The sequence below is a fragment of the Amblyomma americanum genome, chromosome 3 (assembly GCF_052857255.1).
Source record: "Amblyomma americanum isolate KBUSLIRL-KWMA chromosome 3, ASM5285725v1, whole genome shotgun sequence".
In the NCBI taxonomy this organism is placed as follows: Eukaryota; Metazoa; Arthropoda; class Arachnida; order Ixodida; family Ixodidae; genus Amblyomma; species Amblyomma americanum.
Window position 1 is genome coordinate 161,523,808 of NC_135499.1, and position 71,903 is coordinate 161,595,710.

The 71,903-nt window shown below is 47.9% G+C and overlaps 2 protein-coding genes across 3 annotated transcripts in view; both read left to right on the top strand.

Moving 5' to 3' along the window:
* LOC144122818 (uncharacterized) overlaps nucleotides 1-1,687 on the top strand; it is a 3,830-nt gene extending 2,143 nt beyond the window's left edge. The window contains exon 3 of the mRNA XM_077655818.1: nucleotides 1,477-1,687. Coding sequence (XP_077511944.1) covers nucleotides 1,477-1,687 — 211 coding nt within the window. The remainder of the gene's footprint in view (nucleotides 1-1,476) is intronic.
* Nucleotides 1,688-6,317: 4,630 nt separating this feature from the next.
* Nucleotides 6,318-38,928, top strand: LOC144123434 (uncharacterized). 2 transcript variants are annotated; one of them, XM_077656258.1, is made up of 7 exons: nucleotides 6,318-6,472; nucleotides 25,831-25,977; nucleotides 30,730-30,833; nucleotides 32,664-32,725; nucleotides 32,804-32,976; nucleotides 36,653-36,831; nucleotides 37,782-38,928. In XM_077656258.1, the coding sequence occupies exons 2-7, from the start codon at nucleotides 25,894-25,896 to the stop codon at nucleotides 37,951-37,953; spliced, it is 774 nt and encodes a 257-aa protein (XP_077512384.1). In that variant the 5' UTR covers nucleotides 6,318-6,472; nucleotides 25,831-25,893; the 3' UTR covers nucleotides 37,954-38,928. The 2 variants fall into 2 exon arrangements, with proteins under 2 accessions (XP_077512384.1, XP_077512385.1); XM_077656259.1 differs by lacking the exon at nucleotides 6,318-6,472 and having other exon boundaries at nucleotides 25,823-25,977.
* Nucleotides 38,929-71,903: the final 32,975 nt, after the last annotated feature.

The window sequence follows — 71,903 nt, forward strand, 5'->3', positions numbered from 1 at the left end:
TCATTTCCTGCCAACTATTATATTTTTTAATGTAAATTGGCGACCGCGGGTGGCGGTGACTTGCGTACGCGCCTACCTTTCAACCCTGCCACCATAACCCATGACTCCTCATTATTCCCGCCCGCTCCGACATTGAGCAAAAAGCATTCACTGAGGCTCACCAATGGGACTAAAGCAAGTGCAGTGGCACAAGCGCAAGACATCATTCACACCGACCAGAAGTTACAAAACCCTCTGATTGGCATCATAATTTAGCACCACCCCACTTGTCGCTGCAGTACGCATCACCACAACGGTAAATTATTTTTGTTTCACACGTTGGTAGCCCAGAACCGGTTAGCTGACAGCTTCCTATTTGTTATTCTCCTCTAGCGGTAGATTTTAGTTCTGTGGCAAAAGACATGAGTAGTTGGAAAGTTACTTCTTATCATTGTTCTCTTAACGCCGTCCATCAGAGTCAATGCCAATCAAGCATAGTCAGTTTCAGAGTCAATAACGCAGGCTGTTTTTGTGGCTCTGAATGTTTGAAACGGTGTTATAAAAAATCGCAATACAAGCGCGGAGGAAAACTTGGTGCAACTATTGTTCCTGTTGTCAGTAAAAATTAGATTCTCTCGCTCTTCCTTGGGTATGTTAACATTAGTTCAGCAGTAAAATAATAACAAATGAAAAGAATTGTGGCTCCGAAAATGAATTCCTATATTTCCCCTCCGATTGGATTCCAGCTCTTGACGTTCACACCAAGAAGGAATGGCTGCCATCGTTTTGAAATGGCAGTGTAGCATAGCCTCTGGGATCAGGGCTAAAGCCCGCGCCCTCAACCCACTTCCTCAATTCACCTCCACCCTACACAAGCGACGCCCATTACCCACCATCATTAGGTTTCTTGATTGTCCTATCAGTTTTTTCCTCTCTCGTGGCATCGTTTTGTTTCAAAACACATGGCCTTCTGAACAAGTCCTCTTGCTCCCATTCTGACGTTAGACTGTAGTGTCACACAGACGTCGGGGACTCGACGTTACGCAGAGTAAGCCGTCAAAAGATTTTTCTTCGTCGTCAATCTCCGTCTGACCTGAGCTCATTTATGGGCACTGTCACATAACCACCGCCCTTTTTTAATTTCCAGCCGCATATTTGAAGTATTTCGCGAAAAGCTTTTGAAAATATGATAGCCCTTAGGCACATAGATTTCCATTTTCCTCTTCACAGTGCCTTACTTCATTGAAACGGCGATAGTTGAGAATTTTGATCCTCTTTTGTAATCCAGTTTTAAGGTGAGTCAGACAAAGACAACTTTCTAAGCGTTGTGGAAGCCATGGGTTTCACCTTTAGCACTCAAGAAAAAAGGAATCGCACAACGGCTTCAAAACATAACATAGTTGAGGTACTTACCAATACGACTGGAGAGCATAGCTTGTGAGTGATTTGTGTATAGCGTGCTGCGGCTTAAACACATAATCTGCTCATACTCTGCAGGTATGACCACGTCTTCGCCGACTGGCGCATCTTCCTCGACTCCAAGTTGCGTGGGTGTGAGTGCGAGCAGCGGCCCAGTGTCGATAGGGGCCTCATCGCTGAACAGATGAAAAACATCTGCTCGGCCTGCTCTGCCGCCTGCGTGTTGCCCATGCTCTACCACCTGCAGCGTGATGTGCACAACCAGGGTTTAGCCCTGCTGCTCCAATAGGTGGCCGCTCCGGGGTGCAGGCCGCTGTGTTTCGATACGAGGTCACGGCAGGCCTTCCCCACCCCGAGAAGCGGTCCCGGGCGCGCGTCGCTGCTCTCACACCTGAGCTCGTCGGACAGCGACAGTTCAAAGCGACGTGCTGCCCGAATATTTTTCTCCTCCAGTCTCCGTCTGGACTGAGTTCATTTTCCATTTCTGTAGGATCTGAAACGCATCCCAATTACCCGACTCCAGGATATCACTGCAATATTACTTTCCTTGGCAAATAACAAAACCTCAATAATTTTAACGGGCAAAATATTTATAAAGATTGTGCATAACCCTGGTCATATCAGTGCAGTCACGATGCCAGCGACAAAAACATCTCGACAAATAACGTACATTGCAAAACAAGGCCCTGTCGCCCCTGACATGTAGACTTGTACTTCTGCAGATGCGAGGGATGACTCCCGAGACTGAGACGTCTTGTTAATGCAGCCTAAACATTATTGCTTCCATATGGAAGTAAAAACGCTAAGGGACAGCTTGTTCCCTTTTTACTCCCTTCTGTTTAGATGTTGGAGCCTCATAGTTGTTTTGCAGGTAGGCTCGCGCTCTACATCATCACAGTTTTGGTGTTTTCTGATCAGTCCTCTAGAACTCATTTCTTGATCTAAACCAGCGGAAGAAAACGTCGCGCATGAATCGTGAACCAATTTCTTACTTTCTTACTCTGCTCTGAACTCTAGATGTCTGCTGTGGTATACCCTGCCGACTTTGAGGCTCCTTTTACAGCTCGCAGACTACACTTCTGAACGTTTTGCTGCACAATCTTATGCAAAGATACATCAGCTACCAAGTGAGAGCGCAGGACACGGCGACTGTTTGTGACGTGGTCTGCCCCCTTATATTGGACTGTTATGAAGCAGCCCACCGCGTTCGACTGCAGTTCTTGTCGACCTGCCTTGGCGAATTGTTCAACGCCGACATCGCGAACTGTGCCCTTAACAAGCCGCTAACACTTGCATCCAGACTCGCGGTTCTTGTGTCATAAGCGTTCGTGAGTGCACGGTATAGGCTGCTGTGGTGCCAACGACAGCAGCACGCAATTGCTGCGCAGTGACGGCCACGGGTAATAAATGGCTTGGGCAATTTGCCACACCGCCTTCGAGCTCGTGTTATGTTCACTTTAGTGGAACTTCTGAATAACGCATGATAAGGAAGGCTGTGCCTGAAGTTAAATTGAAATTTGTTTTTGAGGAAAGGAAATGACCCGCACCGTATGGGAAGGGCGGAGGTAACTAGAAATAAGGCTATGTGTGCCGTAGTGGAGGGCTGTGGAATAATTTCAACCACCTGGGGATCTTTAACTTGCACTGACATCGCACAGCACACGGGTGCCTTTTGTGTTTCGCCTCCATCGAAACGCGGCCGCCGCGGCCGGGTTCATATCCGGGAAATTCGGCTCTAACATCAATTTTGATGTCCTATGCCCGGCCCTGCTTGTTTGTCCAGGTTTGTCGTTTTTGAAACGTTCGTTCGTTTATCCAGATCTTGAAGTTGCCCCGCCACTAATACATAACCTACCTAAGGTTCTCAGCAATAACCTCAGTTTGATAGACGCATGCTGGCCCGCTGGCATCGGGGTAGGGAATGCACGGTAAGGTGGCGCCCCAATCGGCAGCGAGCTGCTTCGAGCAGCAATTTAAAAAATTATTTAACAATATTTCTAAATTATAGACACAAATCAGAGATTTCAAACTTCATTTCAATACCCACAGAGGCCCCCTCCACATATCTGTTGCACAAGAATATGCCCATCCATATCATTTCAGGGTCCCTTGAAAAACACTGTGCTTAGGCATTGTCCCATGCATGGGACGGCAGGTGTGACACTAGACGACAGGCGATGAGGCTGGCGCAGAATAGAAACTGTTTATAGGATGATCCTGTGCCCAGTAAATTGAGAAAACTCGGATGTTGTATAGCCTGAGGTGCGCTTCGGGAGGACGTCAGGTCAAGAATGCCAGCGAAAGCTGGCGATGAGCGTTTGAGATCACGTGCTTACATCAACTAACACAATATCCAGCGTAGTAGTCACAGTTGCTCACGGCTATACTCATCATAAGGGAAGCAGGTCGCATTTGCAGTGACAAGCAACAGCATAAGCCCGAGTTTATTTCCGCAGTATCCTTCCCAGTGCGGAATACAGTTTTTCATTTTCCTACATTACAGGAACAAATCTCCATATGCCACCAAGCAGTATAAATGTCTTCCTGCAAAACTTTTAGCATATTGCTTGGTTAACTACCTGCTGTACATCCTATTCACTTCGGCTATAGGTCAAATTGATATTATCCAATATCCTAACAGGGGAGCAGATGAGTAGTGCTACTTTTCTCTCCAGGCATCGCTGCTCAGCCGCGTAGATTCCGCTACTAAAACGCATCAAATAAAAGAGGAAAAACATTCAAAAGACTCTTACGGATGTTGCAATGGGAATGTTTGAGCGCTAGCATATCCTGAACGACCAGGGGTAGCAGTTGGGAAGCCCCAGCAAGAGTATCTGGTGCTGTGGCAGAGCCACCGCAGAGGGTTCCTTTTTGAATCGCAACCCATCGCATACTCAGCAGCTCTAGCGGAGCGGGATTCCCAGTAATTGCTTATTAAATGACCTGGTTACAGCCTCCGTTTTCTTGGATGCTCCCTTGATTTTCCAAATTCCATCGCATCGCCTCTTCCTCGGCGGCTCGAACTCCATCGTGTTAGCATCTAAGCCTCTTCTTCTTCTTCTTCTTCTTCTTCTTCTTCTTCTTCTTCTTCTTCTTCTTCTTCTTCTTCTTCTTCTTCTTCTTCTTCTTCTTCTTCTTCTTCTTCTTCTTCTTCTTCTTCTTCTTCTTCTTCTTCTTCTTCTTCTTCTTCACCCCAGGTATATGGCACATACCCACGCGGGGGATTGGTCAAGGTGTAGTAGAATAAACAAAGAAGTTTCCATTGAAGATGGAAGATGACTCTTTGCCTCTGCTTCAACATCGTCATCACCAGCAAGACTCTGTCCATAGCTCTCCAATTAGCCCTGTCCTACGACAGCTGCGGCCACCCTATCCCCGCCAACTTCTTAACCTCATCCGCCCATCTTTCAGCCGCTCCCTGCTAAGCTTGCCTTCTCTTGGTATGCAGTCCGTTACCCTTAATGACCATCGGTTATCTTGCATTCTCATTACATGACCTTTCAAGCCCATTTCTTCTCCTTGATTTCGAATAGGATGTCACTGACATCCTATGTTGTTTTCTGGCCCACTCTGCCCTCTTCCGGTTCTTTAACGTTACACCTATCATTTTCCTTTCCAAAGATCTCTGCGTTGTCCTCAATTTAAGTTTAACGCATTTCGTTATCCTCCATGTGTCTGCCCCCGCAGGTGAGCACCGGTGAGGTACACTGTTATATACTTGTTTCTGCTTATACGACTCGAAACGATTAGTCTTCTCTGTCGCAACGCCTTTCGTGTTTCCGTCGCACTAAGGCAGGATTGTTTTAGCGTGCTGGGCGTTATCGCTTTAGAAGACGCGCTCACCGTATCGCTTAGAGGTCAGAAGATCCCGCTTTCTTAATGGCGCATAAGCAGTTATCACCAGAGGTGCGCAAGAAGTTTTCATGTGGGTGAAGTGAACGCTGTTCATTTGTTGTTTTTGTTGTCCGCCTTATAAAATGGCACACACCCACAAGGGGGATTCGCCATAACCAGGTTATTCCTTTTCAGAACGCTTGTGTCGTCTACTTCTTTTGTGTTCACTGATGCGGGGCGTAGGGACCACAATATAGTCACTGGATAACTTTTCCAATGACTCTAGACTGCAATCGCGTGGGGCGGCTCTGACCGCATCTGTTCGGCATAAAAAATATCTGCCAGCAACTGACAGGTGCCCTCACTGTGGCGCTCCACCAGACATTTGTGATACGCGGCACTTGTGGACGTGCCCAACAACAGCTTCTGTAGAAAAACAGCTCCTCAGGTTGGTGGGCCTGTGGTTGAACAAAGAATGTGATTATGAGAAGTAGGCAATGGACAGTCACTACACCGTCAACTTCCGCGACTACCTTCGCGAAACTGGACTTCACTCCTTCTTTTAACCATCTGTCTCTTGCATCCCATATCACCTTTCTAAACTTACGCCTCAAAGCACAATTCTCGAATTAAAAAAAATCGCGAATCGCGCCGTAATGTCGCGACCACGCGCCCCCTTCAAAACAGCGAGGCTACCGCAAGACGTATTCAATTCCTAGCACTTCCAATTTGTTTAATTTATTTGAGTTTTTCCATATTTATTTTTTTTTCTAGTTCCAATATTCTGCTTCGCCGCCTCACGCCTTTTTCCCCCTAGCGAATACTTCCTTGGTCATGTGATCGAAGGCGCCCCCGACCCGGTTTTCCCGAGGAACGTGCGAAAAACACCTCAATATCTAAAAAAACGCGAATTAAACCAATGTCATTTGGTTTTTATGCAAACTGTCTTTCAGCCTTCAGCCTTGGCTTTTTTTTTTTCACCCGCTCGCTTCGCCAACAGCTCGATCCACGCGTTCATCGCCACGTTCCTCGCGCATTCCTCTCGTGCTCTGCAGTCGTTCCTATCTGCGTGCCTACAGCTCAACAATACGACCTCCGCCAAGTCAGTGAGTAATAACTTTATTGAGTGTCCGGTAGATTTCAGCGCGACCGGGCCTAGGTGTCCCACGTGGGGACGCCGAGATCTTTCCTCGTCGCCGCCTCGAGGGCCGTCTCTCCGAAGCTCGCCGACATCCGCCAAGTAAGGAAACCTTTTTGTACACAGCCTCATTTTCTTGGAAACGCTCTCTGACGTCGAGTTCCTTCGGGGCAAAATACGATCAGTTCGGCGCCGGGCTTTAGCTCCGAATGAGTCCTAAGCGATACGAGGGTCATCGGTTCACCACCGATGCGACCGGGCTTCTCTAGAACGACGGTGCCTTTCGTTCCCGCAGTTATGCAGGGCGCTCCAGATAGAACTACTAGAGCGCGAATGACTGCGCATCTTTGCAACCTTTTTGTAAGCCAAAACAGGCTACGGCGGAGCCATGCGCCAGTCAACACGGTACGTCAGGCCTAAAGTGATGATCTTCGCTGTCAGGTTCAATCTCTACAGCGGCGTTTGCATTTCGATTGAGGCGAAATGCTAGAGGCCCGCGTGCTGCGCGATGTCATTCCACGTTCCCCAGGTGGCCTAAATTTTCCAGAGCGCTCCACTACGGCGTCCCTCACAGCCTGATTCGCTTTGGGACGTTCACCCCATGCACCATTTTTAACCTTTCCGTTAAGTGCATCGAACTGTTCCAGAGCGAATGGACTAGAAAACAATTTTGGTTTTGGTTGTTTTTATTGACAGCCGGGGTCGTTGCCAGCTTTTGATCAGAATTAGCAAATTCCTCGCACCTGTCGATATATAAGAACAGAGCCACAATCACTCAACAACGGTTTCTCACTATAGTTGTTTATATTTATATTGGGTTAAGAAATTGCTATGCTCGTAGTCTAACGTACACTAATGGCTAAATTCAAGCGCCCCAGGGTTGGCTTTTGAGCCGCGTAGTAGAGAGATTATGACCCCCCTGAAAAACCAGAAAACTGAACGGTGAGACGAATCATCCTTACATTTTAGGCTTTTTTGGCTCTAGGGGGGCTGTAAAGAGGATTCATTCTAGGCCTCTAAACCAAATCACTTCATTAGAAGACATTTGACCAAGTCGTACATCAAAAAGAGTGATCATGTGTACTACCTCCACGTTGAAGGACGTGTCAATTACTAGATATTTTTTTTCTGTTTCATTCGCTCAAGTCATCATTTTACATGTTTAAGACTTGTGACAAAATTTTAAAATGTATATGCTGGTTCCTTGTATCTTGCAAGTGAACCTCAGCGATTTCCTAGCCACTGGACAATTCACACCAAAGTCTCAACAATCAAGCTGTTAAAAAGCATCCTTCAAAGCTGTTCAAAACTTATTACCACCGAAAACGTTTAACAAGGTTATGATAGGATGTGCTCAGATAAATTTCGGCAGTCGACAATATGGAGGTTCTGTTTCGAGAGCTGGAGGCATTTTGTTCTTTCTTCGTGAGCGTTTTACATGCGCAGTGTTATAACTCACTAGCGGCGTGATAACCGACTGGCGTATCATACGGTGCGCGGCTGCTTATCATGAGGATTTAAAACAAAATCCCGGACTTCGCCCGCTTTCTCGCTATGGCTTTCAGGTCCTGCTGGGCTGGGATCGAGGAGCTCTCCCCAATGTGCCGAGGGCTCCTTGTCACCGGGTGCATCTGTTGCTAAACCGTCGTCGTCGCTACAGATGACGCTGGTTTTGCGACGCGCGTCTTGTCTTTGGATCTTTCCTCTCGCGTCTCTTTGAATGCTCCTTTTGTCCGCACGCGGCAGCGATTGTGTAATATTTCTCCCCCAAACTTCCGCCAGCCGTTTGCTTAAAGAGCAAGGAGGTTTTACGAAAAACTTCTAAATATTTCTTTATCTGTTAAACACTAAATCCTTGTTTATTAATCTGCTTTCTTTTCCAGTACGCAACCCCCATATCTCTTGTTTTATGTTGATTTTTCTCTCAGAGGAAACCACTGTGCTATCCGCCTATGGCGCGGCTGGTTCCACGCCTGTTCACCATGCCTGACGCCACCAACCCTGACTGCGACGGAGCAGAGCAACCAAACTCCCAGGACGACAGCGAGGGAAGAAACACGCTGCCTACGCATCTAGGGTACGTGGCCCTATGCAGCCACCGCCAGCTCCAAGCTGCGCACGTCACGCTGCTCTGTCCCTGTCCACGACCCAGCACTGCCGACGCCACGATGCAGGCAAGCCGTGCGCGCACCTGCAGCCTATTGCTGCCTGCCTGACTAACGTGCATGGAGTAACGTATAGTGTGTCCAAAGGTTCACTTCTGGAATGTTGCCTTCAATCTCTCGGTGGTGGTTCATCTGTTCATCTGTCTGATTTTAAACAACATGCTCTTCATGGAGTAGCAGAGGTGCCGGAGGGGAGTGGAAGCGGTTTTGAAAGTTACGCGAGCAACTTTAACGCTTCCAGCGCTGACGGATACGTGAACACAGGGTTTCGTGCTTCAGCATTCGACGACCTGCGACTGCTGTTTGTAGCATTTGTTGTTCTTTCCAAGTGCGCTATTGTGGCAGTTATCCTTCGTAGCTTTGTGACTATATCACTTTATCTCAAGGTGTACTCGAGCACCACCTCTAATACTCGGAAACGCACAGCAGTCTGGCTGCTTTCAGAGGCCATGCTCCAGATATTCTGACATCTTGGGAATACTCCTTCCTTCCTCCAGGCGCAGACCACTGAGATCTTAACTGCCGCCGCCGAGCCTGCCCCGAGCTCCACCGAAGAGGAGCATGGAGTCAGCGCCGACGCCCAGCTCTTCACTGCCAGCGATGAGCTGCCCTCACTTTACCACCGCACCAAGTTGCGCTCGGAACAACTCGGCATACATCTCAGCGCTGAACCACGCCGAGGGTGAGTGAATTAACCCGCACATGATTCGCGAAAAAGGGAGAGGTTAAGACGAAACAGGCGGAGGGTCGGTGAAAGAAGTGCACGTAATACCGCGATAACCACGGCTACCTATGTCTGTATATGTAAATTCATCGGTACAGTAGGCCTATCTGTAAGTTTCTGTGTCAGTTCTATGCATACAGACATAAGCACATTTGTACGCAAAAATTATCACAGGGATTGCGACGCACAGGAGCACAAAAATGTCATCTGCGCACTCGCGCACCAATTTAAGAAACGATTGTTGCATTGGCAAAGCAGATCCACATTCTATTGAACGGCTCAACTGATACATGGTCTAAAACTGTCGCAGATATTGCTGACATTGGAATAGTTTTTACATATTTTCACAACAGGCGCAGGCAGTTGGTGGCATTGTGATCGTGCATGGCTGATGAGAGAGCCTGGGGATAATAATAATAATAATTGGTTTTGGGGGAAAGGAAATGGCGCAGTATCTGTCTCATATGTTGTTGGACACCTGAACCGCGCCGTAAGAAAAGGGTAAAGGAGGGAGTCAAAGAAGAAAGGAAGAGAGAGGTGCCGTAGTGGAGGGCTCCGGAATAATTTCGACCACCTGGGGATCTTTAACGTGCACTGACATCGCACAGCACACGGGCGCCTTAGCGTTTTTCCTCCATAAAAACGCAGCCGCCGCGGTCGGGTTCGAACCCGGGAACTCCGGATCAGTAGTCGAGCGCCCTAACCACTGAGCCACCGCGGCGGGGCCGAGAGCCTGGGGCCTGACTCGAGAATTTGTTAACATAAGGGTTACCGTCGAGGTTTTCTTCAGTAGCTGTGTAAGCGTAAATTGTCAAAAATATAAATAATTAAATAATTGGTTTTTGGTGGAAAGGAAATGGCGCAGTATCTGTCTCATATATCGTTGGACACCTGAACCGCGCCGCAAGGGAAGGGATAAAGGAGGGAGTGAAAGAAGAGAGGATCAAAATAGGTCCGTAATGGAGGACTCTAAAAGTTCGTCAAGTTCCACTTTTTGCATTTTTTAATGAAAAAAGAAATGATTCCATTTCTTTCAAGAAAGCATCATTTATGAAATACTAGCACAAATAATCAAGTATAAAATATAAACATATTCAATTTCAAGTAATCTGACGGGTAGAGTCCAGTTCGTACCTATACCCATTTTTGTTACTGAGACTGAGAGACATGTTTTATGTAATGTTTTATATAAGATGTTTTATGTAAAAGAATGAATCGTGTATCAATGTCTAGTTTTCATTGCGGTACTTATAAATCTTCTTTTTTTTCGAATGACAAATTTTATACCAGTCACTTCACCTGGTCTTCTGAAAAACTTCAGTACTGTATATTTAAGTAGGCAAAAAGCTGCGAAAAATCCAGGTGCTGAGTATCGCAGCGCGAACAGTATGCGCCACGTTGGGCGAAATCAAGTCGCCGTCGTCGTCCCCGCTATTCATATTCCTTCTCCTCACTCTATTCTTTCAATTCCCTGCTCTTTCTCTCGCCCATTTACGTCAAGGCGCCGGATGGCCACCTTTGAAATGTGGAACCCCCCTCGGCGGCTCAGTGCATGGAGCGCTCGGCTACTGAGCCAGAGTTCCCGGATTGGAAAGGTGCCGTGACGGCCGCGTTTCACTGGAGGCTAGACGCCAAAGCCACCAGTGTGCTGTGCGCTATCAGTGCACATGAGATCCCCAAGTGGTCGAAATTTTTCAGGAGCCCTCCATCATGAGACCTCTTTCTCTTTGTCTCTGTCCTTAAGTTTCGCCATCTTCCTTTCCCACATGGTGCGGTTAAGGTGTCCACGCAGAAGTCAAACAATTACTGTGACTTTCATTTCCTGCCAACCAATATATTTTTAATATAAATGTGCGACCGTGCGTGACTGTGATTTTCGTACGCGCCTTGCTTTCAACACTACCAGCATAACCCATCATTCCATATTAAACCCGGCCGTTCCGATATTCATCAAAAAGCATTCACTCTAGTTCACCAATGGCACTAATGCAAGTGCAGTGGCACAAGCGTAAGAAGTCCCACACAAAGACCATAAGTTGCTAAACCCTTTGACTGGCATAGGAATTTAGCACCGCACCCCCGCCCCTCTTGTCGCCGCAGTAATATTATCACAACGGTAAAGACTTTTTTTTCACAAGGAGGTAGCCCAGAACCGGTTAGCTGACAGCTTCCAATTTGTTATTCTACTCTCGCGGTAAAATATAGTTCTGCGGCAAATGCGGTGGCTGAGTGGTTATGGCGCTAGGCTGCTGGCCCAAAAGACGAGGGTTCGATCCCGGCAGCGGCGGTCAAATTCTTGAAGCCCGTGTGCTGTGCGATGTCAGTGCACGTTAAAGAACCCCATGTGGTCGAAATTTCTGGAGCCTTCCACTACGGCGTCTCTCATAGCCTGAGTCGCTTTTGGACGTTAAACCGACATAAACCCCACCAGTTCTGTAGAAAAAGACATGGGTAGTTTGAAAGTTGCTTCTTATCATCGTTCACTGAACGCCGTCACAGAAACGTCGAGTGCAAGCAACGTTGTTCAGGAACTATGTCAAGCTTTCGGAAGGCGTTCCGCTCAACAGCAGGCCAATTTTATGGCTCTGAAGTAATTAAATGGTCGTATAGGAAAGCCGGAATACGCGAGCTTAGAGAGATTTCGGAGAAAAACTAGCAGATATGATTGTTCTTGTCAGTAAAAACTGGATTCTCTGGCTCTTTCTTGGGTGTGTTAACATTAGTTCTGCAGCAAAAATAACTAAATAAATGTAATCTGGCTGAGAAAAACTGACTTCCAAAATATCCCCTCCCCTTGGTTTCAAACTATTGACGTCCACACCAATAAGGAATAGTTGCCGTTATTTTCAAGTGAATGGAGGTGTAGCATAGCCTCTGAGACCACCGCAAAGCCCACCCTCAACCCACTTCGGCAACCCGCCTCCACCCTCCAGAAGCGACGCCCATTAACCACTATCAATAGGTTTCCTGATTGTCCTGTCACTTTTTCCTCTCTGGTAGCATCGTTCAATTGCAAAGCACTTGGCCTTTTGATCAAGTCCTCTTGCTCCCATTATGACGATAGACTGTAGTGTCCTACAAATGTCGGCGACCCCACGTTGTCCGGAGTAAACCGCGAAAAGATTTCTCTCCGTCGTCAATTGCCGTCTGGCCTGAGTTCATTTTGGGCGTTTTCCCAAAACCACAGCCTTTTTAATTTCCAGCCGTATATATTATGTTTCGAGAAAAGATTTTGAGAAATATGATAGCTCTCAGGTACTTAGCCTGCAAATAGGCTCTCTACAGTGTCTTACTTTATTGAATCTGCGACAGTTTGAAATTGTAATCTTTTGTAATCCGCTTTTGAGGTATCTCAGAAAAAGACAACTTTCTACGCGTTGTGGGAGCCATGCTTCACTTTTAACACTCAAGGAGAAAGGAATTGCACGATGTCTTAAAAACCTAGCAAAGTTGAGGTCCTTACTAATGCTTCTGGGGAGGATAGCTTGCAAGGGCATTTTTTATACCGTGGTGCTGCTTAAACACACACTGTGACGGTATTATGCAGGTATGACCACGTCTTGGCCGACCGCTGTATCACCCTCTACATGTGTGGGCGCGAATGCGAGCAGCGGCGAAGTTCCGGAAGTGACCTCATTGCTGACACGATGAGAAACATCTGCTGGGTCAGCGCTGCCTTCTGCGTATGGCGCACGCTCTACCGCCTACGGTGCGGTGTGCACAACCAGGGCTTAGCCCTGCTGCTCCAATAGGTGGCCGCTTGGGGGGTTCAGGCAGCTGTGTTTCGATACGAGGTCACGGACGGCCTGCCCCACCCCGAGAAGCGGTCCCGGGCGCGCGTCGCGGCACCGACACCTCAGCTCGTCGGACAGCGACCGTTCAAAGCGACGTGGCGCCCCAATATTTTTTTCTCCCCGATCCTCCGTCTGGACTGAGTTCGTTTTCCATTTCTCAAGGACCTGAAACGCATCCCGATTACCCGACTGCTGGATATCACTGAAATATTATTTACTGGTTATCAATTTCCTCGGCGAACAACAATTCAAACTATTTTACAAGCAAAATACTTATGAATAATTGCTCGTAAACGTGGCCATACCAGCGCAGTCACGGTTACATCGGCAAGAACATCTCGACGGAATCTCGATCATTGCCAAAAAAGGCGCCGTCGTGCTTGACAGTCCGCAAATGGGATTCATGACCCCACAAACGACGACGTCTTGTTCTGAGGAGCCTCGTAGTTTCGCAGGTGGGCTCAGCCACTCGCCATCTCCATGCCCTGCTCCAGACCAGTGGAAGAAAATCTCGTGCGTGAGCTGTGAACACACTTCTTAATCTGCTCAACTCCAGATGTCCACTGCAGTACCCTTCCCGCCTCGAGGCTGCTTCTACAGACCGCAGACACCACTGCTGAACGTTTTACCGCAGCAGTTATGCAAAGAAGGTGTCGCCATGATTGGTTGCGAGCTAATTCGAGCAGCTATGTTTAAAAAAATTCTTTAAAGTTACATCTAAACTAAAGGGTCAACGCAGAGATTTCAAGTTTGGCTCGAATACAAATAAAGACCCCATCAACAGATGTGTTGCACTAGAATATGCTCGTCGATATCATTTCAGGGTGCCTTTAAACGCCCTGTGCTTAGCTGTTTTCTCATGCTAGGGGCGGCAGGCTTGAAACTAGATGACAGATGATGAAGCTGACGCAGAATTGGAAAGTCCTAATGGGATGATCGTGTGCCCAGGAACATGAAAAAACTCCTTTTATATCCTCAGGTGCGCTTCACGGACGTCGGGTTAAGAAAGCCTTCGATCACGGTCACGCTCAATTTAAAGTTGACGATATAAAGTTGACGGCTGTAGCCTTCGCCCTAGCGCATACTCGAGAGAGCATCACCCTCAGCGAAGATTATGCTTTTGAGCAATGAGAGTTTGACGATGATGAGTGATGACGATGATGACGATGACGATGATGACCGATGATGAGCGTTTGAGACGAAATCCTCTGAAACGGCTATAGCCCTCACCCTAGCGCATACCCAAGACAGCATCATCCTCAGCGACTCCAAAATCATCATCATAGTCATCAGCCTGACTATGCCCACTGCAGAGGACAGGCCTCTACCATGTCTCTCCAAATTAACCCTGCCCTTTACCAGCTGCATTTATCTTATGTCTACAAACTTCTTCATCTCATCCGCCCAACTAACCTGCTGCCGCCCCTGCTACGCTTACTTTCTATTGGAATTCACTCCGTTACCCTTAAGGACCAGCGGTTATCTTGCCTTCCCAGTACATGCCCTGCCGAAGCCCATTTCTTCCCCTTGATTTCGACTAGGATGTCATTAACCAACGTTTGTTCCCTCGCCCACTCTGCCCGCTTCTGATCTCTTAACGTTACATGTATCATTTTTTCTATCCATGGCTCGCTGCGTTGTCCTTAAATTAATAATAATAATATTAACTGTTTTTTGGGAAAGGAAATGGCGCAGTATCTGTCTCGTATATCGTTGGACACCTGAACCGCGCCGTAAGGGAAGAGATAAAGGAGGGAATAAAAGAAGAAAGTAAGAAAGAGGTACCGTAGTGGAGGGCTCCGTAATAATTTCGACCGCCTGGGGATCTTTAATGTGCACTGACATCGCACAGCCCGCGGGCGCCTTAGCGTTTGGCATCCTTAAGTTGAGCCCTTTTCGTTTTTCTCCACGTTTGTGCCCCGTAGGTGAGTACCTGTACGATACACCACCTGTTGTACACTTTTCTCTTGAGAGAACTGCCATTCATGATCTGGCAGACCCTGCCATATGCGCTCCACCCAATTCTCAAGATATAGATAATTGTTTTGGATGGAAAGGAAATGGCGCAGTATCTGTCTCATATATCCTTAGACGCCTCAACCACGCCGTAAAAGAAGGTATAAAAGATGGACTGAAAGAAGAAAGGAAGAAAGGTGCCGTAGTGGAGGGCTCCGTAATAATTTCGACCGCTTGGGGATCTTTAATGTGCACTGACATCGCACAGCCCACGGGAGCCTTAGCGTTTGGCATCCTTAAGTTGAGCCCTTTTCGTTTTTCTCCACGTTTGTGCCCCGTAGGTGAGTACCTGTACGATACACTACCTGTTATACACTTTTTTCTTGAGAGATATTGGTTAACTGCCATTCATGATCTGGCAGACCCTGCCATATGCACTCCACCCAATTCTCAAGATATAGATAATTGTTTTGGGTGGAAAGGAAATGGCGCAGTATCTGTCTCATATATCGTTGGACACCTGAACCGCGCCGTAAGGGAAGGGATAAAGGAGGGAATGAAAGAAGAAAGTAAGAAATAGGTGCCGTAGTGGAGGGCTCCGGAATAATTTCGACCGCCTGGGGATCTTTAATGTGCACTGACATCGCACAGCCCACGGGCGCCTTAGCGTTTGGCATCCTTAAGTTGAGCCCTTTTCGTTTTTCTCCACGTTTGTGCCCCGTAGGTGAGTACCTGTACGATACACCACCTGTTGTACACTTTTCTCTTGAGAGATATTGGTTAACTGCCATTCATGATCTGGCAGACCCTGCCATATGCGCTCCACCCAATTCTCAAGATATAGATAATTGTTTTGGGTGGAAAGGAAATGGCGCAGTATCTGTCTCATATATTGTTGGACACCTCAACCGCGCCGTAAAGGAAGGTATAAAAGATGGACTGAAAGAAGAAAGGAAGAAAGGTGCCGTAGTGGAGGGCTCCGTAATAATTTCGACCACCTGGGAATCTTTAACGTGCACAGACATCGCACAGCACACCGGCGCCTTAGCGTTTTGCCTCCATAAAAACGCAGCCGCCGTGGTCGGGTTCGAACCCGGGAACTCCTGATCAGTAGCCGAGCGCCTTAACCACCGAGCCACCGCGATGGGTCCCCATTCTTATCCTTCTACTTATTTCCTTCTCATGATATGGATCAGCTGTCACTACCTGCCCTAAGTAGACGTATTCCTTTACCATTTACAACCCCTCACTGCCAATTGTAAACTGCTACCCCCTGCTAGTCTGCTGGCTACTACTTTGGTTTTCTACGTGTTTATTATTAGACCCAGCGTTCTCCTCTATCTAACTCATTGATCATGATTTGTAGTTCACCTCCTGAATGAATCAGCAAGCCAATGTCATTGCGAATCCAAGATTACAAAGGTATTCTTCATTAACTTTTATTCCCAATTGTTCCCTGTTCGGGCCTTGGAATACCTCTCTGTAGAATGGCGGTGAATAGCACTGCCGAGATTGTTTCTCCTTGCCTGACGCCCCTCATTATTAGAATTTTATATCTGACTTTATGGAGGACAATGGTAGCTGTGCAGTTGCTATATATAACTTGCAGAATTTTGACATAAGGCTGATTACGATATGCCTGTATAACTGCTCAGGTTTCCACTAAGTCGAATGCTTTCTCGTAATAAATGAAGACTATATATAAATGTTGGTTATATTGTGCGCATTTCTCTATCACCTGATTGATGGTGTGAATATGATCAATTGTGGAATATCCTTTAGGAAAGTCTGCCTGATCATTTGGTTGATCAAAGTGTAAGGTTGCCCTGACTTTATTAGCGATAACCGTAGTAAATACCTTGTAGGCAACGGATAGTAGGCTGATCGTTCTGTAATTTTTCAAGTCTTTGGCTTCTCCTTTATTATGAATTATGATAATGTTTCCCTTCTTCCAAGCTTCTGGTATAGTGGAGGCCATAAGGCATTGCGTATAGAATGGTTAGTTTTTCTAGCACGATCTCCCTCCGTCCTTCAACAGATCTGCTGTTGCCTGCTCCTCAACAGCTGTTTTTATTCTTTCCATCACTCCTAAGGATTTCTTTGCTTCCTCTTCCAAAATGTCTGTCAATCATTTCGCAAAATGGCGAATTACAAACACCTTCCTTAGAATCCTTAACGCCACAAAATTTTCGCCAAATTATTCCGAACTGATATGGGTCCCAGCCCTTTCGGGGAATCCGGGGAAAGAGGCAGCTCACAATAAAGCCCAAGGTTTCGTCGACCGGGCAGAGGATGAGTCTGGCTCCCTGAATTTCACGAAGGACTTCATCACCACATATCATGATCTCACCAATAAATTTAATCTAGAGAGGAGAACTTTCCAAAACGCCTGACTAAAGAACAAGATGTTACGTGGCGTCGTCTACAGACGATATAAATACGCACCCCATCAATCCTCGCGCACATTTATTCCGGATCTATACAATTCGAACTATAAACATCGTGGCAAACGAGCCAACTACGATCACATCCTGTGGGATTGTGGAATAGAGCCACATCCGGGTGATCTAGTTACCGCCCCTTCTCTCGTGCGGTGGCAGTCCGAACTGGCTAGCTCTGACCTCAGAACGCAAGTTCTGGCGGTGAAATGAGCTGACAAAGTCGTCGAGGGCTATGTACTCTCGACCACTTAACACGACCTCTTACCAAGCTCTCTCCGGCGAATAAATTGTTTTACACACTAATCAGATGCGTGCACGAACAAAGACCGTATCCAGCGTAGTAGTCACAGCTGATCACGGCTGTAGTCGTCATAGAAGATTCTGGTCGCCTTTCCCCTGACAAGCAAAAGCATAAGGCCGCGTTTATTTGTTCAGTATACTTCGCACTCCTGAATATCATTTTTCCTTTATTCCAGAAAAAATTCCCATATGGCACCAAGCAGTATAAATGCTTTCCTGAAAGATACTCGGCAAATTGCTTCGTTGACTACCTGTTGTTCATCCTGTTCACTTCCGTTATAAGGCAAATTATTATTATCCAATATCGAAACTAGGGAGCGGATGAGTAGTGCTGCTTTTGTCTCCAGGCATCACTGCTCAGTTGCTTGAATTCTGCTACGAAAACGCATCAAATTAAAGATAAAAACTCATAGGACTATTACGAAAGTTGTAGTTCGAATCTTTCAGCGCTAGCATCTCCTGAACGACAAGCGGTAACAGTAGGGAAGCTCCAGCAAGAGTATAGGATGCTGGGGCAGAGCTGCAGCAGAGAGTTTGTTTTTGAGTCACAACCGATCGCGGACGAAGCAGCTCTAGTGGAGCGGGATGCCCAGTCATTGTTTATTGAATGCCTCGGATACAGCTTCTGTCTTCTTGGCTGTAGCTCCCTTGGTTTTGTAAATTCCATCGCATCGCCTCTTCCTCGGCGGCTCGAACTGCACTGCGTTCGCGTCTTAATTTATCTGCTTCTGCTTCATCATCGTCATGATCAACAAGACTCTGTCCACTGCTGTGCAAAGCGCTCTCCCATAGCTCTCCAATTAGCCCTGTCCTACGACAGCTGCGGCCACCCTATCCCCGCAGTCTTCTTAATACCATCCGCCCACCTAACTTTCTGCCGCCCCCTGCTATACTTTCCTTCAATCGGTATGCAGTCCGTTACCCTTAATGATCATCGTCTATCTTGCGTTCGCATTACATGCCCCGCCCAAGCCCATTTCTTCCTCTTGATTTCGAATAGGGTGTTATTAACACCCCGATTTTGTACCCTGGCCCGCTCTACCCACTTCCGGTCCCTTAATGTTAGATCTATCATTTTCCTTTCATAGATATCTGCCTTGTCATCAATTTAAGGTTAACCCTTTTCGTTGCCCACCGCGTTTCAGCCCCGCAGGTGAGTACTGGTAAGATACACTGTTTTATACTTTTTTCTCCTTATGCGACCCGACCCGATGAGTCTTCTCTCTTACGCCAAACGCCTTGCTTGTTTCCATGGCATGTAAGGCAGGATTGTTTACAGCGGGCTGGGCGTTATCGCTTAAGATGACGAGCTCGCCGTATCGCTTAGAGGTCTGAAGGTCCCACTTCCATCATGACGCTGCAGCAATAATCACCAGAAGCGCGCAGGAAGTTTTCGTGTGTGCGGATTAAACCCTGTTTGTTTTCAGAACGCTTCTTTCGTCTTCTTTTGTGTTCCCTGATGCGGTGCGTACCTACTGCAATAGAGTCAATAGATAGGTTTTCCAGTGACAATAGACTGCAATCGCGGGGGTCGGCTCTGACCCCATCAGTCCGTGATCGGTGGCGTCAAAAAGATCTGCCACCAAGTGAAAGATGCCCTCACTGTAGCGCTGCACCGGACATTTGTGATGTGCCCCGCCGCGGTGGCTCAGTGGTTAAGGCGCTCGACTACTGATCCGGAGTTCCCGGGTTCGAACCCGACCGCGGCGGCTGCGTTTTTATGGAGGAAAAACGCTAAGGCGCCCGTGTGCTGTGCGATGTCAGTGCACGTTAAAGATCCCCAGGTGGTCGAAATTATTCCGGAGCCCTCCACTACGGCATCTCTCTCTCTTCCTTTCTTCTTTCACTCCCTCCTTTATCCCTTCCTTACGGCGCGGTTCAGGTGTCCAACGATATATGAGACAGATACTGCGCCATTTCCTTTCCCCCCAAAACCAATTATTATTATTATCATTTGTGATGTGCGACACATTCTGTGGACGTGTCCAGCAACGGCTTCTGTTAGAAGACGGCTTCTCAGTGAGGTGGTGCGGCGGCATAACTGCGCATGTGATTATGAGAAGTTGACAATGGACAGTCACTACACCGGCAACCTCTGCGACTACCCCGGCGGCGCTGGACTTCACTCCTTTTTTTAACTTACTATCTCCTGCATTCCATTCTCCCTTTTCTCAACCTACGCCTCATAGCACATTTCTCGAATAAAAAAAATTGCAAATCGCCGCTTCTTGTTGCAACCGCGCGCTTACATTGAAAAAGACGAGATTACCGCAATATTTGTTATGTTACTTTAAATTTTATTCCCTCGTTTTTCATCCATATATTTTTCAAAATTCACGCTTGGCGCTAATATTTTGTCGTAATCGTCTATGGGAATTCCCTTGTTTACGCCACTAAACCTTGGCTAATCCCCGATATGGGTATCTGCTAACAACAAAAACAAAGTGGGGTCGTGCGCGCGCACACGCCACGTGATCGAAGGCGTTGGTGGTAGTGGCTGTTTATTAAAATAATAGTAAAAAGGAAGGAAAAGATTTTTGCTAGCCCCGGCATCTGCCATCGATACTGAAGCACCTGAGCTGGGGCAGCAGAAATAAAGGATAGCAGGCAGAATGGAGAAATGAAATGAAAGAGGTGAGGGGACAGGAAGAGAGGATAGGGAGAGAAGTAATATGTACACGCTGTTTACACAATAAGAAACGTGTCCAGGTTGTGCGCGTGATTAGTTCATTTTAGAGGAATTAAATCACGCACGCGCACAGCACTGTGTTGGCTACAACTGGAGTGGGGCGTCCAGTTTTTAATCGTTCAAGGTAGAACTCGCGGAGCGTTCGGTCACTGCGTGTAACTACCTGACGGAGAACAGACGGGACGTCAAGCCCGTGTGTTCGAGGAATGCACAGAGGCTCACCAATGTTCGCTCACGAGTGCGCGCACTGCCCTGCGGCCACAATAGCGTCTTGATGGAGTCTGGTAGTATCATTGCACGTTGCACGGAGGATCATTGCACGTTGTGACCGTGTGACCGTGTAAGTCCGCGACAGCCGGTGACACTGTCGATGCGCTCACCTCCTGCGATGCGTGGGTCGGGGTGCTGCTTTCGGAGATGGTCGTGGATGGCCGCACGCACGTCCTCTAGCGCAAGGGGCAGATCGCTGGCAGGTAGTTGGTGTGCAGCGGTCGCGAGGTCGTCAGCTCCTTCGTTGCTGGCGATGCCGCAGTGACCGGGCACCCGCTGTGCACGCACGGCACATCCTCTCTGCGCGAGGCGCTCGATGCGCGAGCGAATTTCCCGCACTAGTGGAGTACCGCGGCCGTTAGATTGCAGGCGGATGAGGGCGGCACGGGAGTCGCACAGCAGAGCACTCATGGGCGGCGGAGGCCCGAGGGTGAGCAGCAGGTCTAGCCCGAGCCGCATCCCCATCAACTTCGCCGTGGTGGAGGAGCCCAGGAAGATTGCGTGTTGCTGGCTGTGCAGTCGCAGGGCGGGGATGGTAGCCGCCGCAGCAAGGGAGCAGCTGTCGCGGGCCACTGAGCCGTCGGTGTACACAAGGAGATGGTCCTGCAGCTCCTCGTGTATGACGGCTCTGGCCAGCTGCTGCACAGCACAGAGGGGTGTGCTCCGCTTCCCCGCAATGCTGACGATCTCTCGCTGTACCTCCGAGGCAGCAGGCCAGGGCGCGCAGGACCCGTAGGGGGGTGGGCCTTGTGTCAATTGCTCATACTCGAGCAGCACCGCGCCCATTCGTGAGCGCGGGTGCGAACGCATACGCTGCAGCAGGGAGCCGCCGTCCGGTGCCCGGTGAAGCCGGTCGGTGTGATTCAGTGCCCTGCGCGCTGCATGGAGCTCAAGTGGCCACGCTCCTGCCTCGGCCAACGTTGCGGCGCACTGCGAGTTTTTGGGCAGGCCTAGGCACACGCGCAGGGACTTGCGGTGCTGAAGCTCGAGTTTCTTCCAGCACGGCTTGCGCACCGTGACGAGCGGCAGCGCATAGAGCACCGCCCCCAAAGCTGCGGCATTGTATAGCCGCAGCGGGGCATGCTGGGAGATGCCCTGGCCTCGAGCGGTGAGCTTGTGCACGGCGGCGGTGATCCTCTTCATCTGCAGACAGGCCTTGGTCGCCGCGGGGCGGAAGGAAAGGCGCCAGTCGATGTCTAGACCAAGGTACCGCACCGATTTATGCCAAGGAATCGGAGTCCCGTCAAGTGACTGTGGCGCAAGGTGCGCGCGCGAGCGCGAAACGCAGGCCATGGCCACCGATTTGTCCGCGCTCAGCGACAGACCAAGGCCGCGCAAGCTGGCATCGATCGCGGTCAGGGCTCCCTGAAGGCACCCCCGCACGCGGAACGCCTCACCCGGTGGTCCCCGGCATCACAGAGCTATGTCGTCTGCATATATGGACATGTACATATGGTGTCGGCCGCTCGTGGGGAGGGAGGCCGGCACCACCGACATGGCCACGTTAAACAGAAATGGTGATTGCCCATGTCTACCGGGCGAGGCTTGGAGAGCTTACCCCCTACTCGCACGCGCATGGTGCGCCCGCTCAGGAAGCCATGAACGTATCGCAAAAGGCGCCCGCTCACACCGGCCCCCTCAAGCACCGCGAGAATTGGTGCTCGGTGAACGTTGTCAAAAGCGCCCGAGACATCCAGTAGTAGCAGCAGCGCAACCTGGCCTGCCACCCTGGCATGATCCAGCGCTGTAACAACGTCCGATATAGAATCAGCCGTGCACCGCATCCCACGGAAACCCGTCTGCCGCTCGTCAAACAAATCAGCCTCCGTAGCCCGCTCGTTCAGACCCTGCAACGCCACATGCTCCATGAGCTTACCTGCCGCCGATGTTAATGCCACTGGCCGGTATCCGCTCAGCTCCGTAGGTGGACGCCCTGACTCTCGGATGGGACAAACGACCGCGGTTCGCCTATCCTCCGGTAGCTCCCCACGTTCCCACACCACGTTGATCTGCTGCAGGAGGATCTGTCGTTGCTGCGCATTCAGGTTTCGCAGCATCTGGTATGTCACCCCGTCCGGTCCGGGCGCCGAGCGGCGGCGGCAGCGCTGCAGCGCATTGTTCAGTTCCGCCGCGGTGAACGGCACATCACATGGAACTTCCGAGGCGACGGACGAGGGACTGGCGTCGCTTCTCTCAGGAGCAGCTATGTTAGCTGCGTCGACGGCGTCGCCGACGCAGTATTCTACAGGAACGTGCGAAAAACACCTGAGGTTCCAAAGAAACGTGAATTAAATCAATGTCATTTCGTTTTGATGCAAACTATCTTTTATTTTTCAGCCTTGTCTTTTTTTTTTCACGCGCTCGCTTCGCCCAACAGCTCGAGCCACGCGTCCATCACCACGTTCCTCGCGCAATCCTCTCGTGCTCTGCAGTCGTTCCTATCTACGTTCCTACATCTCAGCAATACGACCTCTGCAGAGACAGTGAGTAATAACTTTATTGAGTGTCCGGTAGATTTCAGCGCGACCGGGCCTAGGTACCACACGTGGGACGCCGAGATCTTTCCTCGTCGCCGCCTCGAGGGCCGTCTCTCCGCACCTCGCCGACATCCGCCAAGTAAGGAAACCTTTTTGTACACAGCCTCATTCTCTTGGCTACGCTCTCTGGTGTCGAGTTCCTTCGGGGCAAACACCGATCTGTTCGGCGTCAGGCTTTTTAGCTCCGACGCAGTTGCAAGCGATATCAGGGTCATCGGTTCGCCATCGATGCGACCGGGCTTCTCTAGAACGACGGTGCCTTTCGTTCCCGCAGTAATGCAGGGCGTTCCGGATAGAGCAACTAGAGCGCGAATGACTGCGCAGTTTTGCCGCCTTTTTAGCAGCAAAAAGAGGGTACGACGGAGCCAAGAGCCCCTCAACACACTGCATTAGGCATAAAGCGACCAACTTCGCTCCTTTAGTACAGTCCCTGCAGCGGCGCAATCAATGTCAAATGCTAGAGGCCCCTGTGCTGTCCGATGTCATTGCACGTTCCCCAGGTGGCCGAAATTTTCCAGAGCTCTCTACTACGGCGTCCCTCATAGCCTGAGTCGGTTTGGGACATTAACACCATACACCATTTTTAACCTTTCCGTTAGGTGTGTCCAGCTGTTCCGGAGCGAATGGACTAGACAGCAATTTTGGTCTTGGTTTTTATTGATAGCCGATGCCACTGTTAGCTCCTTACCAGGCATTAGTAAATTCCTCGCATCTCTCGATAAAGTAAGATCAGAGCCACAGTCACTTAAGAACGTTTTCTCTCACCGTAATTAAATCAAGAAATTGAAACCCCCTTTTGCTGTGTTCGTACTCAACACTAACCTACACTACTGTTCAAGTCATAAGACCTCAGGGCTCGTTTTGAGCCGTGCAGTAGAGTGATCATTATCGCCGTTTGCTCCACTGACGTCCTGATTTTTTTCAGCGTATCCCCAAGTGGTCGAAATTATTCCGGAGCCCTCCACTACGCACCTTTCTTCATTCACTCTCTCCTTTATTCCTTCCCTCACGGCGCGGTTCAGGTGTCGCCGATATGTGAGAAGATACTGCGCCATTTCCTTTCCCCAAAAAACAAACCAATTCCTCAAATTAGTTGCTTTTGAGGAAAGGAATTGGCGCAGTAACTGTCTCACATCGACTCGCTGCAAATTTTTCGTCCCTCTCAGGTCTAGGTGGACACCTTAACCACACCATGAGTAAAGGTTAATATTTGGTTTTAGGGGGAAAGGAAATGGCACAATATCTGTCTCATATATCTTTGGACACCTGAACCGCGCCGTAAGGGAAGGTATAAAGGAGGGAGTGAAAGAAGAAAGGAATAAAGAGGTGCCGTAGTGGAGGGCTCCGGAATAATTTCGACCACCTGGGGATCTTTAACGTGCACTGACATCGCACAGCACACGGGCGCCTTAGCGTTTTTCCTCCATAAAAACGCAGCCGCCGCGGTCGGGTTCGAACCCGGGAACTCCGGATCAGTAGTCGAGCGGAGCTCCCGGGTTAGAACCCGAGTGAAGGTTTATAGCTAATTTAGACAGAGGTATCGTAATTGGCTCCGGAATAATTTCGCACATGGATGGAAATGAAAATTGCTTTTGGGGGAAAGGAAATGGAGCAGTATCTGTCACATACCGGCGGACACCAGAACCGCGCCGTAAGAGAAGGGATAAAGAAGGGAATGGAAGAAGAAAGGAAGAAATAGGTGCCGTAGTGGAGGGCTCCGGGACAATTTCGAGCACCTGAGGATCTTTAACGTGCACTGACAGGGAAGCCATTGCCTATTCACAGTGCAATTGACGTACCCACTAGTGCAGTGAGCCAGTTGAACTTGCTGCTCAGAGGCTTCACACAACCCGTAGAGTGCGGCTAGAAGTTCTTTCTCACAAGAACGGCCATTAAGCTTTAAGTTCAGTCAACAGGCTGTATTATCAAAACAACTGCCCGCAACTTACGCCACCTGGAGTTCTTTAACGTGGGCTAACGTCGCACTGTAAACACTTTCATGGATATATAGCCTTTGCGGCCGAGATTGAGAACTGCACTTGGGATAAGAAGCCGAAAGTCAAAGCCACTGAGACACCGCGGCGTGCGAATGATAAAAATTGTGCGCTTGGAACTGGATGTCCGCGTATCTCAAGACCACACTGCTGAGTAGAAGCCATTTCCTCTCCCGTGGAATAAATATCTGCCTCAGACTTGCACCCAGTGCTGTCATCTGTTTACGAGCAGTGACGACACATTTTGATAGTGATCACTCCTTTAGCACCGAGCAAGAGTATATACTTTCTGCATTGTTCTCCTTTTGTCTGTTTTATTGCCGTTTCAATCATCCAGCCCTCAACTCTAAAAGTAAAGCGGTTTCTTGAGAGCTTTCTCTTATTGCTTCAGTAGCCTTCCTATTGGATTCAAGTTGTGGTTTATACAGCGCATTTTTTTTTGCCAGTTCACTATTTGTGAATGTCTCCTTTTCTTTCTCTTAACGCTAGAGTAAAGATTGCTAGTTCACTATGTCTACACTTAGTTATTTCTTTCCAGTTAACGCTCAACCGGTTTACTAGTACATTGTGTCTAAGTCCCCTTTTTTCAGGTTAACGCTGAAACAAAGCCGCTGTCTTCTATTGGGGTCGCTGCCACAACCCGGACACGGCCCATGCAAGAGCTCGAGCCAGGCCCGCTGACCATGCCTCGAGACGTAATGCAGAACCCCTGGGCGTGCACAAGAGTCCCGACTGAGGTTTGCATCCACCTTTGAATCTCCGGAAGTTTCTTATAGCAGCGGCTTTCCACGGCTTGTTTATCTGAAATAGTGTGAACGTTTAAGAAAAGTAATTGCGGTAAGCCTCATCTCAATAGTAGGCGTCTTCATTAGATGCTTTGCAGAAGCAGCATTACCGCCATCCGCGCTCCTTGCTGTTCCGACTGCAGGAAGAATGAAGAAGATAGTGCACGGCCCTGTACGTTGCAGCGATTGTGGCTCAGCTTGAGAGAGTGGGCAGGTCCGTGCACTTTGTTTTCGTTTCTGCAGTCGCAACAACTTTCCTCTAGCTCAAGCTGAACCACAGTCGCTGCCACGTCCAGACACTAGGGCAGTTGAGATGTGAGGGGACAGATTGAAAGACGCGCGTCGCAACAACCGTGCCCGCCGAATCAAACGCCAGTTAAAACAGCTACCCCAGGCCCACTTCCTGCTGTTGCTTCTGTTGCAGACAGGAAGAGATAAAAGGAAAGTGTAAGGGCCTGCCTACTGGCTCAAGCCGAACCACGCTCACTGCCGCATGCTGAAAGTAGGAGTTAAAGGATAGGAGAACAAAGAAAGAAAAGGTGCGCGCTATTATGCCCCAGGCCGATCCCGGAGGCTGTGCAATACCGGGCCGACCCGTGCCAAAGTGCTTCAAGCACTCCGCCATTTTCCAAAAGATAAGTTTAATATTTTGGGTCCAAGGACCCGCAGCAGGGATTAATTCAAGTATCGGGTATATTCTCCTTCATGAATCGTTCCCCGGCTATTTCTATACCTGCTTGAAATTTGGTTTTTTTTGGAGGAAAGGAAATGGCGCAGTATCTGGCTCACATCTCGAGCGACACCTGAACCACGCCGTAAGAGAAGGGATAAAGCAGGGACTGAGAGAAGAAAGGAAGAAAGAGGTGCCGTAGTGGAGGGCTCTGGAATAATTTCGACCGCTTGGGAATCTCAAACGTGCACTACCTTCACTGACATCGCACAGCACACGGCCGCCTTTGCGTTTCGCCTCCGTCGAAACGCGGCCGGTGGTGGTGGTGGTAAAAACATTTTTTAATTATAGAGAGAGGTGTTGGGGTCCGTGACCTGAAGGGTCACGCCCTTACAACCACTAGGTGGGGATGCCTAGTCAGGAACCCCATTGGCGGCTGCCGCAGCCCGGGCACGCTGCGTTAAGGCCCTTTGGGCCTGGAGGGTGCAGCAGCCGGACAGCGTCGCCTCCCAGTCCTCTCGGGTGGGGTTTGGGATAGGGGGTAGGGATGGGTTCTGCTGGCAAGCCCACACCATGTGGTAGGTGTCCGACACCTCCCCACAGTGTGAGCACCGCCCGTCGAATTGAGGATTGAAATGCTTTAGAGTTGCCGGGCACAGCATCGTGTTAGTGAGCAGGCGCAGGAGTACCCGCTCGTTGGCCTTCCCCAGCCCTTTGCAAGGAGTGGGAAGAGTTTGGTGGGTGGATTTGTAGTAATCGCATATTTCCTTAAAAGTGTAAACCGGATTGAAATCGGAGTCCTGGTCATCGTCGGGTCCCGAGGGAAACGCCCGGAGAGAGAGCGCGCGGGCGGCGGCGTCGGCTGCTTCGTTTCCGTGGAGGCCTTGGTGACCTGGAGCCCAAATAATAGATCGGTGCGCAGGATCGGAGTCTCCGCTACAATTTTGATAGATGCGATAAGCCAGGGGAGTAGCCCACCCTTGCTCGACGTTTCGACAAGCCCCTCGCGAGTCGGTGATTATGTATTTGGAGGAGGAGTCGGAGGCTGCCAGGGCGATGGCGACCTCTTCTGCGTGAATTGCTGACTAGGCCTTGAAAGTAAGGGCGTCTACTGTTTTGCCCTCGTGGACGACCGCGGCCGTGTACCATCCCTTGGTGTCCGGGCCGGAGGCGTCCACGTAGAAGACTCCTGGTTTATTCCCAAAATTGCGGTCCAAGGCTTCCGCCCGAGCCTGGCGCCTGCCATTATGGTCCTCTTTGGACATGTTGGTGGGGAGAGGCCGCACGTGGAGGGCGCGTCTTCAGTGTACGGGAAGGCGGCATCTCTCCTCTGTGAATTGGGTGTGCTGGATGTGAAGTCGGGCTAGAAGGCGGCGACCCGACCGACGCGGTCGGGTTCGAACCCGGGAACTCCGGAACACTAGCCGGGCGCTCTAACCACTGAGCCACTGCGGCGGGTAATTATATACGTGCTTAGAACGACGTTCGTCTGCTTTTTGATGCCAGAACTTTACCTGGCTCATCGCGCGAAAACTACACCGTCATCGGAAACCCGCTGCCGAACCGCCGCCGAATAGGCCGCCAGTTTCGCCAACGCCATGTACCTCAAAGCCTGATTGAGGTGTCCGCTGAGGCTGTGATCCAGTTGAAGTTCAAACCCCTGGCCGAAACGCGGCCCTCATAGGACGTCATCACTCCTCCTGGAGCAATAGGCCGCCTAACTCTCTTTTGCCACGTACCTCAAAGAGCGATTGAGGTCTCCACTGACCCAGGAAGCCAGATACACGCCTTTCCATTCCTTCCGCTGGGTTTGAGAAAAGACAGGTTGTCTCAATTTGTAGGAGGACACCGCCGCCAACGCACAGCGCAATTGACGTGTCCGGTTCTATTCTTTCTGCGTTTATTGCACTCTATTTATAAAGTTATGTCGCTTCTGCTCATCTGTGCATTATAGTTTTACGTCTTGGTTTATAGCTTTAGTCACAGCAGAGGAGGATTATGATACTAAAGTGAGTTTGTGATGTCATAGCTTGAATCAGGAAAAGGAAATGAATATGGACTCTGCATGTTTCGCCTCCATCGAAACGATGCCGCCGTGATCGGGTTTGAACCCGGGTGCGCTGGCTCTAGCCAAGCGCCCAACCACTGACCCACCACGATGGATAAGATCCAACTTTAGGCAAGCTTTAAAAACGTATCCAGGCGCAGTAGCTGAACACGCGTTGAACCATGTTTAACGCATTTAGAATGCATTTTGAACCAATTCCACTGCATATTGTAGGGCGTCCCAAAAATCCTCTAAATCGTCAGTTTGTATTCTGATACCTCATTAAGATTATTTTTTTCTCGTCGACAAAAAAGCCTGAGAAATATAGGAAAATCCACGAGACAATCCACTCTTCTGCCAGGACAGTAGAGGTCTCAAACGTGGAACAGGTGAACGTAGCTGAGCACATTGGTGCTGCGAATATGACAGGGCAAAATCAATGGCTATCGAGCGATGATACGTTCAGTAGTTTCACACTTGAAGCCACTGCTGTTTGGCCACGCTAACGAACTGTCACGTTTATATATATTAGATTTCACGGGCTCTTCCTACAACGCGCAAAATAGCTTACCTAGAGCACTAATAAAAGCAAAAACAGATGAATCAAATATTTTTTGCAGGGGCGCTCTACAATTTGGCAGTGTAATTTTTCGTCCGACACGCCGTAGCCGCATGGTTAATTTTTTTCATTTTGTTCTGCTACTCAAACAAGTTACCCTCACATACAGTGGTTACCAACGTGGTCCTGGTTCTGTTCAACTATTGTGCTCCCGTACGCTTTTAAAGTTTGGCTAAAATTGCCTGGGACACATGGGCCTAAAAACCTCGTATGAAAGAAAACGTTGAGGGGAAAAAACGAAAACACGGGGAAACCAAGGCTTTCACTTTTTCTTTTTTTTTCCTCTTTTGTCAATGTTTTCATTTGCACGAGGTCGGCCTGGATTAGATGAGACAGCTTTGCAGAGAGATTAAAACTACTTCACTCAACTTCTTCCTGCCCATGCAAACAAGGAAACACGACACCCAATCACCGACGGCTTACTTTGCTTGAAATAACACTTTCAAAGACTCTTCAAAGTGGTCCCATGACCACCGGTACCATGCCGGCCGCGGCAGCCCTATTTCAGCAGATGCACATTAAAGAACCCCCTGGTGGTCTAAATTAGAAGGCCTCCACTTCGGTGTCCATCATAGCCCACGTGTAGATTCGGGACATTAAACCCCACAATAAAAATTTATCAATAGTTGGGAATAAAACAACTTACCACAATTCCTGCTAAATAGCGCTGATTCACTGCTTGTATTTTTACAGTTGGGTTCAGTACGTGAATTGAATTTTAATATTTTGTATTTTAAGACTTCTTCTTACTCGCGTTGCTTCTGTTTATCTGTGCATTGAATTTTGATTTTGCTTCTTTGGTGCAGAGCTTTTAGTGATAGCAGAGGAGGCAAGGGCATGAACTTCAGTTTATGATGTCCTAGCATGAATCAGGGAAATGAAATTAACTTGGGCTAAGCATATTATGTGGAGAACACATAATCGTGGTTCTTTGAGGTGGTGGAGAGATTCCAGAAGAGAACAAAAGTAGCAGGATGTGCCAGAACGGCTGGTAGGCTCATGAGATAAGGAAGTTACAGGGTTAAGATGGCCGCTGCTGGCGCATGAAAACGTAGGCGCAGCTGTGATTGGCATCGCGATGATGATGATATCGTATGTCGGAGTGAGCAGCTTCTTGGAAACCTTCAGTGGAACTAAATTTTGTATGACTTGAAAACATAACAGTCCAGGTTAGATTTTTTCTACTCGAGTTAAACAGAGGTTGAATTCTGACCTTTCAGTTAGGTCTAGTGTACTAGTAAAATAGGTTAGGTCTAGTGTACTAGTAATAGTGTACTAGTAAAATAGGAAGCCTCTCCGTATTATCTGTGCCTTGTCTATTTTAATCCGAGTGCTTTTACTAATGAGCTGTGCTTGCTTTATCGACAGCCGCTGAACTTTTATACCTACCATCGTGGCATAGCGCAAGAAACGTTCCGCATCACCCACGGCCTGAAAAAGTCCTTCGACAAGATTAAAATGTGTGAGCAAAAGTGAGTATATAAGGCACTCTTCCTTTGAATAAGTTTTCATCAGCAATTGTCAGATAGCTGCATGTGGATTGTTGTGCCCGTTGAGAATTTTTTTTTCCCCTTACTGCTGCTTTTTTTTTTTGGAGGGGGGGGGGGGGGGTACGGCTAACTGTCGGAAGTTTGACCTCGAAGGGTACTAAAAAAATTTTGGAATAATGGTGTATTCGAATCGAAAGGATTGCTAAAACTCGCTTTGCGCTGACGGTAGCAAAGCGTCGGTTCGGAACCACTGCAAGCTCCGAGTTCGAATCACCGACGCACTCCGATGCACCATTGTTGCGTTGTAAACACTGCGCACCGTTAAAAGTGTCTCATCATGTGTTTTCACAGTGATAAAAGCCGCATACGGAAATTTTCACTACGTTACGTGTCTCGTAAATGTAATCTACGTGGCCATGCGCAAAATAACGTCCGCGGCGGGACAAGGGCCTTTCCCATTGGCCAGAGATTAACCACCAGCTGCACCAGCTGCGGCCACTTATCTCTGAAAGCTTCCTTATTTCACTAACCTTTCTGACTCTCTTCCACCAAGCTGTTAGAATTGCCTCCTGTTTGAAGCCACAACGTTATTCTAGAGCACCATCGATTATCGGCTCATCGAATTGCCTGCTCTGCTTATATCCCCTTCCTCTCCACAAAGACAGTGACTATATCCTTAACTTCTGTGTTTCCGGCGTAGTCGCTGCAATATCAGAATATAAACATCGTGACCGATGTAAATTCATAGACAGGCTAACATGAAATGAGGGAGCGACAACCAAACGCTACAAGTAGAGCCTTGCAGCCTCGAGAACTCAAACCAATAGGGAGATAACAGCACGATAGTGGGCTGCCTGCGAATGCTCTTGAGTGCAATGTCGTTGTAGAAATAAACCTTGTGAGGGCACATTTGTGATTCTAAAGGAGAACAGCAAAATATAATGGAAGAATTACAGGAGTGCCTAATTATCACTATGCAATGACTATGCGTCACTGTTATTTTCTTGAGCACTTCTAACTGCTCATATCTTACCTTCCCTTCATATTTTAATATTTATATATTATAAATTCACGTTCAATCATTCACATTCTGACATTGTCAATTTTACGAGGTCATTTTTTTTCATCCTCCCGTGGCAGCGACCGTCAGTCCCCTCCTTCCTCTCCCCTACAAATGCACAGATTTTTCTCTTCCCCTTTTGCCACCAGCCAACCGTGGCATATGGCAGGTGGTAAGTGTGCATAACGCTACGCCGCCTAGCGCCGGACACTTTTTCTTCACGGTGGGACTTCTAACATTAACGTATAAGAAAATTGCGGTGGTAGCGTTCTGACGCAGACCCTAAATGTGACACAGGAAGGAGCCACAAAGGCACAACCGTCAGCGGGGTGATGCTGATACAGACGCGATTGTCTCCAATTTCTTGTGGCGGCCGCGTTTCGATAGAGGCTAAACGGCGAAGAAGTCTCAGTGTTGAGTAATATCAGTGTACATTAAAGAACCCCAGGTTGGCTAAATTAATCCGAAGGCCTCCATTACGGCATCTTTCGCAGCAAATTTGGTGACGTTAAAGTCCACAATCAATTCACAATGCTTACTCGGCCACTTTCTTACATCTGCTTGCTGCCATCTGTAGTTAGTTTTTCATTCGGACGATCCTGGCAGGTTTTTTTATGACTCGCACCCACGCGAAGCTCATGGCAGCACAGCAGATGGCCTTTTCTTGTCGCCACAAAATGAAGCATGTGTCCCAAATGTCAGAGCTGCTTGGTTGGCTCAAAAATGTCTCGCACATTTCTCTACCTCTGCAGCCTGGATCCAGCGAAAGACAAGTTTGCTCCAGATCAAGGTGCTCTCTTCGTTTTCCTTCCAGGTGAGTGACCACTTGCGATTGACGTCTCTCTGTTCAGTCTCAGCACAGACTAACACAGAGCACACCTCTTCACCGCAGCTGAGCGTCACAGTGACGAAAGACCCGACTCCGGAAACACTCGCCAGCTGAGTGACGCGCTGCCTACGTCTGTCGTGTCCGCGGCTCCGCGCAGCCACCGCCAGCTCCGAGACGTGCACGTCACGCTGTTCTGTCCCTGCTCACGGCCCAGCACTGCCGACGCCACGACGCAGGTATGATATACACGCGCCTGTGGTCTTAAGTGTGCTTCATGTTGCATCATCTCTGCTTCCATTTGATCTTTACCACCACCAATTTACCGCTTGGCAATCCTGACAATGAACTCAATTATTTTCTAGGACATGTAACGCTGACCCATACAAAACACACTTGGAAACGTAGACAGATCTCAAGGCTGCCTTCCATCGCTATGTACATATGGCCGCCGTGACGCTGCAAAGGCCGTCCCCCGCCACCCCGCGAACAGGTATTCGCAACCCCACTACGGACGAAAAGAAGCTTTAGGAAGCGTCTCTCTTGCCCCATTCATTCAAACCTGAAGAAGTCGGCCCCGAAACGCGGGTTCCTTTCTCATGAGACTTCGGTCGGAGTGTCATATTCTTTTCTCTCTAATTCAAGTAGATGACGGAACACAGCATATTTCGACTACTAAAGCCAAAGAAACACTAAAATTTCTGACTTTTACAAATATTTAACAAAGTTTTCACGCATCGTTATCCTTTACCTGGCCATAAAGAAATTAACGGGGTCGCTTGTAATTCTTTGCTCAGTTACTACTCTTTAAGGTCGTCTGACATAATGTCCAACATAAAACCATGAAGAACTAAATCCTAATTAGAAAAATGAATAAGTGGGTGTATTTTTTTTTCATAAATCTGTAATCACAGCGGATATCACCGTTGCATCAAGTTACAGGAAACCTATGCCTCGGTATTAAAAAAAAAAAAGCTGGAGGGGACACTGCCGACTTAACGTTATCAAGCAATAGCATTAATACCATATCGCGTCATTCGCGTCATATCGCATCAGCAGCCGGAGCGGTTTCTCTAGCTACTCCGGCCGCTCTGGCTGCGAGTTGTGACGCTTCGGACGGTTGACGCCGACGCCGGATATTTGTTCTGAATGCAGGGTACTATTGCTCTTGTGTTAAATATGTAAACTAGTTCCCTTCATGGTCAAACAAAACCAAACGTCACACTTCTTGCAGCTGGGAGAAGTCCTCGAGTGACATTCGGTAAGTTTTCAAACATGGGCCTTTGGATGAAGAGATGGGAGTTGTATTAACGCGATAGCGTTAAAGGCCCCGTTACCCAAAAAATCCGGCGTTGGTGGTGGCGTCGTCGGCGTTGTCTGCCTTGTTTGCGTTGCGAGCGAAAATTCATTCGCATGACTCTGGCGGGTGGAGCCCAGAGAGCGACACAGGCGGCAGGTGCGCCAACTAGGTCACGTGACCTTGTACCATCGCAACCTACCCGTCAGATAGTGAGCAGAGTGCTCACCGTGGCAGGTGTCAGTTACGTTAACGATTGGTCGCCCGGGAAGAGCAACCTCAGCTACACAAGGCCCACCGCTGGAAGCGCCTGCCATCGCAGGGCAGTGGCGCATCGCTTAATGCGCCAGGAGGAGTATGAGGACTCCCAGGGATCTATGAATGTAGAGAATGACATTCTGCATATATGGGAATTAGCCCACTACGCTATCGCGTCATAACTTTAAGGGGGAGCTTAAGTGTTCCCTCCAGCTTTATTTTTTGTTTTTCCGAAATAGCTGGCAGGTTTTTTTCCCAAATCCTCACAATGGGCTGGGCCAGAACATAAGCGTTTTATATTGAAAGCCCTTAGAGCCGTTCCATCTACAGCGTCAGCGCTACGACGACAATTACTTCGGGAAGAAATTTATTTTAAATCAATATTAACGAGAAAGCGTTAAGGCTCCTTTTTTTTTCAGAAAATACGGCGCGTGGTGTTTTTCATCAGCGTAGGTGTTGTGTGCGGAAAAAAACCGGAGAAGCAACCTAGGTAGGCCATCTATGTCACGTGACCTTGTGTCATCGCAACCTTCCCGTTAGATTTTCAGCAAACTGACCTCCGTGGCGGGTGGCAGTTAAATTGATTTCTCGCGAGAGGTTGCTCGGGAAGAAGCCTCACCGGTGGCAGCATCTGCCATCGCAGGGCAGTGGCGAATCTCTTAACCGCTGAACCACTACGCCCAGAATGGTATGAGGACTCCTGTGGACCTCCGAATTTAAAGTAGAGAATGCCAATTTCCGCATGTATGGGCATTACCCATTAACGCTATCGCGCCATACTCTTAAAGCAGAGCTTAAGAGTCCTCTCCTGTTTCCTTTCTCTATTTCAATTCCATTAAATTAAACTAAACGACCGTCTACTGCCAACCGTGGCAGGCAGCTAAGTGGAGAGAGGAAATCTCCTTGTACTGTTGGGGAGAGAATGGATAGGGCAAGTCGGAGAGAGATAAAGAGAGAGAAGGTGAAGAGGACGGAAAAACAGGATAACATAAATAGCTAAATCAAAGCTATAACAGCTTTAGCTGATTAATGCGCTAAGCCGGCAAGTTTAGCTCTGCAACTTTTTGCCTTGGCGTTCCGAAAATTTTTTATGCATCTGCGCATTTGTGCAGACTAGGCCATAAATAGTTATGATAGATAATACTTAACATATTAAAATGGCAAAATCATTGTCCTCGTTTAAAACTTGCTGACAGGTATATATTGACGATATCACTGAGTATTCTTCGAAAAGAAAGAAATTCTCGTGCAACGCCCTGTGCTACTCTTCGAGGACAGGTGTACAGCTAGCCTAAAATTTCGAGTGAACAATGAACAAACAAAAGCTGTAAATGCAATCCACTATAACTGATCGTAATGAGGCTGTGTGAACACGACTGTAGAGTCTGTGCGAACTAATATACGTGCCGGAAGGAAGCAGACATGCACACGCTTTGCGAAACACAGTTTTGACCCTGAAGTCTTAGTGCACCAGCTCCGAACAGTTAGAGTACTGTAGACTGAGGGCGCAATCGAAGCAAGGCGAAACATGCCGCGCATGTGTATCAACACGTGTTAAAGCGATAAGGTCTTGAAAATTTTCATACGCGCTGCCTTTTCACCTTTCGTGCAATCCCGCGATGATACGAGAGCTATGAGAACTTAAGTAGGAGTGCGGCTCGCTATGCACAAATAAAGAGAGGCCCAGTGTCGTAATTGAAACTATGCGAAGGAAATTGTAAAGTTTTTCTAGATAACTTACAAGAAATAACATAGAAAAACAACAATCCTGTTGTGTAAAACTTATGACCACCTGAAATACTTGAGAAAAATTCGATTTAACGACAATCTATGACTTTCAGCAGCGTGGATGGCGGGGCGAATCGATATCAGTTCATTCTGGAAAATTGTAGCGAACAGTATACATAAGCTTAAAATGCAAAAACCCACCGGATCAGCGCTATGGTAGATTCTTTGACTAGCAGTTATTTTGTGCGTAGTGTGCCCTCTAATTTCGCGTAATTATCCATGACCTATTTTGTGTGAAGCGGCACTTTTCTCAAGTGCGCAATTGAGCTGGCTATCCTTAATCCTGTTCAGTGCCACTTTGAATAAGCAGGAATGCACTGGTTAAGAACAATTTTAACCATTCTGACTTAAGTTTGTCGCTGTTTTTTTTTTTCGCTCTTTGTGGTATGCTCAAGCCGAGCTGCGGCGAGAGCATGGTGTCGCTTCAAACCGTCAGAAACAGCGAGGAAGATAAAGGGAATATGATCACAACGGAAGTCGTTGCATTGTAGCTCTGTAGTAGGGTCGCTATCACAAGCCCTGCTTCTGATATTTTCACATCTTGACACTAACCTCCCTTTTACTGCATGCAGATGGTCGGGTACATTGGCGCGGCCGTACAGCCTGCCCTCAACTGTCTCGAACGAGAGCGCGCAGACAGCGCCAGCGTCCAGCTGCACGCCGTCAGGGACGAGCTGCCGGCGATTTACGACCCCGCCGATTGGCTCTGGCTGCAGGTCAGCAAGCAGCTCACTGCTGATCCGCCTTGCCGGTGAGTGAAGCAGGGCACGTATGATTCATGCAAAGAACAAGGATCACAAAAATATGCGAAACATGTGACTTCTCGGTGCATCTCATGAGAAATGCCATTTCGGACGATTCTACCTTGAGTGTGCTCGCATCTGTATTTATGGGTACTGTCGTGTGTACGTATACGCGTGCACATGTGTCTAAATACGGTCCAATAAATGAAAAGCAGTAACACAAAGCACCGCTAACGCTGTGTTGTCGGCTGGGTCCCGATAGTACTCTGCGTACAGCACACGACACAAAACAAACTTCCTGCCCTAGCCTGAAGTGAGAGAACGCTCAGAAACACGGAAACGGCAAGATTCATAAAAGCGGCATTGACTCCTGCCCGACTTCAGTTTCCCCGTGCAAAGGCATGGAATAAAGAAGTGTTCTCAGTGACTCTTGGCCTATCAGGGTAAAATTGGCAGTATTTCAAAGTCAGGCATGATGATGTAGAATTTTCACACAGCATTTTCATGGCCTCCTTATATCGACCGTATCTGGCACTTCGTGAAGCCCGGTGCCTCCCATTACCCAGCGTTGAAATTGATGAAGTTTTTTTTTCTCGAAAGCGCGAAGTAGCTTCGTGCACAGACCTTATGTAGTACTGATCGGCCAGCTACGCTTGCTAGAACTGGTGTACAGCAATTCGCTGCAGTGAGATTTACACAAGCCTCAATTGTAAAATTTTACCACACCGAGGAATCAAATTCGGAAATTAAGTTTTGCGAGCTTAAAAACTGTAGGTGTAGCTGGCATCATTTCGGGCTTCGCTATTAAGTAGCATTTAGAACCAAAATAGTAGAATGAAGACTGCGAAAGTTAACACCGCTCAAAGTCGTCAGTAATGCGACTGAAGTACAAAGCTTGTGAATGCATTCGTCTTGAGTCAACTCGTGTCCACGGGCGCACTCTGTCCGTATTACGCAGGAGTGACCTCGTACGGGCTGACTGCCATCTCCGCCTTGAGTCCCGCTGCAGAAGGGGCGAACGCAAGCAGCGGTGGAATGCATGGCGTGAAAATCACCGATCGGCCTGCGGGGTCCCCGGCCTGTGGCGCTCGCTCCACCAGCTGGAGCGTGAGGCGCAGCAGCTTCGATAGCAGGCCCCTCTCGGGTGCAAGCTGCTGTGTTTCGATACGAGACCATAGCCGCCTGCCATACCCCGAGAAGCGGGCCTGCGAGCGCGCCACCCCGCAAACACCAGAGACCGTCGGACAACGGCAGTCAAAAAGGCGCGCTCACCGGGATTTTATTCTTAATCAATCTCCGTCTGGACTGAGTTTGTACTGCAACAGTGTCGGCCCTGTGTCTGGCGAAGGCGGAGCGCATCCCCAGCTATCCGATCACAGGGCATGACCTCAATATTATTGGCAATAACTTTCCTCAGCAAAAACAAATGAAGCATTACGAAGAAATTACCTTAAAAATCTTATTATACGCATAAGCGCAGGCATCTGTTGGGCACATTGTCATCAGTTCGTGAATTGAGGCCACAAGATCTGCATGGAGCCACCGATGTTCCCAAGAAATACACAACTATTTGGCACGGGCCTTTGCAAGTGGGAAAAATGAACCCGCCGTGAACTGTTGCGTCATACCAATCAAGCTTCTGTGGTTTCGAACTTTCCATATACATGAGCTCTTTGGTCCGCGCCATGCTGCGCACGAGCTCATTGGAAGAAGCTTAGGCGTGGTTCTCGAACCAGTGTTTATCCTGCTCTCAATGACTGATGGCCACTCCGTACACTGCCTGCTTCGAAGCCGCTTTTACCGACCACGGCCGCATTGGTGACTGCTGAGAACGCGTTCCCAAGTGTTGTTTCCAACTATGATGTGCGAGAGTGACTGCGACAGCCGTGGTAGCACGACTTGGCTGCGGCTCTAGACATGGTGGACCCTACGTGTTCGGCTGGAAAGCAGTCCAGTGCATTCGTCCGCAGCTCTCTGGCCGTATGTGCCGGGGTATCGACGCCGACGATACGTGCTGACAGCTAGCTGTGCCCTGGCCATGCCTCCATGGCTTGGATCCCGTTTAGCAGACTTGTGAATGCATTCTTAAAGGCGCGGTTGGTCTACAGCAGCAGCCCACAATGGCAGCGGAGTGGCGGTAATGGCTAATAAACGGCTTCATGCGAGAGGATTTTCTATGCCCCTCGCCCTGCATTGGGTGCCATAACAGGTTTATGCAATTCTATAAACTCTCTCAGAAGTAACAGCATCACGGAACTATTTGATGTTAACCCACCTATTCATCCATGCGGCGCTGCTGCATTTGTCAAGCGGATTTCTTCTCCAGTTTCGAACAAACGGTAGCGTGGCTAAAGACAACCCAAGGCTCCTAACTATAACAGTTTACGGAACCAAAGCACTGGTTTAATTTTTCTCACTACATTCGCAACTAGTTCAGCGCTGCGCGTTGTCTCCCTAGAGATTTGGCAGGTACTGACCTGGAGGGGTTGTTGTGGAGATCCGAAACCAATTTCTACCGCATCCACTGGGTACCACGCGAACAAAATCTGTTCTCTCTTTGGGTGCTCGTTCTCGCCTACAAAAATGTTACTCGTTTCGTGAAAATCTATCCGTTTGTACACTACAATATACATTGCGGTCTCACGGCAAGTGCAGACAAACTGATACATCTCTCCTTACCACCTCCATCGCTACCACCCTACCCTCCCACTTTGCCCAACATGTGAGCAGTCAAGGCCACCCTCACGCACTAAATGTAGCAATGCCCCCAACCCAAGGCAGTTCCTCCCAAAACGCAACCCATCCCCTTCCTTACGGGAGACCACTCTGCGAGTTGCTCAACCAGCTGGCCAAACATGGCTAGTGGACCGAACTCTCCGTGATGCCCAGGCCCGTGGGCTCTTGGACAGTATACCCTTGAGGATCTTTTGCTCTTTAAAAAAAAGTTGTTCCTGCTCTCAAGCAGTAGAACAGGCTAAACATTTATGGGTCAAACCCAAACAATAAGGCAAAATAATTAATCGCGACCAGGTTTTCCTTTTTTTGCACCTGCTTCACTTTCTTGCGTGCGCAGTATTATAAAAACACTCCCAAAGTTCTCGCCCACCTCTATCACGTCACCGTCACGACAGCTTTAGGTCGAATGCAACATAACCCTGCACGATGAAATGACAAAAAAAAAGAGACGCTTACGATAGTCGATAATGCGAAATTTGAGCGCAGCCCTTTGCGGCTGGCAGGTGGCGTGTTACGCTGCTAGCCACTTTCACGTGGCAGATACCTGCCACCACGAGAGCGGAGGCATGGAAAACTGGCTACGCCCACAACGCCAACGTCGACTATGACTGGGAATGCGGGAACGAAAGCCGCTAAACAGCTTTCTTTCCTTATATGCGCATTGCAGCTGCCGAGAATGCCTGACGAGCTGTCCTCTCCTCCCCGCAAGGAACTATTGTATTTAATATGCCTGTGAATAAGGCGGGATCAAACTTTTCTTTAAATCAGGCTTCCCACATCACTCCTTCACACAGGCTGGGAAAAATAAATTCAGCATGAAACAAATAGCCCGGGCTCCTCGTGCACTGCGCCATCCGCCCTTCATACTTGTGATACTCACTTTCAAATGTAGTAGAGACCACCCGCTGAGGAGACGTCAGGGCCCGCGTCGCGGCGCCGTTTAGTCATGGTGCCGTTCTGAAGGCCACTAAATAAAGTTGTCTCTCTCTCTCTCTCTCTCCCTTTCAAACGTACGCTTTGGTGGGATGCACTCAGGAGGTACCTGCCACAATGCCTTCATTTCGGAAGTCTCTGGTGAGTTTCTCCCTCGTACGCACGCTCCTTCCGACGGACGACAGGGGCAATGTCGCTGCGTATAAAGACTTAGCATGTCACAGAAAGTATTCGTGAATGGTTGCAAGATAGGAGAGTTGTATGTTAGGTCCTGAGACGAGCAAATGCGATAGGCGTACTGTGTTCCGTAAGTCTGACCTGGAATATTTTCACTCCTTCCCCACCCCTCCCTTCATTCGCAAGACCAGCGTAAAACCTGAATTTCGTCTTTTTGAATGCGACGCAACGTCCTTTGTAGATGCATGTATGGATCTCATAACGCTGATCAACGCCTCTACTCAGACCACTCTTCCGATGCACCCATCCCTCCGTCAATATGGTGTTTTCCATCTCCAAACGGGGTGAAAAAATTTGTTGATCGATTGCTTGGTTTATAAGCAGTGTTTTTAACTTTATTAATCGCCAATGTGATTTGAAACTTCAAACGTAAGAATGCGCATTTGAAAGGGCGTTGAGTTGTCCTTCCCGTATTGCATATACTTCCTATGCAGTTAATTGGCGCACTTATGCGTCAAATAAGGACGTCGTTGGTGTATTTGATGGTTAGAAGAAACTAACCTTATTTCGGTGGAAAACCAACTCAACCAGCTTTCAAATGAGTGTTTTTGGCGTTCAATATTACGAACCAAATCGTCGATTAATAAAAGCTGAAGCAGGGCTCAACTGCGTTGTTGACAGCCATAAATTTCTCAATATAATCTTGACTCCCCCTCCATCCGATCAATAATAAAAAAGTTCATTAGCTGATTTATTAGTCGTCAAATTACTGCTGATGCAAAGTACGTAATGTGCGCCTTTCTGTACTGTCCAGCTCAACAGGCTGCACCGAAATGGCTATGACATTTTTTAAACTAAAAATCTTGAAAGGTTAAAACCCTCTGCATACGAAAAACACACAGGGAAGATAGCAGAATATATGCAGGCAACTTTCACTAAGCAAACGCACATGGGAAGTTGAATAAGACAGGCATTCCGCCAGGACAGATGTATTCGACGACTGCTCTTTCAAAGCTTACGAAGCACGCTTTCACAGCGCGGATTAATTCAGCAGCAATTGCACAGTGCTCTTTGAGCGGCTACCGCCTCATTAACTGCCCTCCTGGGTTCACAGCTCTGCATTCCAGCCCACGAACACTCATTAGCGCCGCACTGGTTCCATGCCAGGGGTTCCATGCCGCGGCCTGGTTCATATCCGGGAACTACGGCTGAGAAGCCGAGCGCCCTAACAGCTGAACCACCGCGGTGGGTCTGCGCGTCAACTGTTCCTGGAATTGGTAGTCATAGTCTGTTTGCGCAGTTGCATAAACCCGCTCTCTAGTAATCTAACATCATCAAGATTTTGATAGCCTATGCTCGGCCCTGCTTGTTTGGCCTGGTTTGTCGTTTTTGAAACGTTCGTTCGTTTTTCTAGACATAATCTCTTGAAGTTGCCTCGTGACTAATGCATAACCTCCCTAAGGTTCTTCTCCATAACTTCAGTTTGAGACACGCATGCTGGCCCGCTGACGACATCGGGGTAGGGGATGCACGGTGAGGTGGCGCTCTGATTGGTTTAGAGCTAGTTGGTGCAGCAATTTCAAAAATTATGTAACATTATTTCTAAATTGTAGGGACAAATCAGATTTCAAATTCCATTCGAATACCCACAGAGGCCCGCCTCTACTGATCTGTTGCATAAGAATACGACCATCCATATCATTTCAGGGCCCTTTGAAACACACTCTGCCTAGGTATTGTCCCATGCTTGGGACGGCAGGTGTGACACTAGACGACAACTGATCAGGCTGGCACAGGATTGAAACTGTTTATGGGATGACCCTGTGCCCCGGAACTTGAGAAAACTCGGATGTTGTTATAGCCTGAGGTGCGCTTCGGGAGGACGTCAGGTTAAGAAAGCCTGCTATCACGGTCACGCTCAATTTAAAGCTGGCGATGAGCGTTTGAGATCAGGTGCTTACATCAACTAAGACAATATCCAGCGTAGTAGTCACAGTTGATCACGGCTATAGCCATCATAAGGAAAGCTGGTCGCCTTTCCTGTGACAATCAAAAGCATAAGGCCGAGTTTATTTCCGCAGTATCCTTCCAACTGCAGAATACAATTTTTCCTTTTGCTACATTAGAGGAAGAAATCTCCATATGCCACCAAGTAGTATAAATGTTTTCCTGCAGGATTTTTTCCAAATTGCTTCCTTGACTGCCTGCTGTTCATCCTATTCACTTCGCCTATAAGACAAATTAATATTATCTAATATCCTAAATAGGGGAGCGGAGTGCTACTTTTGTCTCCAGGCATCACTACTCTGTTACGAATGTTGTAATGCGAATGTTTCAGCGCTAGCATATTCTGAACAACCAGCGGTAGCAGTTGGGAAGCTCCAGCAAGAGTATCTGCTGCCGGGGCAGAGCCGCCGCATAGAGTTCGTTTTTGAGCAACAACTGATCGCGTACGCAGCAGCTCTAGTGTAGCGAGATGCCCAGCAATTGTTTATAGAATTAATTGGTTACAGCCTCCGTTTTCTTAGATCCTCCCTAGGTACTGCAACTTCCGTCGCATCACCTCTTCCTCGGCGGCTCGAACTCCACTGTCTTCGCATCTAAGTCTCTTTGCTTCTGCTTCATCATCGTCATCACTAGCAAGACTCAGTCCATAGCTCTCCAATTAGCCCTCCCCTTTGCCAGCTGCGGCCACCCTATCCCCGCCAACTTCTTAACCTCATCCGCCCATCTAACTTTCTGCCGCCCCCTGCTAAGCTTGCCTTCTCTTGGTATGCAGTCCGTTGCCCTTAATGACCATCGATTATCTTGCATTCACATTACATGCCCTTCCAAGCCCATTTCTTATTCTTGATTTCGAATAGGATATCATTGACACCACGTTTTTGCTTCCTGGCCCACTCTGCCCTCTTCTGGTTCTTTAACGTTACACCTGTCATTTTCATTTCTATAGATCTCTGCGTTGTCCTTAACTTAAGTTTAACCCTTTTCTTTACCTTCTATGTTTCTGCCCCGCAGGTGAGCACCGGTGAGATACGCTGGTATATACTTGTTTCTGCTTATACGACTTGAAACGATTAGTCTTCTCTGATACAACGCCTTGCTTGTTTCCGTCGCACAAAAGGCAGGATTGTTTTAGCTTGCTGTGCGTTATCACTTCAGATGACGAGTTCTCCGTATCACTTAGAGGTCAGAAGGTCCCGCTTTCTTCATGACACCTCAGCAGCAATCACCAGAGCTGCGCAGGAAGTTTTCGTGTGGATCAAGTAAACGCTGTTCATTTGTTGTTGTTGATTTGTGCCTCATAAAATGGCTCACGCCCACAAGGGGGACTGTTGTTCTTGTTACCCTCATACAATAGCACATGCCCAGGTAGGGGGATTGGACAAGAATTGGGGGACACAGATAGTTTTCCAGATATATATTTCCTGGATGAAAATAAAATTAATGCTGAGGAAGGAAGCAGTAAACAAAAAGGAACAGCAAAATGAAACGGGAAATGCATAACGCACGCAGGAGATCGACACTGAGGTTTATAGCCGAGTGGTTAAATGATAATGATTGGCCATAACCGGGCTGTTCATTTTCAGAACGCTTGTGTCGTCTTCTTCTTTTGTGTTCACTGATACGGTGCACAGGGACCACAATACAGTCACTGGGTAACTTTTCTAGTGACTCTAGACTGCAATCAGGACGGGCGGTTCTGACCCCTTCTGTCCGTGAAAAAGATCTTCCAGCAACTGACAGGTGCCCTCACTGTGGCGCTGCACCGAACATTTGTGATTTGCGGCACATGTGAACGCGCCCAACTACATCTTCTGTTAGAAAACGGCTCCTCTAGGTGGTGGACCTGCGGTGGATCCACGAATATGATTATGAGAAGTGGACAATAGACAGTCACTACACCGTCAACCTCTGCGACTACCTCAGTGAAACTGGACTTCACTACTTCTTTAATTTTCCCTCTCCTGCATTCGATTCCTCAGGACTTCATCAACTTGTCCCTCATGGCACTCTTCTCCCATACAAAAAAATCGCGAATCGCACGATCTTGTCGCGACCGCGCGCCCCCCTTCAAAACGACCAGGTTACCGCTAAACGTATTCTATTCTTGGCACTTCAAATTTGTTTAATTTATTTGAGATTTTCAACAATTAACTTTTTTTTCCAGCTTCAATATTCTCCTACGCCGCCTCATGCATTTTCACTCTAGCGAATACTTCCTTGGTCACGTGATCGAAGGCGCCTCCGACCCGGTTTTCCCGAGGAATGTGCGAAAAACACCTGAAGCTCTAAGAAAATGCGAATTAAAGCAATGTCATTTGGTTTTGATGCAAACTCTCTTTCAGCTTTCAGCCTTGGCTATTTTTTTTTCACCCGCTCGCTTCGCCAACAGCTCGAGCCACGCGTTCATCGCCACGTTCCTCGCGCATTCCTCTCGTGCTCAGCAGTCGTTCCTATCTGCGTTCCTACAGCTCAGCAATACAACCTCCGCCAAGTCAGTGAGTAATAACTTTATTGAGTGTCCAGTAGATTTCAGCGCGACCGGGCCTGGGTCTCCCACGTGGGGACGCCGAGATCTTGCCTCGTCGCCGCCTCAAGGGCCGTCTCTCCGAACCTCGCCGACCTCCGCCAAGTAAGGAAACCTTTTTGCACTTAGCCTCATTCTCTTGGCGACGCTTTCTGATGTCGGCTTCCTTCGGGGCAAACACCGATCTGTTCGGCGTCAGGCTTTTTAGCTCCAGCGCAGACGCAAGCGATACGAGGGTCATCGGTTCGTCATCGATGCGACTGGGATTCTCTAGAACGACGGTGCCTTTCGTTCCCGCAGTAATGCAGGGCGTTCCGGATAGAACAAGTAGAGCGCGAATTACTGCACAATTTTGCCGCCTTTTTAGCAGCAAAAAGAGGGTACGACGGAGCCAAGCGCCCGTCAACACAGTACATTTGGCCTAAAGCGACCATCTTCGTTAAGTTCAATCCCTGCAGCGGCGGTCGCATTTTTATTGAGGCGAAATGCTAGAGGCCCGTGTGCTGTGCCATATCATTGCACGTTCCCCAGGGGGCCGAAATTTTCCAGAGCTCGCCACTACGGCGTCCCTCATAGCCTGAGTCGCTTTGGGACATTAATCGCATACACCAAATTTAACCTTTCTGTTAAGAGCATCGAACTGTTCCTGAGCGAATGGACTAGAAAACAATTTTTGTTTTGGTTGTTTTTATTGACAGCCGGAGCCGTTGCTATCTTTTGACCGGCATTAGTAAATTCCTCGCGCCTCTCGATGAATGATAACAGAGCCACAGTCACTCAACAAGGCTTTCTCAGCGTAGTTGTTTTTATTTAATTTAGTCAAGAAATTCTTATGTTCGTAGTCTAACGTACACTAATGGTTAAATCTAAACTTCCCAGGGTTGCCTTTTCAGCCGTGTAGTAGAGAGGTTATGAAACCCCTGAAACACCAGAAAACTGAACGGCGAGAAGAATCATTCTTACCTTTTAAGGCTTTTTTGGCTTTAAGGGGGCTGTAAAGAGGATCCACTCTAGGACTTTAAAACAAATCACGTCATTCGAAGACATTTGACCAAGTCTGTACACTGAAAAAGAGTGATCATGTGTACTACCTTACCTCCCCGCTGAAGGAAGTGTCAATTACTGCTTATTTTCCTTTATTTTTTGTTCTGTTTCATTCGCACAGGTCATAATTTTACACGTCTAAGACTTGAGAAAAATTTTAAAACGTATATCATGGTTCCTTGTATCTTCCAAGTGTAACGCCGCGATTTCCAAGCCACTGCACACTTTACTGCAGGGTATAAAAAATCAAGCTGTCAAAAAGCATCCTTCAGCACTATCCAAAACCCACACCGAAAACGTTTAACAGTGTTATGATAGGATGTGTTTCGATAACTTTCGGCAGCCCACAATACGAAGGTCCTTTTTCGAGAGCTAGCAGCGTTTCATGGCTCTTTCTTTGTGAGCATTATACATGCGCAGCGATATAACTCACTAGCGACGTGATAACCCACTGGCGTATTATGCGGCGTGCGGCTGCTGATCACGAAGATTAAAATAATATCCCGGACTTCACCCGCTTTCTCGCTATGGCTTCCTAGGGCTGGAATCTAGGAGCTGACACCAATGTGGCGAGGGCTCGTTGCCACAGGGGGTATCTGTTGCTAAACCGTCGTCGTCGCTTCAGATGACGCGGTTGTTGCGACGCGAGTCTTGTCTTTCAATCTTTCCTCTCGCTTCTCTTTCAAATCTCCTGTTGTCTGCACGTGGCAGCGATTGTGTAATATTTCTCCCCCAAGCATCCACCAGCCCTTTGTTTAAACAGCAAAGAGCGTTTACGAAAAATTTCTAATTATTTCTTTACTCTTAAACAATAAATCCTTGTTTATTAATCTGCTTTCTTTTCCAGCACACAACTCCTATATCTCCTGTTTTATGTTGATTTTTCTCTCGGAGGGAACCACTGTACTTTGCGCCTATGGCGGAGCTGATTCAACCCCTGTTCACCATGCCCGACGCCACCAACGCTGAAGGCAACAGAGCAGATCAACCAAACTCCCAGGTCCACAGCGAGGGAAGAAGCACGCTGCCATCGCCTCTAGGGTGCGTGACCCTATGCAGCCACCGCCAGCTCCAAGATGCGCACGTCACTCTGATCTGTCCCTGTTCACGATCCAGCACTGCCGACGCCACGATGCAGGTAAGCCGTGCGCGCACCTGCAGCCTTCCGCGGCCTTCCTGCCTTACATGCATGGAGTAACACAGAGAGCGTCCAAAAGTTCACATCTGCAATGTTCCCTTCAATCTCTCGGTCCTGGTTCATCTTATTTTACACAATATGCTTTTCTTAGGGTACCAGATATGCTATAGTCGAGTGAAAGTGGCTTTGAAACTTACGCGAGCAATATTCACGCTTCCAGCGGAGACAAACCCACGATCTCAAGTATTCGTGCTTCCGAATTCGGACGACCTGCGACTTCTGTTTGTAGCATCCGTTGTTCTTTCGAAGTGCGCTATTATTGTGGCAGCTATCCTTCGTAGCTTTGTGACTATATCACTTTATCTTAAGGTGTACACCAGCACTACCTCTAATACTAGGAAACGCACAACAGTCTGGCCGCTTTCAGAGGCCATGCACCAGATATTCTGACATCTTGGGAATGACTCCTTCCTTATTGCAGGCGCGGACCACCGAGATCTTAACTGCCGCCGCCGAGCCTGCCCCGAGCTCCACCGAAGAGCAGGATGAAGTCAGCGCCGACGCCCAGCTTTTCACTGTCAGCGATGAGCTGCCCTCACTTTACCACCGCACCAAGTTGCGCACGGAAAAACTCGGCAAACAGCTCAGCGCTGAACCACGCCGAGGGTGAGTGAATTAACCCGCATATGATTCGCTAAAAAGGGAGAGGGTAAGACGAATTAGGCGGAGGTTCGGTGAAAGAAGTGCAGGTAATACAGCGATAACCACGACTACCTATGTATGTATATGTAAATGCATGGGTACAGTACACCTATCTGTAAGCTTCTGTGTCAGTCTATGCATACATACATAAGCACATTTGTACGCAAAAATTATCACAGGGATTGCGACGCACAGGAACACAGAAATGTCATCTGCGTACTCGCGCACTAATTTAAGAAACGATTGTTGCATTGACAAAGCAGATCTGCATTCTATTGAAAGGCTCAAATATTTTGATACAGGGTCTAAAACTGTCGCAGATATTGCTGACGTTGGAGTAGTTTTTACATATTTTCACAACAGGCGCTGGCAGCTGGTGGCATTGTGATCGTGCATGGCAGATAAGAGAGCCTGGGGCCTGACTCGAGATTTTGTTAACATAAGGATTACCGTCGAGGTTTTCTTTAGTAGCTGCGTAAGCGTAAATTATGTCCAAAAATCCATCGAGTTCCACTTTTTGCGTTTTTATTGGAAAAAAAAAATGATTGCATTTGTTTCAAGAAAGCATCAATTATGAAATACTAGCACAAATAATCAAGTATAAAGTGTAAACATATTCAGTTACAAGCAATCTCCAGCTCGTACTTATATCCATTTTTATTTCTGAGACTGAGACATGTTTTGTGTAATGTTTTATGTTAGATGTTTTATGTAAAAGAATAAATCGTGTATCAATGTCCAGCTTTCATTGCGGTACTTATAAATCGAATGACAAAGTTTATACAAGTCACTTCACCTGGTCTTCTGAAAACATCAGTTCTCTACATTTAAGTAGGCAAGAAACTGCGATAAATCCAGATGCTGAGTATCGCAGCGCGAGCAGTATGTAAATTATCAAGGGGCTTTAGACGCCAAAGCCACCAGTGTGCTGTGCGCTGTCAGTGCACATGAGATCTCCAAGTGGTCGAAATTTTTCAGGAGCCCTCCATTATAAGACCTCTTTCTCTCTCTCTTTGTCTTTAAGTTTCGCCATCTTCCTTTCCCTCATGGTGCGGTTGAGGTGTCCACGCAGAAATCAAACAATTACTGTGACTTTCATTTCCTGCCAACCAATATATTTTTTGAGTATAAATGGGCGATGGTGCGTGGCTGTGACTTGCGTACGCGCCTACCTTTCAACCCTACCACTATAACCCATCATTCCTTATTATACCCGGCCACTCCGATATTCAGCAAAAAGCAATCACTGGAGCTCACCAATGGCACTAACGCCAGTGCAGTGGCTCAAGCGCAAAACATTCCACACACCGACCAGAAGTTGCTAAACCCTCTGGCTGCCATCAGAATTTAGTACCCCCCCCCCCCCCCAACTTGACGCCGCAATAGAAATTACCACAACGGTAAAGAATTTTTTTTTTTACAGGTAGGTAGCCCGGAACCGGTTAGCTGACAGCATTCAATTTGTTATTTTACTCTCGCGGTAAAGTATAGTTCTGTGGCAAAAGACATAGGTAGTTTAAAAGTTGCTTCTTATCATCGTTCACTTAACGCCGTCACACAAACATTGAGTGCAAGCGATGTTGTTCAGGAACTATTTCATGATTTCGAAAGACGTTCTGCTCAACAGCAGGATCATTTTATGGCTATGAATGAATTAAATGGTCGTATAAAAAAGCCGGAAAGCGTGAGCTTAAAGGAATTCCGGAGGAAAACTAGCAGCAGTTATTGTTCTTTTTGTCAGCAAAAACTAGATTTTCTGGCTCTTTCTTGGGTATGTTATCTCTAGCTCGGCAGCAAAAAAGAAATATATAAAGAGTAATCTGGCTGAGAAAAACCGACTTCCAAATATTCCCCTCCGCTTGGATTCAAACTCTTGACGTCGACACCAACAAGGAATGGTTGCCGTTATTTTGAAGTGAATGGAGGTGTACCGTAGCCGCTGAGACCACCGCGAAGCCACCCCACTTCCCCAACCCACCTTTACCCTCCAGAAGCGACGCCAGGTTAACCACTATAAATAGGTTTCGTGATTGTCCTGTCACTTTTTCCTCTCCCGTGGTATCGTTCTATTGTAACGTACGTGGCCTTCTGAACAAGTCCTCTTGCTCCCATTATGACGTTAGACTGTAGTGTCCTACAGATATTGGAAACCCAAAGTTGTCCGGAGTAAGCCGTCAAAAAATTCGCCGTCTGGACTGAGTTCATTTTACGCGTTTTCACAGAATCACCGCATTTTCATTTTTCCGGTCGTATATTTTATGTTTCGCGAAAAGATTTTGAGAAATATGAGAGCCCTCAGCCACTTAACCTTACCATTAGGCTCTTCGCAGTGCCTTACTTTATTGAATCTGTGATAGTTTAAAATTGTGACTTTTTTGTCATTTGTTTATAAGCTATCTTAGAAAAAGAACTTTCTTCGCGTGGTGGGAGCCATGCTTCACCTTTAACTCTCAAGGAGAAAGGAATTGAACGATGTCTTCAAAACCTAGCAAAGTAGAGGCCCTTAGAAGTTCTTCTGGAGAGGATAGCTTGCAAGTGCATTTTTGTATAGCGTGGTGCTGCTTAAACACACACTGTGCCCACACTGTGCAGGTCTGACCGCGTCTTGGACGACCGCTGTATCACCTTCGACTTGTGTGGGCGCGAATGCGAGCAGCGGCGAAGTTCCGGAAGTGACCTCATTGCTGACACGATGAGAAACATCTACTCGGTCTGCGCTGCCTCCGGCGTATGGCACACGCTCTACCACCTGCAGCGCAGTGGGCATAACCAGGGCTTATCCCTGCTGCTCCAATAGGTGGCCGCTTCGGGGTGCAGGCCGCTGTGTTTCGATACGAGGTCACAGACGGCCTGCCCCACCCCGAGATGCGGTCCCGGGCGCGCGTCGCTGCACCGATACTTGAGCTCGTCGGACAGCGACTATTCAAAGCGACGTGGCGCCCCAATAATTTTTTCTCCGCGATCCTCCGTCTGGACTGAGTTCATTTTCCATTTCTCAAGGACCTGAAACGCATCCCGATTACCCGACTGCTGGATATTACTTCAATATTATTTATTGGTTATCAATTTCCTCAGCGAACAACAAAAATTCAAACTATTTGGCAACCGAAATAGTTATGAATAATTTCACATAAGCTTGGCACGGTATCGTCGGCAAAAACATCTCGACAGAATCTCGATCATTGTCAAAGAAGACGCTGTCACGCTTGACAGTCTGCAAATGGGACTGATGACCCCACAAACGGCGACGTCTTGTTCTGAGGAGCCTGTAGTTTTGCAGGTGGGCTCAGGCGCTCGCCATATCCATGCCCTGCTCCAGACCAGTGGAAGAAAAGCTCGTGCGTGAGCTGTGAACACACTTCTTCATCTGCTCAACTCCAGATGTCCACTGCGGAGCCCATCCCGCTTCGAAGCTGCTTCTACAGAACGCAGACACCACTGCTGAACATTTTACCGCAGGAGTTCATGCAGAGAAGTAACATCTACATAGTGAGACCGCAAGACATGGCGGCTGTTTGTCACACGGTGCTCCCTCCGTTTGGACAATTAGGAAGTAGCTCACCGCGTTCCACCGTAGTTCTTTTCGACCAGCCGGGGTGATTTGTTTAACTCCGACACTGTGAACAGTGCCCTAAACCAGCCATTACATCTTGCATCCAGACTCGCTGTTCTTGTGTCATAAGCGCTCGTGAGCGCACTCTACAGGCTGTTGTGGTACCAACGATAGCAGCACGCAATTTCATTTCATTTATTTAACCCTCAGGGCTTTCCCATTACAGACATGCTGCGCGGTGACCGCCATGGGCAATAAATTGCTTGGTCGAGATGCCCCACCGCCTTCTGAATAACGCCCGAGAAAGGAGGCGAAGGCAGAAGGGAAGAGAGGAGGTAGTGAGAAGAAATAAGCTGAGAGGTGTCATAGTGAAGGGCTCCTGAATAATTTCGATCACCTAGGGATCTTCAACCTCCACTGACATCGCACAGCACACGGGTGTCTTTTGTGTTTTGCCTTTATCGAAACTCTGCCGCAGCAAACGGGTCCGTACCCGTTAATTTCGGCTCAGTAGCCTAAGGCACAACTAATCGCTGAGCCATCGCGGCGGGGTCTGCGTGTTAACTGTTCCCGTAATATGTCATCATAGTCTGTTCACGCAGTTGCATAAACCCGCTCAGAAATAATCGCTCATCACCAAGATTTAGATAGCCCATCCCTTAATACGGCCCTGCTGGTTTGGCCAGCTTTGTAGTAGTTAAAGCACATATTCAGTCGACTATCTAGATGGGAACAATCGCTAGAAATTGCCCCGCGACTGAGTAGTGGTAAGTGGTCTATTAAAACAATAAAAAGGAAGGAAAGATACTGAAGCAGCTGATCTCTGGCAGCGGTATTAAAGGGCTGGAAGAAAGAATATGGGGGGGGGGGGGGGGAGGAGGTAATATACACAACCCGCGACTAACGCGTAACCTACATAAGATTCTTCGGCATAACCGCAGTTTGCAAAGCAGACTCTGGCCCAAGGAAGTCTGGACGAGCCTAAACTGCCCACTGACGTCATCGGGGTAAGGGTTGCGTGGTGAAGTGTCGCCCTAATCGGTTCCGAGCTACTTCGAGCAGCTATCTTAAAAATAAAATTGGTTAAAATTACATCTAAACTATAGGATCTACGCAGGGATTTCAAGTTTGGCTGGAATCTGACAAAGACCCCATCTTCAGATCTGTTGCAGTAGAATGTGCCCATCGATGTCATTTCAGGATCCCTTTAAACGCCGTGTGCTTAGCTATTGTCTCATGCTAGGGGCGGCAAACTTGAAATTGGTTGACAGATGATGAAGCTGGTGCAGAATTGAAATTCTTAATGGGATGATTGTCTGTCCAGGAACTTTAAAAAACTCCTGCGATATCCTCAGGTGCGCATCACCGACGTCGAGTTAAGAAAGCTGGATTTTTGGATGGATTTTTATGGTTTTTATGGCGCAAGGGCATCGATGGCCAAAGAGCGCCATGGCACAAGGTATTTTTCAAATTCTCAAGTTGGGGTCGAAGACCCATTTCCCAAGCATTTCACCCTAAATAAGCCGAGCACCAGACCAGGGGAAAGCTTGTACCCATTGTATCACCGGTGGGTACCCGGCGGCACTGGGGATCGAACCCCGCACCTCCCGCATGCGAGGCGGATGCTCAACCACTTGGCCACCGCTGCGGTAGTTAAGAAAGCCTTCGATCACGGTCACGCTCAATTTTTAAAGTTGACGATGAGCGTTTGAGACGAAATCCTCTGAAACGGAAGAAGAGGCGACTATAGCCCTCACCCTAGCGCATACTCAAGAGAGCATCATCCTCAGCAACTCCAAAATTATCATCACCATAATGATCATCATCAGCCTGACTACACCCACTGCAGACCAAAGGCCTCTACCATGTCTCTCCAAATTAACTCTGTCCTTTACCAGCTGCATTTATCCTATGTCTGAAAACTTCTTAATCTCGTCCACCCACCAAACCTACTGCCGCCCATGTTGTCCTTGATCGGTGGCGTCAAAAAGATATGCCACCAAGTGACAGATGCCCTCACTGTGGCGCTGCACCGTACATTTGTGATGTGCAGCACAAGTTGCGGACGTGCCCAGCAACGGCTTCTCTCAGAAAACACCTTCTCAGGGAGGTGGACATGCAGCATATACCTGCGAATGTGATTATGAGATGAGAACATTGGACAGCCACTACACCGGAAACTTCTGCGACTTTCTCAGCGAGGCCAGACGTCAACGATGAAGACGACGGCCCAGCGCTAATCTCATTGAGATTTCAATAAATGTTTTCATCTCTTTCTCTCTCTCTCTCAGCGAGCAAAACTGGACTTCACTCCTCTTTTTAACTTACTATCTCCTGCATTCCAATCTCCCTTTCTCAACATCTCCCTCATGACACGCTTCTCGAATAAAAACAAATCGCAAATCGCGCATTCTTGTCGCAACCGCGCGCACCCCTTGAAAACGACGAGATCACTGTAATATTTGGTTTCTTGCTTTAAATTTTATTCCCTCGTTTTTCAACCATATACTTTTCAAAATTCACGCTTGGCGCTAATATATTGTCGTAATCGCTTATAGAAATTCTGTTGTTTACGCCACTACACCTTGGCTAATCCCCCAAATGGGTATATGCTAAAAAAAACAACGTGGGGTGGTGCGCTCGCTCACGAAACGTCATCGAAGGCGCCGCCGATCCGGGTTCGAACCCGACTGCGGCGGCTGCGTTTTTATGGAGGAAAAACGCTAAGGCGCCCGTGTGCTGTGCGATGTCAGTTCACGTTAAACATCCCCAGGTGGTCGAAATTATTCCGGAGCCCTCCACTACGGCACCTCTTCTTCCTTTCTTCTTTCACTCCCTCCTTTATCCCTTCCCTTACGGCGCGCGGTTCAGGTGTTCAACGATATATGAGACAGATACTGCGCCATTTCCTTTCCCCAAAAACCAATTATTATTAAGGCGCCGCCGACGAGGTATTCGACAGGAACGTGCGAAAAACACCTGAGGTTCTAAAAAAACGTAAATTAAAGCAATGTCATTTGGTTTTGATGCAAACTGTCTTTTATTTTTCAGCCTTGTCTTTTTTTTCGCCCGCTCGCTTCGCCAACAGCTCGAGCCACGCTCTCATCGGCACGTTCCTCGCGCGTTCCTCTCGTGCTCAGCAGTCGTTCCTTTGTGCGTTCCTTCAGCTCAGCAATACGACCTCCGCCAATTCAGTGCGTAATAACTTTATTGAGTGTCTGGTAGGGTTTAGCGCGACCGGGCCTAGGTATTTCACGTGGGGACGCCGAGATCTTGCCTCGTCGCCGCCTCGAGGGCCATCTCTCCGAACCTCGCCGACCTCCGCCAGGTAAGGAAACCTTTTTGCACTCAGCCTCATTCTCTTGGCGACGCTCTCTGGTGTCGAGTTCCTTCGGGGCAAACACCGATCTGTTCGGCGTCAGGCTTTTTAGCTCCGACGCAGACGCAAGCGATATCAGGGTCATCGGTTCACCAGGGATGCGACCGGGCTTCTCTAGAACCACGGTGTCTTTCGTTCCCGCAGTAATGCAGGGCGTTCCGGATAGAACACCTAGAGCGCGAATGACTGCGCAGTTTTGCCGCCTTTTCAGCAGCAAAATGAGGGCACGACGGAGCCAAACGCCCGTCAACAGAGTACATTAGGCCTAAAGCCACCATCTTCGTTCATACAGTCCCTGCAGTGGCGCAGTCGATGCCAAATGCTAGAGGCCCGTGTGCTGTGCCATGTCATTGCACGTTCCCCAGGTGGCAGAATTTTTCTAGAGCTCTCTACTAAGGCGTCCCTCATAGCCTGAGTCGGTTTGGGACATTAACCCCACACACAATTTTTAAGCTTTCCGTTAAGTGCATCGAGCTGTTCCGGAGCGAATGGACAAGAAAGCAATTTTGGTTTTGGTTGTTTTTAGTGACAGCCGCTGCCACTGTTAGCTCCTTACCGCCATTAGTAAGTTCCTCGGACCTATCCATAAAGTAAGATCAGAGCCACAGTCACTTGACGTTTTCTCTCACCGTAATTAAGTCAAGAAATTGAAACCCCCCTTTTGCTGTGTTCGTACTCTACACTAACCTACACTGATGTTCAAGTCATAAGACCCCGGGGCTCGCTTTTGAGCCGTGCAGTAGATAGATCATTACCGCCGTTTGCTCTGCTGAGGTCCTGATTTTTTTCAGTGTATTTCTAGGTGGTCGAAGTTATTCCGGAGCCCTCCACTACACACCTTTCTTTCTTCTTTCACTCCCCCTTTATTTTTTTCCTCACGGCGTGGTTCAGATGTCCTCCGATTTGCGAGACAGATACTGGCCATTTCTTTTCCCAAAAATCAAAAACCAATTACTCAAAAACCCGCCGCGGTGGCTCAGTGGTTAGGGCGCTCGACTACTGATCCGGAGTTCCCGGGTTCGAACCCGACCGCGGCGGCTGCGTTTTTATGGAGGAAAAACGCTAAGGCGCCCGTGTGCTGTGCGATGTCAGCGCACGTTAAAGATCCCCAGGTGGTCGAAATTATTCCGGAGCCCTCCACTACGGCACCTCTCTCTTCCTTTCTTCTTTCACTCCCTCTTTTATCCTTTCCCTTTCGGCGCGGTTCAGGTGTCCAACGATATATGAGACAGATACTGCGCCATTTCCTTTCCCCAAAAACCAATTATTATTATTATTATTATTATTATTATTATTATTATTATTATTATTATTATTATTATTATTATTATTATTATTATTATTATTATTATTATTACTCAAATTAGCGGTTTTTGAGGAAAGTAAATGGCGCAGTAACTGTCTCACTTCGACTCGCTGCAAATTTTCCGTCACTCTCACTTCTAGGTGGACACTTAACCGCACCGTGGGTGAAGGTAGGAAGGTGCTAGTGAAGGAATACAAAGCTGTCGTAATTGGCTCCGCAATAATTTCGCACATGGATGGAAATAAAAATTGATTTTAGGGGAAAGGAAATGGCGCAGTATCTGTCTCACATATCGGAGGACACCGGAAGCGCACCGTAAGAGAAGGGATAACGAAGAGAGTGAAAGAATAAAGGAAGAAAGTGGTGCCGTAGTAGGGGGCTCCGGAACTATGTCGAGCACCTTGGGATCTTTAACGTGCACTGACAGGGAAGCCATTGCCTATGCACAGTGCGGTTAAAGTATCCACTAGCCCAGTGAGCCGGTTGAACTTGCTGCTCAGAGGCTTCACACAACCCGTAGAGTGCGGCTAGAAGTTATTTCGCACTGGAACGGCTGTTAGGCTTTAAGTTCAGTCACCAGGCTGAATTATCAAAACCACTTCCCTCAACTTACGCCGCCTGGAGTTCTTAAACGTGCGCTAAAGTCACACTGCACACACTTTCATGGATATACAACCTTCGCGGCCGAGTTCGAGAACTGTATTTGTTATCAGCGGCCGAAAGTCAACGCCACTGAGACACCGTGGCGTGCGAATGATAAAAATTGTGCGCTTGGAACTGAAAGTCCCCGTATGTCAAGGCCACACTGCTGTGGAGTAGAAGTTATTAATCTCACAAGGAATAAATATCTGCCTTAGACGTGCACCCAGTGCTGTCATCTGTTTACGAGTAGTGATGACAGATTTTGATAGTCATCACTCCTTTAGCACAGACCAAGAGTAAATACTTTCTGCATTGTTCGCCTTTCGTTTGTTATATTTCCGTTTCAATCATCCGGCCCTCAAATTGAAAAGTAAAGCGGTTTCTTGAGAGCTTTCTCTTATTCCTTCAGTAGTTTTCCTACTGGTTTCAAGTTGTGGACGATAGAGCGCATTTTTTTTTGCCAGTTTACTATTTGCGAATCTCTCATTTCCTTTCTCTTAACGCTAAAGTAAAGATTGCTAGTTCACTATGTCTACTGTTAGTTATTTTTTTCCAGTTAATGCTAAGACGGTTTACTAGTACACTGTGTCTAAGTCCCCTTTTTTCAGGTTAACGCTGAAACAAAGCCGCTTTCTTCTATTGGAGCGCTGCCACAACCCGGACACGGCCCATGCGAGAGCTGGAGCAGGCCTGCTGACCATGCCTCGAGACGTAATGCAGAACCCCGGGGCGTGCACAGGAGTCTCGACTGAGGTTTGCATCCACCTGTCAATCTCCATTTAAGCGCTCAACATGTCTTCATGTGGATCAGGCGGAAGTTTCCTATAGCAACGGCTTTCCACGGCTTGTTTATCTGGAATAGGGTGAACGTTTAAGAAAAGTAATTGCGGTCGGCCTCGTCTCTCTAATTGGTGTCACCATTAGATGCATTGCAGAGGCAGCATTACCGATATCCGCGCTCCTTGTTGCGACTGCAGGAAGAATGAAAAGAATAGTGCACGGGCCTGCACGTTGCAGCGATTGTGGCTGAGCTTGAGCCAGTGTGCAGGGCCGTGTACTTACTTTTTTATTTCTGCAGTCGCGACAACTGCCCACTGGCTCAAGCTGAGCCACAGTGAGGGGAAAGATTGAAAGGACGCGTGTCGCAACAAACGCGCCAGCCGAATCGAACGCCGGTTATGACAGCTAACCCAGGCTCCCTCCCTGCTGTTGCTGCAGTTTCTGACAGTAAGAAATAGAAGGAAAGTGCACTGGCCTGCATACTGGCTCAAGAAGAACCACGCTCGCTGCCGCATGCTGAAAGTAGGAGAGTTGAATGACAGCAGAACAAAGATAGAAAGGAAAGGTACGCTCTATTATGCCCCGGGCCAATCCCGGAGGCAGTGCAATACCGGGCCGACCTGTACCAGAGAGCTTCAAGAACTCCGCCATTTTCTAAAAAATAAGTTAGATATCTTGGGTCCAAGGACCCGCAGCAGATATTAAATGAGGTATCAGGTATATCAGGTATCAGATGAATCGTTCCCAGGCTATTTACATACGTGCTTAAAATTTGGTTTTTTGGGCAAAGGAAATGGCGCAGTATCTGTCTCGCATCTCTAGCGACACCTGAACCGCGCCGTAAGAGAAGGGATAAAGGAGGGACTAAGAGAAGTAAGGAAGAAAGAGGTACAGTAGTGGAGGGCTCCGGAATAATTTCGACCGCCTGGGAATCTTAAACGCGCAGCGCCTGCACTGACTTCGTACAGCACACGGCCGCATTTGCGTAATCGAAACGCGGCCGACGTGGTCGGGTTCTAACCCGGAAAATCCGGATCAGTAGCCGAGCGCTCTAACCATTGAGGCACAACGGCGGGTAATTATAGACGGCCGCTTAGAACAACGTTCGCCTGCTTTTTAATGCCAGAAATTTACTTGGCTCGTCGCGCGAAAACCCTGCCGTCATCAGAAACCCGCGGCCAAACCGCAGCCGAATAGGCCGCCAGCATCGCCAACGCCATGTACCACAAAGCGCGATTGAGGTGTCCACTGAGCCAGTGAGCCAGTTGAAGTTCAAGCCCGTGGCCGAAACGCGGCCCTCATAGGATGTCATCACCCCTCCTGGAGCAAAAGGCCGCCAGACTCCCTTTCTCCACGTACCTCAAACAGCGATTGAGGTGTCCACTGACGCAGGAAGCCAGTTACGCGCCGTTCCATTCCTCAGAATGATAAGAGTGCAAACCTTCCGGTGGGTTAGAAAAAAGGAAAGTGCATAATTGCCTCAATTTGTAGGAGGACACCACCGCCAACGCATAGCGCAATTGACGTGTCCAGTTCTATTCTTTCTGCGTTTATTGCACTCTACTTTCAAAGTTCTGTCACTTCTGCTCATCTGTGCATTATATTTTTGCATCCTGGTGCATAGCTTTAATGACAGCAGAGGAGGTTATGATACGAAAGTGAGTCTGTGATGTCTTAGCTTGAATCAGGAAAAGAAAATCAATATGGACTCTTCATGTCACGCCTCCATCGAAACTAGATGCCGCCATGATCGGGTTTGAACCCGGATGCGCTGGCTCTAGCCTAGCGCCTAACCACTGATCCAACGCGATGGCTAGGATCTCACTTTAGCCAAGCTTTAAAAACGTATCCAGGCGCAGTAGCTGGACACATGTTGAACCATGTCAAACGCATCTTGAATGCATTTTGAAGCAATTCCACTGCCTATTGTAGAGCGTACCAAAAAGCCTCTAAATCGTCAGTTTGTATTCTGATGCGTCATTTAGATTTTTTTCTCGTCGACAATAAAGCCTGAGCAATATAAGAAAATCCACGAGACAACCGCTTTCCCGCCAGGACAGTAGAGGTCTCAAACATGGAACAGGTGAACGTGGCTGCGCTCATTGGTGCTGCAAATGTGACAGGGCAAAATCAATGGCTATCGCACGATGATACCTTCAGGAGTTCCACGCTTGAGGCCACTGCTGTTGGGACACGTCAACGTACTCTCACGTTTATATATATTAGATTTCGCGGGCTCTTTCTTCAGCCCGCAAAATAGCTTACCCAGAGCACTTATCAAACCAAAAACAGACTAATCAGATATTTTTTGGAGGCCCGCTCTACAATTTGGCAGTGGAATTTTTTATCCGACACGCCGTAGCCGCAAGGTTAACTTCTTTCATTTTGTTTTGCTACTCAAACAAATTACCCTCACTTACAGTGGTTGTCAACGTGGTTCAGGTTCAGTTAAACTTTTGTGCTCCCCTATGCTTTTAAAGTTTGGCTAAAATTGCCTGGGACAGCCCTAAAAACCTCGTATGAAAGAAAACGTTGAGGGGGAAAAACGAAAACACGAGGAAACCAGGGCTTCCATTTTTTGTTTTTTTTTTCTGTTTCGTCAATGTTTTCATTTGCACGGGGTCGGCCTCGATTAGATGAGACGGCTTAGCAGAGAGATTAAAACTACTTCACTATGCTACTTCCTGCGAATCAAACAAGGAAACACCACACCCAATCACCGACGGCTTACTTTGCTTGAAATAACACCTTCAAATACTCTTCAAAGTGGTCCCATGACCACCGGTCCCATGCCGGCCGCGGCAGCCCTATTTCAGCAGATGCACATTAAAGAACCCCTGGTGGTCTAAATTAGAAGGCCTCCACTTCGCTGTCCATCATAGCTCACGTGCAGATTAAGGACATTAAACCCCACAATAAAAATTTATCAATAGTTTAGAATAAAACAACTTACCACAATGCCTGCAAAATAGCGCTGATTCACTGCTTGTATTTTTACAGTTACTTTAATTACGTGAATTGAATTTTAATATTTTGTATTTTACGACTTGTTCCGACATGTGTTGCTTCTGTTTATCTGTGCATAGAATTTTGTTTTTTGCTTCTTTGGTGCAGAGCTTTTAGTAGTACAGAGGAGGCAGGGGCACAAACGTGAGTTTATGATGTCCTAGCTTGAATCAGGGAAAGGAAATTAATATGGGCTAAGCATATTATGTGGAGGACACACAATTGATGGTTCCTTGAGGTGGCGGAGAGATTCCAAGAGAGAACAAGAGTAGCAGGAGTTGGCAGAACGGCAGGTAGGCTCATGAAATAAGGAAGTTGCAGGGATAAGATGGCCGCAGCTGGCGCATCAAAAGCGTAGGCATAGCTGTGATTGGCATCGCGATGATGATGATATCGTATGTCGGAGTGAGCAGCTTCTTGGAAACCTTCAGTGGAACTAAATTTTGTATGACTTGAAAACATAACAGTCCAGGTTAGATTTTTTCTACTCTTGAGTTAAACAGAGGTTGAATTCTGGAGTTTCAGTTAGGTCTAGACTACATATTGCACATAAAAGGTAACTTGAAGCAAGAGGAAGCCTCGTCGTATTATCTGTGCCTTGTCTATGTTAGTCCGAGTGATTTTACTAATGAGCTGTGCTTGCTTTATCGACAGCCGCTGAACTTTTATACCCACCATCGTGGAATAGCGCAAGAAACGTTCCGCATCACCCATGCCCTGTCCAAGTCCTTCGAGAAGATTAAACTGTGTGAGCAAAAGTGAGTATATAAGCCATTCTCCCTTTGAATATGTTTTCATCAGCAATAGTGTCAGATAGCTGCATGTAGATTGTTGTGCCCGTTGAGATTTTTTTCCCCTTACTCCTGCTTTTTTTTTTTTGCTGGTACGAGTACCTCTCGGTAATTTGAACGCGAAGTGTACTAAAACTTTGTTGTAATAAGGGTGTATTCGAATCGAAAGGATTACTAAAACTCGCTTTGCGCTGACGAGAGCGAAGCGTTGGTTCAGAACCACTGGAAGCTCACAGTCCGAGTTGTCGACGCATTCCGATGCACCATTGTTGCGTAGTAAATATTCCGCTTCCGTTAAAAGTGCTGATAAAAGCCGCATACGGACATTTTCACCACGTTAGCTGTGACCCGTAAATGTAATCTTCGTGGCCATGCACCCAATAACGTCCGCAGCGGCACAAGCGCCTTTCCCATTGGACAGAGATTAACCGCCACTTGCGCCAGCTGCGGCCAGTTATCTCTGCAAACCTCCTGATCTCACTAACCTATCTGACACTCTTACACCCACCTGTTAGGTCCGCATCCTGTCTGAATCCACAACGTTATCCTAGAGCACTATCGGTTCATCGAATTGCATGCTCTGCTTATATCCACTTCCTGTACACAAATACAGTGACTATATCTTTAACTTCTGTTCTTCCGGCGTAGTCGCCACAAGATCAGAATCTAAACGACGTGACCGATGTAAGTTCATGGACAGGCTAACATGAAATGAGGGAGCGACAACCAAACGCTACATGTGGAGCCATGCAGCCGCGAGAACTCAAACCAATAGAGACATAACAGCACGATAGTGGGCTGCCTGCGAATGCTCGTGAGTGGGATGTCGTTGTAGAAATAAAGATTGTGAGGTCACATTTGTGATTCTAAGAGAGAGCAGCAAAATATAATGGAAGAGTTACACGAGTGCCTAATTATCATTATGCAATGACTATGCGTCAGATGGTTTTTTCTTGAGATATTTTAAGTGCTCATCTTTTACCTTTCCTTCATATTTTATTATTTATATAATAGAACTTCACGTTCAATCATTCAATTCACATTCTATCTCAAATTTCACATTCAGTCACTGTCAATTTTACAAGGTCATTTTTTTCATCTTCCCGTGGCAGCAACCGTCAGGCCCCTCCTTAATATCCCCTACAAATAAAGATTTCTCTCTTCCCCTTTTGCCACCTGCCAAACGTGGCATATGGCAGGTGGTAAGTGTACATAACGCTACGCCGCCTAACACCGGACACGGTGGGACCTCTAATGTTAACGTATAAAAAAAAACTGCGGTGGTAGCGTTCAGACGCAGATCCCTAAAGTGACACAGCAAAGAGCCACAAAGGCACACCCCTCAGCTGGGTTATGCTGATCCAGACGCGCTTGTCTCCAATTTCTTGCGGCGGCCGCGTTTCGATAGAGGCTAAACGGCGAAGGAGTCTCTGTGTTGATTAATATCAGTGCACATTAAAGAACACCAGCTTGGTAAAATTAATCTGAAGGCCTCCATTACGGCATCTTTCGCAGCCAATGTGGTGACGTTAAACCCCACAATCAATTCACAATGCTTAGCCGGCCACTTTCTTACATCTGCTTAGTGCCATCTGAGTAAGTTTTTTTATTCGGACGATCCTGGTCAGGTTTTTCATGACTCGCACCCAGGCGAAGCTCTGGGCAGCACAGCAGATGGCCTTTTCTTGTTGCCACAAAATGAAGCTTGTGTCCCAAATGTCAGAGCTGCTGGGTTGGCTCGAAAATGTCTCGCACATTTCTCATCTCTGCAGCCTGGATCCAGCGAAAGACAAGTTTGCTCCAGATCAGGGTGCTCTCTTCGTTTTCCTTCCAGGTGAGTGACCACTTGTGATTGACGTCTCTGTGTTCAATCTCAGCACAGACTAACAGAGAAGCACACATGTTCACCGCAGGTGAGCGTCACAGTGACGAAAGGCCTGACTCCGGAAAAACTCGCCAGCTGAGTGACGCGCTGCCTACGTCTGTCGTGTCCGCGGCTCCACACAGCCACCGCCAGCTCCGAGACGTGCACGTCACGCTGTTCCGTCCCTGCTCACGGCCCAGCACTGCCGACGCCACGACGCAGGTATGCGAAACACCCGCCTGTGGTCTCCCATGTGCTTCATGTCGGCAGCATCTCTGCTTCCATTTTATCTTTGCCGCCACCCATTTACAGATTGACAATCCTGCGAATGAACTCAATTATTTTCTAGGACATGTAACGCTGACCCATACAAAACACACTTGGAAACGTAGACAGATCTCAAGGCTGCCTTCCATCGCTATGTACATATGGCCGCCGTGACGCTGCAAAGGTCGTCCACCGCAATCCCGCGTACACGTGTTGTTCGCAACCCCACTGTGTACGAAAAGAAAGTTTAAGAAACATCTCTCTTGCCTCATCCATTCAAACCTGAAGTCGGCCCCGAAACGCGCGTTTCTTTCTCACGAGACTTCGGTCGGAATGTCATATTCTTTTCTCTCTAATTCAAGTAGATGACAGAACACAGCATATTTCGACTACTAAAGCCAAAGAAACACTAAAATTTCTGACTTTCAAAAATATTTAACAAAGTTTTCACGCATGCTTATCCTTTACCTGGCCATAAAGAAATTAACGGGGTCGCTTTTAATTTTTTGTTCAGTTACTACTCTTTAAGGTCCTCTGACATAATGTCCAACATAAAACCATGAAGAACTAAATCCTAATTAGAAAAATGAATGAGTGGGTTGTATTTTTGTTCATAAATCTATAATCACATAGCGGATATCACCGTTGCATCAAGTTACAGGAAACCCATGCCTCGGTATTAAAAAAAAGCTGGAGAGGACACTTCTGGCTTAACGTTATCAAGCAATAGCGTTAATACCATATCGCGTCATTCGCGTCATATCCCGTCAGCAGCCGGAGCGGTTTAACTAGCTGCTCCGGCCGCTCTGGCTGCGAGGTTGTCAGGCTTCGGACGGTTGACGCCGACGCCGGATATTTGTTCTGAATGCAGGGTACTAATGCTCTTGTGTTAAATGTGTAAACTAGTTCCCTTCGTGGTCAAAGAAAACCAAACGTCACACTTCTTGCAGCTGCGAGAAGTCCTCGAGTGACATCCTGGAAGTTTTCAAACATGGGCCCTTTGGATGAAGAGATGGGAGTTGTATTAACGCATTAGCGTTAAAGGTCCCGTTACCCAGAAAATCCGGCGTTGGTGTTGGCGTCGTCGGCGTCGCCTGCCTTGTTTGCGTTGCGAGCGAAAATTCATTCGCATGACTCTGGCGGGTGGAGCCCAGAGAGCGACATAGGCAGCAGGTGCGCCAACTAGGTCACGTGACCTTGTACCATCGCAGCCTGCCCCTCAGATAGTAAGCAAACTGCCCACCGTGGCAGGTGTCAGTTACGTTAACGATTGCTCGCTCGGGAAGAGCAACCTGAGCTACACAAGGCCCACCGCTGGAAGCGCCTGCCATCACAGGGCAGTGGCGCATCGCTTAATGCGCCAAGAGGAGTATGAGGACTCCCAGGGATCTATGAATCTAGAGAATGACATTCTGCAGATATGGGAATTAGACCACTACGCTATCGCGTCATAACATTAAGGGGGAGCTTAAGTGTTCCCTCCAGCTTTATTTTTTTTTTGTTTTCCCGAAATAGCTGGCAGGTTTTTTCCCAAAACCTAACAATGGGCTGGGCCAGAACAAAAGCGTTTTATGCCTAAAGCTTTTATAGGCTTGGTTCAACCATTCTGCAGTTCCATCAGTGTACTGTAGACTGAGGTCGCAATCGAAGCGAGTCGAAACATGCCGCGCATGTGTATCAGCAAAGGTTCAAGCGATAAGATCTTGAAAATTTTTCTTTAATTCATCCGCGCTGGCTTTTCACCTTTCGTAATTGAAACTATACGAAGAAAATTTGTTAAGTTTTTCTAGATAACTTACAAGAAATAACACAGAAAAGCAACAAGCCTGTTGTGTAAAACTTAAGACCGCCTGAAATACTGGGGAAAATTTCGGTTTGACGACAACCTATGACTTTCACCAGCGTGGATGGCGAGGCGAATCGATATCAATTCATTCTGGAAAATTGTAGCGCACAGTATACGTAAGCTTAAAATGCAAAAACCCACCGGATCAAAGCTATGGTAGATTCTTAGGCTCGCAATTATTTTGTGCGTAGTGTGCGCTGTAGTTTCGCGTAATTATCCATGACCTTATTTTGTGTGAAGCGAATCTTTTCTCAAGACCGCAATCGAGCTAGCTATCCTTTATCCTGTCCAGTGCCACTTTGAATAAGCAGGAATACACTGGTTCAGAACAATTTTAACCATTCTGATTTAAGTTTGTCGCTGTTTTTTTTTCGCTCTTTGTGGTATGCTCAAGCCGAGCTGCGGCGAGAGCATGGTGTCGCTTCAAACAGTCAGAAACAGCGACGAAGATAAAGGGAATATGATCACAACGGAAGTCGTTGCATTGCATCTCTGTAGCAGGGTCGCTATCAGAAGCCCTGGTAGTGATATTTTCACATCTTGACACTAATCTCGCTCTTAATGCATGCAGATGGTCGGGTACATTGGCGCGGCCGTCCATCCTGCCCTCAACTGTCTCGAACGAGAGCACGCAGACAGCGCCAGCGTCCAGCTGCACGCCGTCAGGGACGAGCTGCCGGCGATTTACGACCCCGCCGATTGGCTCTGGCTGCAGGTCAGCAACCAGCTCACTGCTGATCCACCTTGCCGGTGAGTGAAGCAGAGCACGTATGATTCATGAAAACAACAAAGATCACAAAAAAAATGCCAAACATGTGACTTCTCTGTGAATCTCATGACAAATGCCATTTCGGACGCGACTACCTTGAGTGTGCTCGTATCTGTATTTATGCGTACTGGCGTGTGTACGTATACGCGTGCACATGTGTCTAAATACGGTCCAGTAAATGAAAAGCAGTAACACAAAGCACCGCTAACGCTGTGTTGTCGGCTGGGTCCCGATAGTATTCTGCGTACAGCACAGGACACAAAACTGAAACTTCCTGCCCTTGCCTGAAGTGAGAGAACGCTCAGAAACACGGAAACGGCAAGCTTCATAAAAGCGGCATTGACTCCTGCCCGACTTCAGTTTCCCCGTGAAAAGGTATGGAATAAAGAAGTGTTCTCAGTGACTCTTGGCCTATCAGAGTAAAATTGGCAGCATTTCAAAGTCAGCCATGATGATGTAGAATTTTCACACAGCATTTTCATGGCTTCCTTATATCGACCGTATCTGGCACTTCATGAAGCCCGGTGCCTCCCATTACCCAGCGTTGAAATTGATGAAGATTTTTTCTCGAAAGCGTGAAGTAGCTTCGTGCACAGACCTGATGCAGTACTAATCGGCCAGCTACACTTGCTAGAACTGGTGTACAGCAATTCGCTGCAGTGAGATTTACACAAGCCTCAATTGTAAAAAATTACCACACTGAGGAATCAAATTCGGAAATTAAGTGTAGCTGGCATCATTTCGGTTTTCGCTATTAAGTAGCATTTAGAACCAAAATAGTAGAATGAAGACTGCGAAAGTTAACGCCGTTCAGAGTGATCAGTAATGCGACTGAAGTACAAGGCTTGTGAATGCATTCGTCTTGAGTCAACTCATGTCCACGGGCGCACTCTGTCCGTATTACGCAGGAGTGACCTCGTACGGGCTGACAGCCATCTCCGCCTTGAGTCCCGCTGCCGAAGGGCCGAGCGCAAGCAGCGGCGGAATGCATGGCGTGAAAACCACCGATCGGCCTGCGGGGTCCTCGGCCTGTGGCGCTCGCTCCACCAGCTGGAGCGTGAGGCGCAGCAGCTTCGTTAGCAGGCCCCTCTCGGGTGCAAGCTGCTGTGTTTCGATACGAGACCATAGCCGCCTGCCATACCCCGAGAAGCGGGCCTGGGAGCGCGCCACCCCACAAACACCAGAGACCGTCGGACAACGACAGTCAAAAAGGCGCGCTCACCGGGAATTTATTCTTAAATAATCTCCGTCTGGACTGAGTTTGTACTGCAACAGTGTCGGCCCTGTGTCTGGCGAAGGCGGAGCGCATCCCCAGCTATCCGATCACAGGGCATGACCTCAATATTATTGGTAATAAATTTCCTAAAAAAAATGAAGCATTCCGAAGAAATCACATTAAAAATCTTTTATACGCATAAGCGCAGGCATGTGTTCGGCACACTATCATCAGTTCGTGAATTGAGGCCACAAGATCTGCATGGAGCAACGGGTGTTCCCAAGAAATACACAACGATTTGGCACGGGCCTTTGCAAGTGGGAAAATGAACCCGCCGTCAATTGTTGCGTCATACCAATCAAGCTTCTGTGGTTTCGAACTTTCCGTATACATGAGCTCTTTGGTCCGCGCCATGCTGCGCACGAGCTCATTGGAAGAAGCTTAGGCGTGGTTCTCGAATCAGTGCTTATCCTGCTCTCAATGACTGATGGCCACTCCGTGCACTGCCTGCTTCGAAGCCGCTTTTACCGACCGCGGCCGCATTGGTGACTGCTGAGAACGCGTTCCCAAGTGTTGTTTCCAACTATGATGTGCGATAGTGACTACGACAGCCGTGGTAGCACGACTTGGCTGCGGCTCTAGACATGGTGGGCCCTACGTGTTCGACTGGAAAGCAGTCCAGTGCATTCGTCCGCAGCTCTCTGGCCGTATGTGCTGGGGTATCGACGCTGACAATACGTGCTGGCAGCTAACTGTGCCCTGGCCCTGCCTCCATGGCTTGGATCCCGTTTGGCAGTCGTGTGAATGCATTCTTAAAGGCGCGGTTGGTCTACAGCAGCAGCCCACAATTGCAGCGCAGTGGCGGTAATGGCTAATAAACGGCTTCATGCGTGAGGATTTTCATGCCTCTCGCCCTGCATTGGCTGCCATAACAGGTTCATGCAATTCTATAAACTCTCGCAGAAGTATCAGCATCACGGAACTATTTGATGTTTGCCCACCTGTTAATCCATGCGGCGCTGCTGCATTTGTCAAGTGGATTTCTTTTCCAGTTTCGAACAAACGATAGCGTGGCTAAAGACAACCCAAGGCTCTTAATCATAACAGTTTACGGGACCAAAGCACTGGCTTAAGTTTTCTCACTACGTTCGCAACTAGTTCAGCGCTGCGCGTTGTCTCCCTAGAGGTTTGGCAGGTACTGATCTGAAGGGGTTGTCGTGAAGATCCGAAACCAATTTCTACCGCACCCACCGGGTACCACGCGCACCAAATCTGTTGTCTTCCTGGGTGCTCGTTCTCGCCTACAAACATACTACTGGTTTCGTCAAGATCTATCCGTACCGTACACTACAACATACATTGCAGTTTCGCGGCAAGTGCAGAAAAACTGTTACATCTATCCTTACCTCCTTCATCGCTACCCCCTCTACCCTCCCACTCTGCTCAACTTGTAAGCAGCCAAGGCCACCCTCAAGCACTGCATGTAGCAATGCCCCCAACCCAAGGCAGTTCCTCCCAAAACGCAACCCATCCCCTTCCTTATGGGAGACAACTCTGCGAGTTGCTCAACCAGCTGGCCAAACATGGCTAGTGGACCGAACTCTCCGTGATGTCCAGGCCCGTGGACTCTTGGACAGTATACCCTTGAGGATCTTTTGCTCTTTAAAAAAAAGTTGTTCCTGCTCTCAAGCAGTAGAACAGGCTAAACATTTGTGGGTCAAACCCTAACAATAATGCAAATAGTTAATCGCGACCAGGTTTTCTTTTTTGCACCTGCTTCACTTTCTTCTTTGCGCAGTATTATACAAACACTCCCAGAGTTCTCGCCCACCTCTATCACGTCACCGTCAGGACAGCTCTAGGTCGAATGCAACATAACCCTGCACGATGAAAAGAAAAAAAAAGACAGACGCTTACGATAGTCGATAATGCGAAATTTGAGCGCAGTCATTTGCGGCTGGCAGGTGGCGTGTTACGCTGCTAGCCACTTTCACGTGCCAGATACCTGCCACCACGAGAGCGGAGGCATGAAAAACTGGCTACGCCCACAACGCCAACGCCGACTATGACATGGAATGCGGGAACAAAAGCCGAAGAGCTGCGCTCTAAACAGCTTTCTTTCGTTATATGCGCATTGCAGCTGCCAAAAATGTCTGACGAGCTATCCTCTCCTCCCCGTAAAGAACTATTGCATGTAATATGCCTGTGACTAAGGCGGGATCAAAATTTTTCTTAAATCCGCTTCCTACATCACTCCTTCACACAGGCCGGGAAAAATAAATTCAGCATGAAACAAATAGCCCGGGCTCTTCGTGCACTGCGCCATTCGAGCTTCATACTTCTGATACTCTCTCTCAAACGTAGTAGAGACCACCCGCTGAGAAGACGTCAGGGCCCGCGTCGCGACGCCATTTAGTCATGGTGCTGTTCTGCAGGCCAAAAAAGTTTCTATTTCAAACGTACGCTTTAGTGGGATGCACTCAGGAGGAACCTGCCACAATGCCTTCATTCCGGAAGTCTCTGGTGAGTTTCTCCCTCGTACGCACGCTCTGTCCGACGGACGACAGGGGCAATGTCGCTGCGTATAAAGACTTCGCATGTAACAGCAAGTATTGGTGAATGGTTCCAAGATAGGAGAGTTGTATGTTAGGTCCTGAGACGGGCAAATACGATAGGCGTACTCTGTTCCGTAACTCTCACCAGGAATATTTCCACTCCTCCCCCAACCGCTCCCGCCAATCGCAAGACCAGCGTAAAGCCTGAATTCCATCTTCTTGAATGCGACGCAACGTGCTTTGTAAATGCGTGTATGGCGCCCATAACGCTTATCAGCGCCTCTACTCAGACCACTCTTGCAATGCTCCCATCCCTCCGTCAATGTGGTGTTTTCCATCTCCAAAGGGGGTGAAAAAATTCATTGATGGATTGATTGGTTTTAATTGCGAAGGCAACATTGATGTATGAGGCACATGGTAGTATAAAAGATGGGGGGGGGGGGTGAAGACGAACCTGCCCATTAATTTAGACCACATCTGATTCATTTACGAGAGCGCCCAACCTAATGCACCTCCACCACCAAATCACGCGTAGCGAGGCGCACGGACCACCAAGATCGATGCCCCATAAACGCCGTAAAAGTGCTTCCGCCCAAGCCATCGCACGCGTGCCGACACGCTGACGGGCATCCCAAATAAAACAGTGCGCCCCGCTTGAAAACTGGCCGAGTAGATAATCAAAATGAAAATAATACGCAAGCAGGCACAATTTCAATTAACACTAACTACAGCGAGACCATGAGGCGGTCAGCCAGAGGCCCAAACAAATTTTAATTGCGAGCCCCTCATTATTCAGTGCGTTGTCCGCATTCTAACCCTTCCATAGCCACCAGCAATTTTGGCCAACAAAAGAACATGAATCAAATAATAGTGAGGTCGCCGCTTTCAATAAAGTTATAATTCATTAACCTGTTGAGCAAAGAACGGCCTCATTCTAGCATTTTCACTGTTGCAAAAAAAAAAAAAGGACAAAGCTGCGTACGAGCACAGTGGCTTTTCCACAACAGCAATCATAGTAGGGCTAAGCCAGCTTGACAGGCCTCATGAGGAGTGCGAAAAGTGCTGCACAGGCTCCGCGAGCGAGTAGTCTTGTATACCTTTTTTTAGCATGAAACTCGTTCGCAAAGGCAGTAGGAACTCCTTTTCAAACAGAAGGAACGCATTATGCACGATTCAATTGAATTGATACAGCAGTACGTAACATTGGTGCTAAGCATTAAAATGAACACTAAGGCGCTTGGAGTCATGGTAGTCAATGAGCAGGGAGCATCCGCTGTTGCGCTTTGCTTACCGGCCTTGCCTCATGCATTTCACTAGTTCATTTAAATATTCATTTGATTTATTTATTTCAAATGGCGCACTTGATTTATCGTGGAAAAATTATGCAGCTTCAGGCTATCTATTCGTAAAAATCTTCTTCGGAAAGAAAAAAACGATCAGTGGAGAAGAAAAGGGAAATCAATTTTATTTTTACTCTGCAAGACGAAAATAGAAACCAGCCTCTCAGAGATGAGCGGAAAAACATTCGCTACAGAGATCATTAGTCTCGGGTAGCGTAAGTCTATTAGGAAATATTTACGTGTTCTTGTGCATTTATAGCTAGGCCGTTTATTCGCTGCCACTTGCTGCAACCACCGCTTCAGTACCAACAAAATGGGAGAATGCGTACAGCCAGCACCACTCCCCGTTCCTGCTACATTCCACGCAGTTCAATGAAAGACAAGCGTGTACTCGAAAGCGAATGAAGTGAAATGTTTCATTTATCTTTAATCGTCATTTTGCCCGTATTTCTGCCGCTTTACGTATAGAGAGCTGATTTTTTTTATTTATTCGTATTTCAATTTA

Bases quoted from the DNA above. Each gene is read 5' to 3' on its own strand.
- LOC144123434 (XM_077656258.1), top strand. From the start codon at position 25,894: ATGCAAGAGCTCGAGCCAGGCCCGCTGACCATGCCTCGAGACGTAATG. The intron at 25,978-30,729 runs GTTTGCATCCAC...CTTTATCGACAG, and splicing joins GCACAAGAGTCCCGACTGAG to CCGCTGAACTTTTATACCTA. The intron at 32,726-32,803 runs GTGAGTGACCAC...TCTTCACCGCAG, and splicing joins TCTCTTCGTTTTCCTTCCAG to CTGAGCGTCACAGTGACGAA.